We start from the raw sequence: 72,089 nt of genomic DNA on the forward strand, positions 1-72,089 counted from the left end.
GTGGTACTACAATTTTGTTTACTTCCCGCAAGTCATTGATGAAGCGGTAGGCTTTACCATCTCCCTGTCTCTTTATTATCGGTAGTATGGGGCTGTTACAAACGTTGCTCACTACTTCCTCTACCACCCCTGCCTCCATCAAAGAGTGTATGATGTCCGTCAGTGCCTTCTCACCCTATGTTGAGATTCTGTACTGTGGTACCTTCGGTAGGATTGCATCTTGTTGTATTGTCATGTGTACTGGGTCAATCATCATTCGTCCTACGTCCGAATCAGCTCTAGCCCATAAGTGTGATGGTAAAGTGTCCAGTAGGGATGTGTCAGTCTCAGAGATGAGATACATGTGCTGGGAAGGGCTATCTCCATGGTGCTGGTGGTTGTCATATAGGATAACACGTACTCCGTCTGGCGAGCACCTGATTGTCGCATAGAAGTGCTTCAGAAAGTCAAGACCCATAATGGCGTCTGGGGTGTTGGAAGAGAGGAGAAATGTTGTTTCAACAATATTGCTGTCAAGGTTGAAAGGAATCAGTTTGGACAAACGGTTGATGGAGGGCGTACCATCAAATCCTATTGAGGTCACATGTGAGCCAGACAAGGGTGCCCTTGGAATCAGTCGTTTGGATCGTGCACTACGTGTTGTTCCCGTGTCTAGCAAAAATGGCGCCTCTGTGCCCAGAACCTTTGCGGTAACATAAGGGCCTTGCTGATCAACATAGAGCTCAACTGGATCCCTCCCTTGCCCCTGGCTGTCCTATGCAAAGTCATATGCGTTGTCGTAATCTGTCTGTTGATACTGGTTCTGTCTTGGATGGTCAAATGCGTTCGCTCTTCCTGGCCTTTCTTCTCTTGCTTCACTTGCGTACCATCTCCCACGTCCTCTTCCTCTCTGTTTACTTGCCATTTTCCTTGCCCCTCTGCCCCTACCAGCTCCTGATAAGGCCGGGCATTGGGATTTCCAATGTCCATATTCCTTGCAAAATGCGCATTGATCCTGTCCTAAGTCCTGGCGTCGTACATATGGTGTCAACGAGTCATTTCTTTTTTTTTAATTCAAATCTTTTTTATTGAAGATTGGACAAAATGAAGCAAGACAATACACGAACTTCTTCATCACATAGATGGATGCGTTAATGGCACAGTGACGCTTACAATAATGAACTGAAGTGGACTGAACTGAACATAAAAAGAGTAGGGAAAGGAAAGGAGGAATAAGAGAAAGGAAGAAAGAAAGAGGAAAAAGAGAGAAGAAAGAGGACAGATGTATCAATATATCAATTGCAATCGGTTTACAGAAGCACAGGGCGCGTTACAGGTAACAATAAGTATACATTAAGCATTCAGGTAACAATAAGTATACATTAAGCATTCAGGCCAGGAGAGCATTGAAACCTGGAGAGCATTGGAACGTGGAAACTTGGGGTCAAACAGAGATACTGTAGTTTATGAAGGCAGGCAGTCTGTTGAATGTTGTATCATGGAGGCTCAAAGTGGGAGGATGACGCGTCCAAGGAGGACCACAGTTTTTTGTTAGAAGGCTTCCATTTGGCTGACTGCAGTGCCGGATTGTCTGCCCCTCTCAGGAAGGAGAGCCATTCCAGCCATATTTTGAAGTTGACTTCAGCAAAGTTATTCCATTTACAGAGAATAACCTTACACGCCAGTGTCAACATGATATCTAGCAATTGGCGGTCATGAATGTCAGGTAGTTGTGATTCCAGGGGAGCCAAAATGACATATACAAATTCCTGAACCGGTGTGATTCCAAGTACTTGTCGGATATATGCAAATATTTTTTTCCAAAATGATCTCAATAGGGAACAATCGAAGAGCATGTGTGCCAGGTCTCCAGGTGCAGCCTGGCAGTTCCAGCAATTGGGCGTATCCTTCAAATTACATTTAAACAGCCTTTGAGGAGTCCAAAACGCTCTGTTCAACAGCATATATTTCGTTTGACATAGAATTGGGGACACCTTATTTGATAGTGCAGTTTTGTGTATTACCTCCCAATCAATCGAGATACCTGTCGAATTAAGTTCCGACTCCCACTTGTTTTCAATTAAGTTATGTGCTTTCTTTGGCAAAGGGAGGAGCAATTTATATATTCTGGACACAAAATGGTCAGCATTATACAGTATCCGGAGACGTGTCAGCAGCCATGGTGAATCAGTAGTGAGGGCACGCTTAGAGATGGCGACCTTCAGTTTCAAAAATTGGTAGAATTCTATGGGTGGCAAATTAAATTTCTCTTGCAGCGTCGAAAAAGGTATGGGCATACCATTTTCATAGAGGTCATTCACCATATGGACACCATGTTTAGCCCACAACTCCCATTAAAGGGTTTGCCCCTCTATCCGAAACATAGGGTTATGCCATATCGAGACTAGGGTAGATTTCTTAATCACCGAATCAGTTTTATGTGACTGGTCAAGCCTGAGGAGCGCCCTTCTAGTATTTAATAGGATATATTTGGAGTGAGGTAAATGGGTTAAGTCCATGCTGAGGAGAGCCGGGAGGGGTGCATGAGCCACTAACGACCGCTCAATAGATAGCCATACTGGAGTATAAGATGGAGAGTCAATTAGCCAAAGAGCCCCCTGCTTACAAAGGAAATCCGTCTGGTAGTTTCTGAACGAGGGTAGGCCCAGGCCGCCCCTTTCTTTCGCCAATTGCAACTTTTTCAATGATATCCTGGCTTTTTTCCCTCACCACAGAAACTCTCCAAATAGTCTATCCACTTTTTTGATGAATTCATCGGAAAAAGTCATCGGGAGCTTGCTAGCCAGATAATTAACCAGAGGTGTGCACATCATTTTGAGGGTCTCAGCCCTACCCCACCAGGACATAAACTTGGGCGACCAGCTATCTAGCAACGTAGAGATCTTTGTTAATGTTAGGCCCTCATTTACCTTTAAGGTTGTTATTAAGTCTTTCTCAAAATCTAAGCCTAGATATTTAAAAGCTTTCGGCTGCCAGGTGAGGCCAGAGGAACCAAGTATTTCTCTACTTCCGATGTTGTTTAGCAGCTTGACTTCCGTTTTGTCTTTATTCAGCTTGTACCCTGAAACTTTAGAATACTCGCCAATTACGTCCATTAATGCCGGGATAGCCTCGTCAGCCTTCTCCGTTAGAATGAGCACATCGTCAGCGTAGGCTGTTAATTTCACAGTGCAATCATCAAACGGAACGCCAGCAATGGTCTCGTTATTCCGGATATGGTATAGGAAAGGTTCTATCGCTAGTAAAAACAGAGACGGTGATAGCGGGCATCCTTGTCTCGTTCCTTGTTTCAAGCAGAAGGATGAAGAAAAGGAGCCACCCGCTCTAACTCTGGCTGTCGGACCGGCATATAAGGCCATTACCAGTTTAGTAAATGTCGTCCCCAAGTTAAATTTATGTAGAACTGCCTCAAGGAAGGTCCAATCAACCTTGTCGAAGGCTTTCTCAGCGTCTAATGTAATTGCCACTGTGGGGGTATTTAAAAGTTTCGCTTTTTCTAGGGCGTGGGCTAACACTCTTGTGTTATCGCTAGATAATCTGTGTTTTAAAAAGCCTGCTTGGGATGGATGTACGAGGTTGGGGAGAACTTTTTGTAATCGGGTTGACATAATCTTCGCTAGCAACTTACAATCCAAATTAATCAGGGAAATTGGTCTATAATTTTTTGGTAACGATGGGTCTTTGCCATCTTTTGGCAGAACTGCGATAGTCGCCTCTGCCAGGGTCCCCCTCACTTCACCCGACTCCGTGAATTCATGGAAAAGATGCAGAAGGGGTTCAGCTAGATCTGCTGCAAAACTTTTGTAAAATTTAGCTGTAAAGCCATCAGGGCCAGGCGCCTTCCCACATTTCAATCCTCTGATTGCTTTCTCCACCTCCCCGATTGTGATCGGTTTGTTAAGGCTGTGTTGTTCCTCCGAACTTAGCTTTGGCAGATCACACTCCTGCAAGTACCCTTGAATTTTATCTACATCAACTGAGTCATTTTTAGCATACAGGTCCTCATAAAAGTCTTTAAAGACCTCAGTTATTTTTTGGGGATCAGAGTGGTTTACTCCCTCCGAGTCCTTTATGACATTAATAGAATTCCTCTGTACTTTGAATTTCAGGTATGCCGCCAAGCTTTTACCGGCCTTGTTAGATTCGCAGAGTTTAAAATTTCGCCTTCTGGTCAGCCATACTCCCGCCCTTTCGCTAACTAGCTTATTATATTCGTATTTTTTATTAGTCATGGTATTAAGTGTTTCCCGATCCCTTGTTAATTGGTGTCTGTTTTCTAGATGAGCTATTTCCGTTTCCAGCTTTTCCAGTTGTGCATTACAATCTCTGTTCATTCCCGAGCGGATTTTGATACACACCCCCCTTAAGGTACTTTTCAACGCCTCCCATCTCGTCAAATCTGAGGTGTCCCCTCTCCTGTTTAGATCCAAGTATGATCGGATGGCTTTTTGGATAGTGGTCCTATTTTGTTCTTTGTTTAAAGTTTCTTCATTAAGTCTCCACGATGTCTGTTTAGGGGAGGGTTTAATGTTGCTGATGGAAAGGGAAATGCAGGAATGGTCTGACAGTACTCTCGGTTCTATTGAAGTATCCTCTATTCTCGCAACCCCATTCTGTGTGAGAAATATGTAGTCGATGCGAGAGTACGAATCGTGAGGGGAGGAGTAAAAAGTGTAGTCTCTGTCAGTAGGGTTTTGTATTCTCCATGTATCAACCAGATTAAAGCGTTGACACAGTTTAACGAAAGCATTATGTGATTTGGTCGGTTTAAATACACACTTCGAGTCCCTGTCCAGGGCAGGATCAAGTGGAAGGTTAAAGTCTCCCCCTAGTATATGTACCGCCGTGTCAGGTATTGTTTCAATCTGCTTGACTAAGTCTTGCCAGAAATTGAGATCATTAGTGTTAGGTGCGTATACATTCGTGACAAAGAATTCTGTGTGGTCTTTGGCAAGTTTTACTGTAACCCAGCGTCCCTTTTCGTCCGAGGATGAAGACAATAGTTCTATCTTGGATCGTTTCGACAAAAGTACCAGAACCCCATTCTTTTTGCCAAGCGCACTAGACCCAACAACCTCCGAAAAAAACGTATTACGTAAGGTATAAAACTGTTTAGAGTCTAGTTTAGTCTCCTGCATCAGAACGATGTCCCCCTTCTGTCTACGTACATAGTCTAATATCTTTTGTTTCTTTATGGGTTGGTTCAAACCTTTAACATTCATAGACAGAATTTTTTTTTTTTTTAAACATTTTATTGTTGCATTTAGATACGTATACTCACAGGATTGTACACTGGTTGGTGTAGCCTCAACATTCAGCTGTCGCCAACCCTTAGTTCAACTGTTGTTTAAAAGAAAGAACTTACAACTCTAAGGTCTTTGAGTGGAAGCGTGTCCCTAATTAAGCATTTCACCCTTATCATCAGGATATGCAGTATAACGTTCAAGGCATCCGCGATACAATCTGCACATTCACTCATTCGGCACTACGTGCAGTAGGTCCCTGTGTCCCTTCTGACAGTGCTCCTTGCCCCCTTCCGTTCCCCCCCTACTCTGAATCGTCCTCCTCCCCTGAGCTGTCCACGTCCTCCTCTTCTGGCAGTGGGTCACATAGATTCCCTCTATACGTGTTCCATGGGGACCAGATTTTATTCCATTTGCGTGGGTTCATTCTTTGTTGATAGACCGCCCTCTCCACCATCATAAGCAAATCCATGTTCCTACTCCACTGTGCCAGGGTCGGTGTTTCGTGTGCCCCCCACTTCTGTGCTATGTCTCTCTTCGCTAGCATCATGCCTATGATCACCCATTTCCTTCCATGCGGTGTCAAGTTGTTCGGGCCCCACACATTCAGCAAACATACCCTCGGGTCTGGTGTGAGTGGGATTTGTAAAGCTTGTGAGATCGTGCGTGTCACTCGCCGCCAGTAGTGCACCATGCTGGGGCAAGACCATAGGGTGTGGAACAGTGTGCCTTCCTCTCCACAGTGTCTGAGGCAGTATGGGTTGTCTGCTCTTTGGATTTTGTGTAGAGTCGTGCGAGTGTAGTATACTCGGTGTAATATTTTAAATTGAACCAGCCTATATCTCGCCGAGATGCCAGCTTCTTTAGGTGATGCCAGGGCTGCATTCCAATTTGTCTCGTCTAACTCCCCCACCTCCTCCTCCCACTTTTCTTTCAGTTTTTGCAATGGGTCGGGTAGGTTGTTGATCAGTTTGCGGTAGGTGAGGGAGGTGGCACTGGCCTCCATGTAGTCTGTAAGTAGCCGGTCCTCTAGCGGAGCCGACTCCGGCACAGTAGTACCTGGCGCTATCGCCGTCAACAATGCGTGTCTAATCTGCAGATAGCGGTACGATTCAGTAAGGCCCATATCATATTGTTCCCTTAATGTTTCGAAGGGGACCACCCCACTGGTTGTCCACATGTCTCCCACCGTAGAAATCCCGATTGTGTCCCACTGATCAAACCCTTTACTCTGCCTCAGTGTACCCAGAGCTTTGGCGTCCCATAAGGGTGTGAGTCGTGTAATCACTCCTTCCCATTTTAGTCGTGTTTGGGCTTTATGCCATATCATTACCGTGTGTTTGGTGGGTCCACTCAGTTTCGCCATCAGGCCCTTGTTATATAGTGGGGCTAAAAGGGTGTTTGTGCCTAGCTGACGCCTGTCTGATAGATAAGCCGGGTCATCCTGCTGTCCATGTATCCATTGGTTGATCACCTTGAGGTGAGCCGCTCAATAGTATAGTTCCAAATTGGGGAGAGCTATCCCTCCACTATACCAGTCCCTGATCAGCTTCGACTGGGCGACCCTTGCCGGTTTATTGCCCCACAGTAGTCCCGACAGTTGGGCGGACACTTGCCGAAAAAATGTTGGTGGGACCACCGCTGGCGTATTCTCTAGGACATATAAGAAACGAGGCAATGCCAGCATCTTGAAAAGTGCCGCCCTGCCTAGCAACGTCACCGGGAGGGTTTTCCAATGACGCACGTCCGATTTCAAACTATCGAGAAGCGGCCTAAGGTTCAAGTCTTGGAATGTTGCGTGATCCCGTGTAATTTGGATCCCTAGGTATCTGAAGGAGGCGGTCGCCAGTATCAACGGGCAATCAGTACTCAGGGTCGGCGGCGCTCCGTGTATCATATAAAGTACTGATTTCGACCAATTAATCCTATATCCGGAGTACGTCCCATGCCTCTCACACAAAGCAAGCAACACCGGAATACCCGTTATTAGGTCCGTCAGGTAAATTAGCATGTCGTCGGCGTACAATGACACCCTATCTTCCCATCCCTCCCCCCACTGTATGTCCCGCAGCAACTGGGTAGATCGAATGATAGTGGCTAAGGGCTCCAGCACTAGGGCAAACAATAACGGCGAGAGTGGGCATCCTTGTCTCGTGCCTCTCGCTAAAGGAATTTCCCTCGAGAGGTGGCCGTTCGCCGCCACTCTTGCAACCGGCCGTGTGTACAAGAGCTTAACCCAATTCACGAATTTCGGGCCAAAACCTAGATGTACCAGCACCGCAAACAAGTAGCGCCACTCCACCAAGTCAAACGCCATTTTGGCGTCAAGCGAGAGTATCGCCGCAGGCTCTGACAACAGCGGGGCCCGTGCCAGCACCCCATGCAATCGCCTGAGATTCATCGCCGTACTCCTGTGGGGCATGAACCCAGACTGATCAGGATGAATTAGTTGTTGCAGATGGGGCAACAGTCTGTTGGCCAACAATTTCGCCAAGATTTTACTCTCCGCGTTAAGGAGGGAGATTGGGCGATATGACCCGCAGTCTTCCGGTGGTTTGCCGGGTTTTGGTATTGCTATTATGGTCGCCGCACTCTGGTCAGGTGGCAGCTGTCCCTGTTCCAGACAATCCTGAAACATGTGAAGTAGGGGCGTAGCGAGCGTCTCCGACATGGTCTTGTACCATTCGATTGGTATCCCGTTGGGGCCCAACGCTTTCCCCGAGCGCAGCGCCGCGATCGCCAACTGTATCTCCTCGACAGACAGGTCAGATTCCAACTCGTCACGGTTTTCTTGTGACAAGACGCGAGTGGGTACCCCCATGAGAGACGCTTCCGCCATCTCCCGTGTGACATCGATTTCTGGGGAGTATACTGTTTGAAAGTGATCCGCCAGGAGTTCAACTATCAGTGATGGACGGGATTGCAGTACACCCGTAGGATCTCTCAATTGCAATATGGCTCTTTGTCCCCCTCATTTTTTCTCCAACCAGGCCAGGAGCCGACCTGCCTTTTCCCCTACGTCGTATACTCTGTGTGCTGTCGTTGCTATGGAGTCTACCACCCCGCGGCGGATGTGATCGGCGTGGCGCTGTTGGTGCATCCGGAGCGTATGCAGCGTGTCTCTTGTCGGGTCAAGCTCATGGGCAGCATTGGCTCTGGCAAGTTTGTCTTCTAAGTCTGATAATTCCAATTTCTGCGTGTGTTTGTGGTGTGTGACCGTGGAGACAGCCTGTCCTCGAAGCACCGTTTTGTAGGCCTCCCATAGGATAGTGGGAGAGGCCACCGACCCTTCGTTTTCCGCGAAGTAGGACCTCGTACCCCTCTTCAGTGTTTTGGCCACTAGAGGCACTTTAAGGTATCCCGGGTGAATCGGGTAAATGCGTTTGTGGGTACGGTCCGGATTGGAAAGGACCAGTGTACCCGGGGAATGGTCTGATATACCCCTGGGTTTAATTTGTACATCCGATATCGTGAGACGTCCGTGCCCTAATGTTAGGAAATAATCGATCCGTGACAAACTATCATGGACCGCCGAGTGATATGTGTATTGTCGGTCGTCCGGGTGGAATTGCCTCCAAAGGTCTATCAAGCCCTGCGCCTCTAAAAAGTCGTGCAGCCGGGAGGGACCAGGAGACTGGGCTCGCCTCGGGAATCTATCGTGTGTGTTGTGTACCACTGCATTGAGGTCCCCACCTAAGACGAGGTCCCCCTCCGGGAGTTCCAGAAGGAATTTCCCTAATTCCGGAAGAACGATCGTATGAAGCGCTGGCGGGATATACACTGAGACTACATTTAACTTTCTCCCTTCCCACTGCCCATGGGTCGCTGCAAAACGCCCCTGTGTGTCTGTCTTCGTGGACTGGACTATGAATCTGGAGGAGTGGTGCATTAAGATACCTGTACCACGGGACCCCTTGGTAAATTCCGAGTGGACTATCATCCGGTAACCCTTTCTGTCCAGGGCCTGCGTTGCTGTGCCTGTTAGGTGCGTCTCCTGTAGCAGGACTAGGGTCGGATTCGATCGTTTTATACTCTGTAGTACCAAACCCCGTTTGACCTTGTCCCCCAGGCCCCTCACATTCCAGGTCATAAGGCTCAATGGAGGCACGTGGCTCAGCATGGAGTCCCCCCCCCTGTGTCAGCTTGTGTGATGTGCGCCATAGTGTCTGTGTCTGTGAGCATCAATGTAACATAGCGACTGAGGTCTAATGCGTTGCCCTCTGCCTGTTATACTACGCTTGCGTGCCTTGTGATTCCACTCTTGACCATTCAAACCGTGACTTAACTCCCAAACCAACCAACCCCCAACACCCCCCCTCCCTGCCCCCCTGCTTAACGGACCTGAAACTGCCCGCCCCCCCAACTTAGCAGAGTGCCTGATCCCAACCCAAAAACACAGTACTTGCTCGCTGGGGTGAAGGACTCTCCGGAGTCAGCGGCCCCCTTTCTAGAGCACGGGGGCTCTCCACCCAGTGTCCATGGCGGCACTGCAGGTCAGCGTTACTTTTGGCCGGGAAGATCATCTCTGGACATTATTGCTCTTCGTTAACTTCCGTTTCTGGAATGTCGTGCAGCGGCGATTGCGGTCCATTGCCCCCGGAGGGTGATTGAGAGCCCTGACGGGATCCGCCTGCGCGATTCGCGTTCGACCTGGCCGAGCGGCGAGGTCTGTCCACCGGCCTCCAACCCTCCAGCCATTCTGTCGCCATTTCTGGGTTGTCGAAGAACCATGTTTTGTTATCCGCCACTATTCGCAGCTTGGCCGGGAAGAGCATTGAGTAGGGAATTTCTCTCGCCCTGAGTTCTTTTTTAACTTCAAAGAAGGTTCTCCTCCTCCGTGCGACCTCCGCCGTATAGTCCGGGAAGAATGCCAGTGTGGAGTTTTGAATTCTAATAGGTGGAGAGTTCCTTGCTGCTTGGAGGATCGCATCCCTGTCCCTGAAATTGAAAAGTCTCGCTATAATTGGCCGTGGGTTAGCGCCTGTTTTTGGGCGTCCCCCGGGGACTCGGTGCGCCCTTTCCACTGTAAAGAAAGATGAGAGGCCCTTGGGCTGGAGGCGTTGCTTGATCAGTTCTTCCACATATAAGTCCATTGCTCTCGTGTCCTCCGATTCTGGAACCCCTATTATTCGGACGTTGTTGCGCCTCGAACGCCCTTCCTGGTCATCCAGTTTGTCGCGCAGTTCTTTATTTTCCTTTGCAATCCTTTCCATGTTCAATTGCAGCTCAGAAACATCTTCCACCAACGACTTAGTCACCAGTTCTATCGTGTTCACTTTTTCCGTCATTTTATGGAAGTCTGCACTGATTAGCGTGATTTCCACGGAGATCGACCCCACTGTTGCTTGCACCTGGGTGAGGGCCCGCATCACATCGTCCAAGGTTGCTTTCTTTCCGCTCGTCGCATCCGTGGTCTTGCCCGTCTGCGCCTTCGCGTCTGGTGGGGAGGAAGTGTTCTGGCCATATGCGTATTTTTCTAGACGGGATTGTGCAGCTCCGCCTTTCGGTCCCTTGCCGGCCATCTCGGTGGCCCCGTCTGGTATGCCTCACAGGGGTGTCTTGCCGTGTAGTATTGCACCAAAGGCGCGAAGTTCGTCGGGGAATAGCTCCTGTAGACACCGACCGGCACGCGCCGCAGGCCGGCTGATCCCAGTGTCTGCTGGGTGACTGAGTTCGTTACCTGCTTAGCGTCCAGCCACCGGTGGGTACAATCCGCACCTCCCGCCTCTCCCAGCCGGTCGCCAATCCTCCGTCTAATGATTGTCGCCTATGGTTCGGCTTGTCCTGGCTGCCCTGTTTATTCTGCTGCGCGGCGACCGCCGCGACAAGGGCCAGTGTGGGGCAGTCCCTCGAAGTCGTGTCCGCCGCGGCGTCACCAGCTCAATGGTGGCGGGCGTCGCCCGCGGGTGTGGCAGTGTTTATGCTGGCGGTCTACTGGTCTCGGCCGGGAGCCACCAAGGAGTCCGGTACAAGAGGCGTAAGCTTAGTGTGCCTCTAATGTCGTAGGTCGGGACCCCTTTACTGCGAGGCAGTTCCAAGGCGGGAGGCGCCACAGTCCTGTGCGGGAGTACGTGGCCCGTCTCCACACCCCTGCAGCTGATGGGGTGCGGGGTCTCGTGAAGCTGGGTCTGGGCTCGGGAGGCTGCGGGCAGTGATTCTGGACAGGTGTTGGTTTCCCCCTTCTTGCAGCCCAGCCCCCGGCCGCTGTGTGGCCTGTGACGCGCGCCCCTGCTCACCGGGTATTTAGCGGTCAATGCGACGACTCTCTTCGCCTTCCGCCGGTGTAAGCGGGCCCCTCGTTGGTCTCCAATGGGCACCCCCGACTCTCACCTCGGATGCGGGCGCACTCCTCTCCCAAAATGGCGGCTCCAGCCTCCAAGGTCGCTGGATCCTCCACCCCCGGACAGTGATCGGGTGTGTCCGCAAGGAGTCCGCAGGGAAGTCCGGGCCACCGATCCTCGGCCCCCTCCTTTCAACGTCGATTCTGGAGCGCCCAATCCTCCGTCGCTTCGAGCTCGCCTGTGGACGGGCACTTCCGGCGCTATCTCGCCCAGCCCGTCGCACTTCCGGTCTGTTCTCCTCTGCCGGCAACTCCCCGGCTTCAATACCTTCCGGCGGCCCAAGCTGGCCGCGCTCCGAACTGTGCTTCCCGACTTCGGATTTCTGTTCCGATGGTCCCCTTCTGTGCCGCCCGGTCCTGGGCGTCGGTGCCGTCCCGCTACAGATGTTTGTGTGACGGATTAATATACGGATTTCACCGGAGGCCGCTTCAACTGCGGAGCTCGCCTAGATTGCTGCCACCATCTTCGGCTGCCAGCCACGCCCCCCCCCATAGACAGAATTTTTAGCTGGTCAAGGGAGGTCGTTCCAAGCGGGGTGTTAAGCGTAGGGTGTAGCATTTATAACATTACATTTAACATTAGTACCGTATAATCCCCAAGCAGTGGCGTGCTATACAACACCTTATATGAGGAGTATTCTGTTTTTACCATTATGTGGCTACATTTACTGAAACCATGAGCAGACGTAGGGGCACACAGGAATAGTACATGAGTAAACCATGTCCGGATATACAAACACAGCATGTGGATGATACAACTTGTCCAGTCAAGAGAAAAGGGATAGATCGTAAGAGAAAGGAAAAGCAAAGAGAAAAGAGGAAGAGGAAGTAAAAGTAAAAATGCAAACCATAACACACAACACACACCCCCCCCTTCTCTCCCCATCCCCCCACCCCACCCACCCCAGCTGTCGTATAGAAGCATGGCGACGTGAGGAAAACCGCAGTGGCCCTCCCGTCCATAATAATTTTGCATAAACATTGGAACAACTATGTAAGGTGTATATGACCATTCACATAAGCAATGAGAACATTGAAATTGTATGATGTAACCAATAAAGTACCAATAAAGTACCATTAAAGAACAATCCTGACAAACTTATTTAAACAGAACCATTGCTCAAGGTTGCAGCAATAGGACGGCAAGTAGAATTAGTATAGAGGCCCATGAGGACCCTTATAGGACATCATAGCATCATATCCTTCATCAAGAACCATCTAAGAAGAACTAATAGATCCTAGGTCTATTCACTGTTGATAAGTTGCATAAACAAGAGCAACAAACTGTCAACCGGCGTTCGAATATCGTTCACATACTCAAAGAGTCAATGAGTCTCAACACGGCCGTGCTGAGACCTGAGACTTGATCAGCGCAGACGGAACACGTCGATGAGCCGAGACATGTAATATTCAGATCATTACTGATTATACCATTCTGTACTAACAACAATATGAACAAGAAGTGAAGAGCAAGGAGATTACCGGAACGTTGAGCCAAACATTTACGACATATTACCATATTACCATTCATGGTAGCACTTCCAGTGTCTGTCGGTAGCTGCGGATATGGGACCCAATCCGGCAGATGTCAGGCCTATCAGTCCCGCAATCCTATCAGGGTAGAGAGAGTCAATTAACCACATCAACTCTTAGAATTATTCATTTGTAACCTGAAGCCGAGGTTGCCTGGTTATCTGGGTTGTTGGTCTCCATGTTGCGTTCCATGTCGCGTTCTTCCAAATCCCCAAGTACGCTTGGGCGCCGGGGAAGATGGCGGATTAGAGCGGCTCTCCTCCCGTCACGAGCCCTTCTATCAGAAATTGGGACACTTCCTTAAACCGGCAGCAGTGATGCGACCAGAGATTCAAGCACCGGATTGCTTTCTGCGTGCAGTGAGCTGTCTTATGTAGCCGCACCTTCGACGGATCGGGAGTTACACCACGAGAGGCTCCGGACGTGCATGGCGGCAACAGCGCGAACGGCGCGAACAGCGCGAGCAGAGGAGAGGAGGTGAAGCACGGTACAATACACAGCAAAGCGGTGAAATCCGCCGCCACGAAGGTATTTGGGATCAGTGGAGGCAGCAGCGCTCTGCAATATTTTTGGGCTGCAGGACGAGAAAGTGATCGCGTGAGTAAGCGCGATCGGCCATGTCGGGGCTTCATTCACCTTCACCAAGATGGCGGCCGCCATTCGGTAATGCCTGAAACTTCGGGAAGAAGTTGCTCCCACACTACTTTCTGCACAAATAACTTGATTAAAGCGCCAGGTGAGCAATGCTGGCAAATGCACTGGGGGAAATAAGTGCACATTTCTGATCTGGTCATGGGGGTTCCATGTGCGCGCTGACTGCCTGGACTGCCTGACATGTGACCACGAGGAGCTCTCCAATGCCATAATGATCTCTTCAAATGATTTCCAACCTGGCCAAGGGGGCTTAATGTTGTTGCGCTGGGACTGCCTGATATAAGACTACAGTAAGCTCCCCAAAGTAACAGTGCTATTCCCAAGGATAATTAGTGCCTGGGACACCTGACATCAGACGCAGCGGCCTCTCTATAGTATTCTCTCCAATGATAATGGTCTCTCCATAGTGATCCTTCCAATCATACTACACCTTACACGTGCACGTCCAGAATGTGCGCTTGAGACGCCTGTACCTCCGGTCCCATTTGTTGAAGGGTTATAGCCACCAGTGCACCGAGATCTAACCGATCACTCTCTTTTATACATCTGGGTTGGCTAATCAACCCCACGTACTTGCCAAGAGGGACACTCAGGGCTCCGTGCTAGGATCTAAGCAATCATGATGGAGACCAAAGATCAGAGTACCCTTAAGAGACTTAAATCGGATCACTCGAACCCGGGATCGCCGAATAAACCAAAGAAAGTCACTCCGGATGCACTTGATATGATATTAAATAGGCTGGATGAAGTGAAAGACCTAGCTAAGGTCACTAAAGAAGAAGTGGTGGCGATCCGCCAAGATATCAGAGACACCAATGCGCGCTTGACAGAAACGGAGTCCAGGATTAGTCGTTTGGAAGATATAGAGGTTAGGACCTCAAAGGCATTGAAACACCTGCACATCTCCTCTGACCAAACTACTAGGAGACTAGCCGAATTGGAGGATAGAAATAGAAGAGGGAACCTGCGCATCTTTGGGGTTCTGGAGGGGTTCGAGGATTCAGAAGGGTCGTGCATTCAGTTCCTAGAATCATGGTTTGCTAAAGCAACGAACCTAACTTTCGCCAACCCTCTGGAATTCGACAGAGCACATAGGGTGCCAGGAAGAATCACCAAGACGCAAAAAGGACCAAGGCCCATTGTCTGTAAGCCATTGCGCTATCAACATGTGGAGCAAATACTTGCATTTGTTCGGAAACATAATCATATCCTGTGGAGGGACGCAAAGATCTATATCTCTCAAGATTATAGCAAGGAGACTGTGGAGATCAGAAAAGCCTTCTTAGCTCTACGGCCACTACTAAAGTCGAAGGGATACCAATTTGGCTTTGTAGGCCCGGCAAAATACAGGGTAACAATACGTGGATCGTCTCATTACTTCACAGACCCTATGAAACTCAAAAGCGTCAACGAGTCATTTCTAGGCGGCTGTACTCTAGGGACATTCTGTTGGTATCCTCCCTTATATTGTTCTCTCCCTATATTCACCCCTTGGAGTTGGGCTATCATTACTCTTTCCTTCAAGTCCTTCTTTTTCCATTCTGTAGCCCTGTCATTCTTGTTTTTCTGATGTTCATAGTACTGGGCCATTTGGAGAATGGCCGCCGGTTTAGATGCTGCCCAACTACTGTCGCTAGTCTGTAATTTCTGGGATACCTCCGCAGCAGTCCTTTGACGTAATTTTGCACGAATACGTGGTGTCCAGTTGCAGTGGACATGTCCTGTCCACTGTAATCAGAGAACACTGTTTCGAATCTCGAGAAATACTCGGAGACCTCCTCTTTTGGTTTCTGGCGGCACGCAGTTACTATGGACCAGTCTATCTTTTTCTCCGGTATCAGTGTTTTTACCTTCTGCACTATTTTGTCAGGGAGGTTGAATATAGCTATAACTAGTTTTTGACCAGGATTCCGCTGTTTGTCTAATGTGCTTAGTTGTTCCCAGGTATGACCGAGCAATTCTGTGTGGTCTACCTTCCTAATCTGCTTCCACACATCGGCTGGTAAACATAACCCAAAGAACAAGTCGATGTCAGCAAGTGTCATTATTGTGGACCCCAACGCGGTACCTAGTTCTGTGTAAAAGGCGGTGGGATTCTTTCGTAAATCTGGCAGAGATTTACGGAACGTCAGGATGTCCTGTCTGTCCCATGGCTGATACACCCAATTGTAGACCACCCTCCCTTTAGCGTCCTGATGATTTATGTCGTCATTAATCCCTTGCCCCCTAGGGGGAACCCAATACGGGGCGGCTTCCTTTATCGGCATCATGTTATCTAGCTTCCCTACTGGGGGTTATACTAGCTTCGATGTCCTGTCTGTATCTATCTGCCCTTGTTCTATGAGGTGGCGGAATACTTCTAACGAGGACGATAAGAGTTCTGCCACACCGTTGTCGTTTTGCGTCTCCGATGTTAACTTTTCTGGAAAGAGTCATTAGTCTCCCGGGCCCTACATCCTGATATTTCTCTTCATAGGCAGTAAGTGCGTAGTAACAGAAGCGCACAATGAAGAATCGTTTGTGGTTCTCGACATATGAATTGCATATGTCGGTCACATACTCTTCAGTTTCTCTTCTCTCCACGAGGCTTTTGACTATCTTGTCAATGTTTGCCCGCTCGTGCATACTTAGTCGTGGGACCCTGGGCGACTCTTTTTCTATCGATCCTATTTCTACTAATGCGTTTGTTGATGAGGCACTTGGTGCAAGTGGCTCGACTGGAGCGGAAATGGTTGTGGCGTCTCCGTTGGTACCTTGCTGTTCTTGGCGTTGTACTACGGGATGAGTAGGGGCATAAGGAGGTGGCATGTAGATGATCGGGAGGCCTAACAAAAGGTCATCATTTATTCTTTGTTTAGCCGGTAACTCGGGGTAAAGAGTTGAAGGCATTCTAACAGGGTACTGGCCTGATATTTTTGATTCTTGTTCATTTTTAGCCTTTTCCCTTTCTTTTATTTCATCTTCTAACCTTTTACAGGTCTGATAAGCAGACTTTCGCATCTCTTTATCCTGCCTGGCTTCGTCTCTTTTCTTTCGTTGAGTTGCTTCTTTTCGCCAGAGGCCAAAGCTGTCAAGCATGGCTGGCGTAGCTTTCTTTCTGTGGAGCGCTATTTCTAATATTTCTATTTTAGAGAGATCAAAAGATCCCGTCAGTGGCCACTGATTTACCCGGTCCTTTTTAGTGTATTTGTGCCACAGTTTGCTATAAGCAACGATGGCTACTCCATATTTAACATACATGTCCTTGTTAGGGGTGCCCTCCGGTGATGCTGGATGACTGACCTCTAACAAACAGTCGGGTCCAAAACAATCAAACAATTTTGAGAAGACAGGCATGACGTACAAGCGGTCAATATAAATATCTCAATAGGTCATGGACAAAGGTCCGCACTGCCTGCCCTTTGCTGCCTGCAAAGAGAGAAATATTCCTATTCTACGTTGTTTGCAAGCAGGGATTGTCTCAGTTACTACCAATAACTTCAAGAACGGAATACTAGTATTCGACCAAACAATTTCAATACAATCAGACAGTCAATTTTGTCGTATTTCACAACCTTACCTGGACCGTATGGACAGTTCTTCGTCTTCCCCTTCCAGCGCCTGGTTGTCCTCTCACTCCGATATCGATACGGCAATCCTTTAGGGTCCCAGTCAGGACCGCAGGCCTCTCGAGAGAGAGAGGTCCACTCGGAACTGGTGAAGTTCAGGTTGATCGGCTGCCAGACGAGAGTCCTCTCAGGGCAGGTTAACCCCAATCGGTTAGTTGTTCACTCCGTCGTTGGGACCTCTCCTACTTGGACCGGCGAGTCGCTGATGGGCCCTACGTTGGGCGCCAATTGATGAAAAGCAGCCCCCTTTGAGACCCCCGAAGCTGCTTGGCTTATCACCTTTAATTCACTTTCTATTCTATTAAAATAACGAGGCAGGCACTGGAAACTGGAAGGCAAGAACAAGGTTTATTTACTCTAGAGGAGTGCACGTCTACCGCAGACACCGGGATGTCTCTCAGGGAGGTATTCTAACTTCAACTCTTCAACAGGCTACTTTTATACAGTGTTTCGACAATTCAATCTTTATGAGCGGTGTCATGTAAGCTTGGTACCCCGCCCCGGACAAGATGCCATACATTTCGGACAAGTTGGTTCGTACCCTCCCAATCATAAACAGTCGGACATATGATGTTTATCAGTCAGCTGGCCTTTGCCTCAGGTAGGGATCATGTGAGACTGGTCAGGGTTTAATGTCCTTTACTGTTGATAGGAAAACAGGTTCCATTGTCCAGCGGGAGGTGCATTCTTTGGGGTGCAATAAACCAGGTTAGTGCGGGACCTTTTGGTATCTATGATCTTTGGTTACATGCACAGGGATGGGGAGGAACAAGGAATGTAGAGGTTTCGGGCGGCAATAGAATGTAGTTCTTAAGCTAACATCAAACGTGGGCATGTCCGCTAGATTATGACCCTTAGCACACATACCAAGTTGGTCAGAAGGTTATACAGATACTTGTGCAAGTGCAGGTGAAACGGGTGAACAACAGAACACAAAATGGTTGCGGTCGTTCAAAATGGCTACGGCCTATGCGTGCGCAAAAATGGACCATCGGGCAAGATGGCGGAGGTATGTTCACGACTAAAGGCCCAGGTTTAACAGTCCGCCCTTTGAACATGACTAGCCAGCTTGTCAGTTTATTTTGATCGCCATAATGACCTGTATCTCTTGTTCATATAGTACTCTCATTTTTGTCAGCTGAGTGCCCATAGTCTTAGTGCGCAAGGTGCTTATAAAAAGGGAACACAGAGGCGGTATACAGTGTACACATAAACAACAACCACATATTGCCATTACTGGGATCAAGAGGATCATTAATAACTTCCAACCCCACTCCCTTAAGATGCCCCAAAGCCAATTTCCAAGTGTCCAAGTCTCTGTTCCTTGATGGATTTTCGAAGACAGTCTGTGGAGATGTTCAATAGCTTCATAAACAGAAGGTGAAGTGTCAGGGAAGTATGTGCAACAGCTGGCACCGATGATGCGACATGCTCCTCCACGGTCCGCTAGTACCACGTCCAGGACCAAATGATTCTGTAGGGCCACCAGACAGACTGCCTGAAGCTCGGCAGTGTTGTTGGTGAGGATGCAAGCTGTAATGTTCAGGGCAGTTTCAACTGCCTGAGTCAGGTGCCTGATGGCTCGGCTGTTTGCCATTGGTCCCCATAGCGGAACGAGCCCTTTCGCTGCGTCGAGAAATTGTGATGCATCAGAGTCTGCTTGGTCAGTGTCTTTGGAATGCCTTTCTCGATGATGCTCAGCAGGGGCCGTGTAGGTTGGTGGTAGGACAAAGGCAATGTAGAACGCACCTCCCCAGCTCCGTGGGAGCCAGGTGTAGGCCTTGGTTCCGCAGACAAAGTACATGCTGGGTGAGGCCACAAATGCTGGAGGGTCGGCAGTGTTCAGAGTCCTTGTGATATTGCATGTGCTGTGTCCCACATTTTTAGTCCCACGGCCTTTGATGCACAGAAGGCCCGAGACATTCATCACAGACAGGGCCACGGTCAGTGTTGCAGCGGTTCTTTTCTTGAGGTAGGAAAAGGTGGTTCTGACAGGATTGTTGAAAACTTGGATCTCCATTTGCTCTTTGGAAGGGACATTTATTGGGAATGTCGCATTGGTGGAGTGAGGACAGAAAGGAGCTGCTGTTCTTCCTGTTCTGTTCAGCCAGGACTCAGTGTAGAAACAAGCAATTGTTTCTCCGGAAGTGGCATTGTCTCTGTAACTTTCTTGGAGGAGCATCATCCAGGCAAGGCAAGATCCATGAACGGAAAAGGGTGAAGGGATGAATGGGATAGATCATTCAGTGGCATGTGGTAGCAGTCCACAGACCCAATAGTTGGTGGCATTAGTGGCAAGACTGTGCTGGTGCAACAGTTGTACAAAAGAGTTGTTCGAAAATTCATTGTGCCGCTCTCGGAGGTGAGGCGACAGTGATATCAGATAATGTTCTTTCTGGGTGGTAGGTTGCAAGGTGGGAAACATTGTTCTGTGTGCAGGAGCATTCTCTTCAAAATGATCCAGACTGTGATCATTAGCAGGAGACAGGTGAGGAATGCTGCCGCAAGTGCAATTTTCTTTGTGCCGTGCAAGTTGACGGTCTAGGACGCTTTGCGATTGTTCTTCCGGTGTTCGATATCTTCCATCATCTTCAAGGGGCTCAGTGACTGGCAGGACAACAGACTTTGTTTAGCGTTTTACCCTGGTAGCGTTGGCTGTGCTACCGATCTGAGGTTTTCGACTCAGTGAGTGGCCTGGTTGTCGGAGCACCCTCCTTTCATTGATCTCACGTTGTACCCCTTCTTGGACGGCACCGTCGGGTCAGGAACTTCTGTGAGTTGCAGTGTGTCTTCTTGCAGATAGCAACTCAGAGCTGGCCGGTCTTTCGACAGAACTTCCTTGAGCACCTCCACCTCTTCGCAGGTTGCCAGTGTCAGAGGGATTTTCTTGCAGTGGTGGGCATGCAGCCAATTTTGCTTCCCTTCCACTCGAAGGGCAGTTCGGGTGGTGATCAAGACTTGCCAGGGGCCCGTCCTCGTCTCCAGACTCTTGGTCCTCTGGAAGTTCTTCACGAGGACATGGTCTCCGGGCTTTATCTCATGTCCTGGGCCCCTGGATACATCTGGCAAGGCTTGCTGCACCTGTTGGTGGATAAGTGTTAGCTCGTTCGTCAGTTTATACAAATAGTCGGACATTATTAAATCTGGGACATCGTTAATGGAGGTTGGTTTTGGAGCTGCCCAAATGCTCATAGGCCTGCCGAAGACTACTTCATAAGGAGTTAGTCGGTGCTTGGTTGGGGTGGAGCGCATTGATAGCAATGCCAATGGGAGGGCGTCAGGCCATTTTAACCCGGTTTTGGCAACTATTTTGGCCAGTTTTAGCTTCAAGGTTGCATTGTGTCTTTCTACCAGGCCCGCTGATTGGGGGTGGAAGACAGCATGAAACTTCTGTTTTACCCCCAACCCTCTCAGGATATTCTGTATCACCTCGGCTACGAAGTGGGGGCCGTTATCACTCCATGAAATTCTACAAAGGCCATAGCGAGGGAAGAATTCTTTGAGCAATACCTTTGCAGTGGCTAAGGCGGTATTGTCGCGGGTGGGGTAGGCCTCCACCCATTTGCTAAAAGCGCACACAACCACTAGGACATATTTCAGACCATGGCACCTTTCTAGTTGGATGTAATCCATTTGTAGGACTGCAAAGGGGTGGTCAGGGACTCCAAACCCTCCCCGTGGTACTACCGCCCCCTTCCTTGTGTTGTGTTGTAGGCAGACTATACATTGTTGCACTAGGCGTTTGGCAGAGTCGCCTATCTTGGCATTATGCCACACTCTGGTGATCAGTTCAATCATGGGGGAGGAGCCTATGTGTGCTGGTTAATGCGCCATGGTCAATATAGGGATTAAGTAGGCATTGGGCAACAGCCATTTATTCCCATCTTTTGTTCTCCAGCAATCTTCCTCGTCCTTCAGTCCCACCCTTTCCCACTCAGCCAGTTGGTCCTGCGTTCCTGTCGTCTGTATGTCTCTTACAGTGGTTCTAGCATTCGTCCACTGTTCGGATTGTGACCTGGTCACATACATTTGTGTCGTCAGCTAGTGCATTTCCCTGTCCAATAAGATCAGTCACTTTCTTATGTGCTTGCCATTTTATCACCACTAGCTTCTTGGGGAGGAAGACTGCTTCTGTTAATGCGGAGACTAAGTCTCCATGTAGGATGGGTGTACCATGTGAAGTCAGGAACCCTCTCTCCTTCCATAAGATCCCGAAATGGTGAACTACCCCAAAGGCATACTGACTGTCAGTGTATATGTTGACTGTCGTACCTGCTGCTAAAATACAGGCTCATGTGAGGGCAATGAGTTCCGCTGCCTGGGCAGAGCGTAGAGTAATGCGGGCTGTCTCTAGAATGGTTCGGGCTGTGGTAGTACCGTCAGGGAGTTTGATGCAGGAACCGTCAACCCACAGTTCTCCGTCTGGTTCTAAAAAGGCAGTGTCTCTAAGGTCTACTCTACTCTTTGTCTGTTCGTCTGTCGGTGTCACACAGTTGTGTAGTGGAGTCACACCAGGATAATTTTCGGTAGTGGTAACAATGTGGCAGGATTGAGGGTGGTGCACCGTTTCAGGGTAATGTGTGGCGCTAGCAAGGTCAGCTCATATCCTGTCAGTCGGGCGCTAGTCAAATGTTGGGTCTTGGTCTGGTTCAGGAGTGTGTCAACCGCATGGGGTACTATTACAGTGATTGGATTGGAGAGCATTATTCCTTCGCTATGTCGTATTGATCCTGCTGCGGCTGCTACAGCACGCAAACAGGCTGGCAGAGCAATGGCTACTGGGTCGAGGGTGGCAGAGAAATATGCGCAAGGGAGCTGCTTGTTACCAATTGATTGCGTTAGGACAGACAATCCACAACCCTCCTTCTCGTGTGTGTAGAGGGAGAATGGTTTGGAGTAATCTGGGGTTCCTAGGACAGGGGCCGAACAGAGTGCACCATGTAGCTCTTTAAAGGCAGTTTGACATTAAGGGGTCCAGGGGAGAGGTGAGGGGATGTCTTTAGCAAGGAGGGAGAGAAGGGGGTTTGACAATGAGGCTGAAGTTCGGCAGCCACTGTCGGCAAAAGGAGGTGAGACCTGTCAAGGAACGGACCTGCTTCTGACTTCTTGGGGCAGGAGTGTCTAGGATTGTCTGTATTCTGTTGGGTGTGAGTTTCCTCCCTTCTTTGGATAAGAGGTGGCCTAGATAGGTTACTTGTGATTTACAAAATTGTAATTTCTTTTAGAAGACCTTGGGACCATTCTTGGCAAGAAAATGGAGCAGTTTGATGGTGGCTGTGACAGCTAATGGTGTGGTGTCTGCTGCTAGAAGGATGTCATCTACATATTGTATTAGTGTCACACCGTCTGGTAATTGTATAGTATCCAACTGTCTTTTAAGCGCTTGGCTATACATGCTCGGGCCCTCTGTGTACCTCTGGGGTGCTCTACAAAATTTATATGAGCGGGAATTTAGGGTAAATTCGAATAGATTACGGCTGTCTTTGTGAATAGGTATGGAGAAGAACCCATTTTTGAGGTCTATTACGGTAAAGGTGGTAGCAGTGGAGGGAATTAAGGTCAGAATGGTAGTGATGTCGGAAACTACTGGGTACTGTGGTACTACAATTTTGTTTACTTCCCACAGGTCAATGATGAAGTGGTAGGCTTTACCATCTCCCTGTCTCTTTATTATCGGTAGTATGGGGCTGTTACAAACGTTGCTCACTACTTCCTCTACCACCCCGGCCTCCATCAAAGAGTGTATGATGTCCATCAGTGCCTTCTCACCCTCTGGTGAGATTCTGTACTGTGGTACCTTCGGTAGGATTGCATCTTGTTGTATTGTCACGTGTACTGGGTCAATCACCATTCGTCCTATGTCCGAATCAGCTCTAGCCCATAAGTGTGATGGTAAAGTGTCCAGTAGGGATGTGTCAGTCTCAGAGATGAGATACATGTGCTGGGAATGGCTATCTCCATGGTGCTGGTGGTTGTCATATAGGATGACACGCACTCCGTCTGGCGAGCACCTGATTGTTGCATAGAAGTGCTTCACAAGGTCAAGACCCATAATGGTGTCTGGGGTGTTGGAAGAGAGGAGAAATGTTGTTTCAACAATATTGCTGTCAAGGTTGAAAGGAATCAGTTTGGACAAACGGTTGATGGAGGGCGTACCATCAAATCCTATTGAGGTCACATGTGAGCCAGACAAGGGTGCCCTTGGAATCAGTCGTTTGGATCGGGCACTACGTGTTGCTCCCGTGTCTAGCAAAAATGGCGACTCTGTGCCCAGGACCTTTGCGGTAACATAAGGGCCTTGCTGATCAACATAGAGCTCAACTGGATCCCTCCCTTGCCCCTGGCTGTCCTATGCAAAGTCATACGCATTGTCGTAATCTGTCTGTTGATACTGGTTCTGTCTTGGATGGTCAAATGCGTTCGCTCTTCCTGGCCTTTCTTCTCTTGCTTCACTTGCGTACCCTCTCCCACGTCCTCTTCCTCTCTGTTTACTTGCCATTTCCCTTGCCCCTCTGCCCCTACCAGCTCCTGATAAGGCCAGGCATTGGGATTTCCAATGTCCATATTCCTTGCAAAATGCGCATTGATCCTGTCCTAAGTCCTGGCGTCGTACATATGGTGTCAACGAGTCATTTCTAGGCGGCTGTACTCTAGGGACATTCTGTTGGTATCCTCCCTTATATTGTTCCCTCCCTATATTCACCCCTTGGAGTTGGGCTATCATTACTCTTTCCTTCAAGTCCTTTTTCCTTTCTGTAGCCCTGTCATTCTTGTTTTTCTGATGTTCATAGTACTGGGCCATTTGGAGAATGGCCGCCGGTTTAGATGCTGCCCAACTACTTTCCCTAGTCTGTAATTTCTGGGATACCTCCGGCAGCAGTCCTTTGACTTAATTTTGCACGAATACGTGGTGTCCAGTTGCAGTGGACATGTCCTGTCCACTGTAATCAGAGAACACTGTTTTGAATCTCGAGAAATACTCGGAGACATCCTCTTGTGGTTTCTGGCGGCACGCGGTTACTATGGACCAGTCTATCATTTTCTCTGGTATCAGTGTTTTTACCTTCTGCATTATTTTGTCAGGGAGGTCGAATATAGCTATAACTGGTTTTTGACCAGGATTCCACTGTTTGTCTAATGTGCTTAGTTGTTCCCAGGTATGACCGAGCAATTCTGTATGGTCTACCTTCCTAATCTGCTTCCACACATCGGCTGGTAAACATAACCCGAAGAACAAGTCGATGTCAGCAAGTGTCATTATTGTGGACCCCAATGCGGTACCTAGTTCTGTGTAAAAGGCGGTGGGATTCTTTCGTAAATCTGGCAGAGATTTACGGAACGTCAGGATGTCCTGTCTGTCCCATGGCTGATACACCCAATTGTAGACCACCCTCCCTTTAGCGTCCTGATGATTTATGTCGTCATTAGTCCCTTGCCCCTAGGGGGAACCCAATACGGGGCGGCTTCCTTTATCGGCATCATGTTATCTAGCTTCTCTACTGGGGGTTTTACTAGCTTCGATGTCCTGTCTGTATCTATCTGCCCTTGCTCTATGAGGTGGCGGAATACTTCTAACGAGGACGAAAAGAGTTCTGCCACACCGTTGTCGTTTTCGTCTCCGATGTTAACTTTTCTGGAAAGAGTCATTAGTCTCCCGGGCCCTACATCCTGATATTTCTCTTCATAGGCAGCAAGTGCGTAGTAACAGAAGCGCACAATGAAGAATCGTTTGTGGTTCTCGACATATGAATTGCATATGTCAGTCACATACTCTTCAGTTTCTCTTCTCTCCACGAGGCTTTTGACTATCTTGTCAATGTTTGCCCGCTCGTGCATACTTAGTCGTGGGACCCTGGGCGACTCTTTTTCTATCGATCCTATTTCTACTAATGCGTTTGTTGATGAGGCACTTGGTGCAAGTGGCTCGACTGGAGCGGAAATGGTTGTGGCGTCTCCATTGGTACCTTGCTGTTCTTGGCGTTGTACTACGGGATGAGTAGGGGCATAAGGAGGTGGCATGTAGATGATCGGGGGCCTAACAAAAGGTCATCATTTATTCTCTGTTTAGCCGGTAACTCGGGGTAAAGAGTTGAAGGCATTCTAACAGGGTACTGGCCTGATATTTTTGATTCTTGTTCATTTTTAGCCTTTTCCCTTTCTTTTATTTCATCTTCTAACCTTTTACAGGTCTGATAAGCAGACTTTCGCATCTCTTTATCCTGCCTGGCTTCGTCTCTTTTCTTTCGTTGAGTTGCTTCTTTTCGCCAGAGGCCAAAGCTGTCAAGCATGGCTGGCGTAGCTTTCTTTCTGTGGAGCGCTATTTCTAATATTTCTATTTTAGCGAGATCAAAAGATCCCGTCAGTGGCCACTGATTTACCCGGTCCTTTTTAGTGTATTTGTGCCACAGTTTGCTATAAGCAACGATGGCTACTCCATATTTAACATACATGTCCTTGTTAGGGGTGCCCTCAGGTGGTGCTGGATGACTGACCTCTAACAAACGGTCCGGTCCAAAACAATCAAACAATTTTGAGAAGACAGGCATGACGTACAAGCGGTCAATATAAATATCTCAATAGGTCATGGACAAAGGTCCGCACTGCCTGCCCTTCGCTGCCTACAAAGAGGGAAATATTCCTATTCTACGTTGTTTGCAAGCAGGGATTGTCTCAGTTACTACCAATAACTTCAAGAACGGAATACTAGTATTCGACCAAACAATTTCAATACAATCAGACAGTCAATTTTGCCGTATTTCACAACCTTACCCGGACCGTATGGACAGTTCTTCGTCTTCCCCTTCCAGCGCCTGGTTGTCCTCTCACTCCGATATCGATACGGCAATCCTTGAGGGTCCCAGTCAGGACCGCAGGCCTCTCTCGAGAGAGAGGTCCGCTCGGAACTGGTGAAGTTCAGGTTGATCGGCAGCCAGACGAGGGTCCTCTCAAGGCAGGTTAACCCCAATCGGTTAGTTGATCGCTCTGTCGTTGGGACCTCTCCTACTTGGACCGGCGAGTCGCTGATGGGCCCCACATTGGGCGCCAATTGATGAAAAGTAGCCCCCTTTGAGACCCCCGAAGCTGCTTGGCTTATCACCTTTAATTCACTTTCTATTCTATTAAAATAACGAGGCAGGCACTGGAAACTGGAAGGCAAGAACAAGGTTTATTTACTCTAGAGGAGAGCACGTCTACCGCAGACACCGGGATGTCTCTCAGGGAGGTATTCTAACTTCAACTCTTCAACAGGCTACTTTTATACAGTGTTTCGACAATACAATCTTTATGAGCGGTGTCATGTAAGCTTGGTACCCCGCCCCGGACAAGATGCCATACATTTCGGACAAGTTGGTTCGTACCCTCCCGATCATAAACAGTCGGACATATGATGTTTGTCAGGCAGCTGGCCTTTGCCTCAGGGTCGGGATCATGTGAGACTGGTCAGGGTTTAACGTCCTTTACTGTTGATAGGAAAACAAGTTCCATTGTCCAGTGGGAGGTGCATTCTTTGGGGTGCAATAAACCAGGTTAGTGCGGGACCTTTTGGTATCTACGATCTTTGTTTACATGCTCAGGTATGGGGAGGAACAAGGAATGCAGAGGTTTGCGGCGGCAATAGAATTTCGTTCTTAAGCTAACATTAAACGTGGGCATGTCCGCTAGATTATTACCCTTAGCACACATACCAAGTCGGTCAGAAGGTTATACAGATACTTGTGGAAGTGCAGGTGAAACAGGGGTGAACAACAGAACACAAAATGGTCGTGGTCGATCAAAATGGCTGCGGCCTATGTGTGTGCAAAAAAGGACCATCGGGCAAGATGGCGCAGGTAATGTTCACGATTATCGGCCCAGGTTTCACAGGACCACCTCCACAGTTTGTCCTGAGTAAATCTCCGAATGCATCCTTAAGTGAGCAGTGTAACTCTCAGAAGCTGACGATACTTGAAGATAAGGCCAATTCCTTCATTTATGTCCTTGTTATACCAACTGAATGAGCAGACATTCTGATTATCTGTATCCCATATAAATAGATCAATCAATCTTCTGGGTCAAACTACTGTACTCCAGAGGACACTTCAGACTAAGATCATATTTTTAAGACATTTATCTGGGCCTTTGGACGTCCTATGTAGACGGCTACATGTGACACTAATGCCTCCCATTACCACGTTTGATTCAGCTGCTCCTCTGGAAAGAATTGCAGAGGTATACTGCCTAAAATAGAGATGCATGCTTTGTTTCTATCAGATGTAGCCTTTGCAGTATTAAGGTTGGTGGCTATGACAGCAGAGTCCTCAGGGGTGAGCAGGCACCAGGTGATGATCCAGGATTGGAAGTGGGAAGATGTCTTAAAGTAAAGAACTGGAAGGCAGGCCTCATAGGGCATTCAAGGTGTAGAGGTATGCACAGGCATGTTTACAAATCTATCTGAATCAAGAATTCCTTATTATTCTGCTTTGATATGGGATATTTTCGGATGTAACCATCATTCAGTGATTGTGGCTGCTCTCAAGCATTGGCAGTGGTTCCTTCCCTGCCAAGGGGCAGAGGTGTGGAGAGAATGTTCAGTTCTGGCAGGTTTCTGACTCTGTCATTTTCTGAGGTGTTGGATATGCTTGGTGTCACACCTATGGGTGAAGAGGGTTATTTCCAAAGAATACAAGCTGGAATTAGCTTCCATTCCTTCGGTCCTTCTTTATATGGCCTCCCTGTTGTGCCTGTGTATAAGTTCAAGAAGTCTTTTGATTAGCGCTGGCAGGGCATGCCTGCTGTGTCACGGTAAGTGTTCATGGAATCTACGGCCCAGATTCTAAAAGGTGTCACGGAACGCAGCAGCCAAAGATGCTTTGGTACGTTGTGTGACAGGCAGCACGCAGGAGAGGGCCATATTCACAGACATATGACACTCCCCTCCCCTCTCCAAAGCGCCGGAGCTTATTTGTGCTGCCGTGTGCCAGGCACACACCTTAGCGCCATAGTGCTAGGGTCTGTGCCTGATTCTTTGGAAGGCAAGGAGAAATTATAGCATTTATCCTTTTTACACCAGCTTTTCAGTTGCTTTAATTTTTGAGGCACTAAACCCTGTCTACTAATGTTAGTAGATAGGGTTTAGCATCAAAAAGCTTGGGGTGGTTGCATGGGAACGCCCATGTACCACCCATGTAACACCCCCATGATGCAAAGTAATACAAAGCAGCATTTTGCACTGCTTTGCGTTACTTTTCCATACGATGCAACGTAAATACCAATTTGTATTGGTTTGCTTATGGCCAAAATGTTTTAGTGCCGGTTTAGCATTAAAAGAGTAACGCTAACCTGACGCTAAACCCTTGTGAATCTTGGCCCTCGTGTTGACTCTGACTTTGCTTGTCTGACGTGTCATTGCATACATTTACTGAGTCTGTGTGTTTGCTCTTTCAGTGGCAGTATGCAGTCATAGTGTTAGGGTTCATGGAATGTGTATGTCCTTCTCTCCAGTCTGTCAGTGTCTGTGTGCAGTGACAGTGAAAGGGCACCCTTCCAGGACAAAATACTATGCTAAAACTTAGTTAAAAACTTTTCAAACATTGTATGTGTGTGTAAAATGCAGCACACATACAGTTTGAAGAGTTTTGAGGAATTAAAACACTTCTCCAAGCTAAAACCAACCTCAAAGCAGCATTTATTTTTGCCACAAAAACCTGTCTACATATGTTAGTAGGTAGGCCTTGGCATCAAAAACCATTGGTGGGTGCAGCAGAATGCCCAAGTACCACCCAGGATACACCCCATTGACACAAAGGAACGCAACATAGAGCATAGCTCTAGTTTCTATTATTTTAGGGCTAATTTCTAGAGCAAAACAAGTCTAGCACAGGGAAGTAATCCCTAATAAATTGTACCATGTTGTGCCAAATGTTCATGGCGGGACTGGGCACACGGGCTCACACTTTCTAATATATGGTTGGTATTACTTTTATCCAGAACCGCTTTTGCTTTCCAGTGCTGCATTCCACTTAGATTTATAATTGTATTTGTGTTTTGTGCCCACAGTGACTAAGCTGTTGTTATTGACTGGTAGTTAAAGCTCCCAACTCTGAAACTCTTTATTAATGGTTTGCTCTTAGCTGCCATGTGGCTGTGGGCAACCTGCCAAGGCAACTTTCTCCAGTAACTCATTAAATATGACTCACGAAGGCACGGCTCCAATTTCCAAAGCTCTCTGCTCATCGGAGCAATCCCGGAGCGCCGAGTGTACAAATCCTATTCCGGAAAAAAGTCTTGCAGTGGGTTAGAACCGGCGTCGTGAACCCCAATGTTCGCAGGTAAAGCAAGGGTGGGTTGCCACGGAGCAGGAGGGCAGGACGGCGGAGTCTGAAAACGCTGATTAGTTCTTTATAAGCCTCTTCTGTCTGCAAACCTGCAGCCAAATGTTCTTTGTAATGGAAAGCAATGACAGGCCTGAGGGGTGCGCGCGAGTGAAGGTGACTTAGATGGAGAAATGATAAAACTAGGATAAAAGCCAATGAGGGAGAGGCACCTTGAACGAGAAATGAAAGGGGTAAGAACGAAAAAGTAAGCAGAGAAGCACAAAAATGGTAGACAGGTTACAACGAAGAAGGGAAATAAGAAGGAAGGTTGAAATTAAGGAAATGTGCAAAGAAAGAAGGAAACATTAAAGTAATGACAGGGAGATGAAAGGAAGAATAAAGGGTGTTATGAAGGATGGGAACGTGGAAAGAAGAAACTGTGAAAGCAAGAGAGTGACAAGAAGGTAGGGTGAATGGATGGAAGGAAAAAAGGATGTGTGGAAGGGTTGGTGAATTAATGGAATAATGGACAGATGGGCGAAAGTCTGGATGGATGAAAGATTGGACGGATGGGTGGGAGAATGGATGAATGGAATTTTGGAAAGAGGGTGAAAAGGAAGGTGGAGGGATGGAGCAGTGGAAGGATAGATGGGGCAATAAATACATGGAAGGGTGAAAAGATAGAGGGGTGAATGAATAGATGGAATGGTAAAATGACAGATCAAAGGGTAAATTAATGTAGAGAGATAGGTAAAACGATGGATGGGTGGATCGATTAAAGTGTAGATGGATGGTCAAATAGATGAAAGAAGGGCTAAAGGTTGGAAAGCTGGCTAGATGGGTGGATGAGTGAAGGTTCATTGGATGAGTAAAAGGGAGAAAGAACCGTTGGAAGGTCAATGGATACATGATAGGATGGATGGATAGGTGGCTATGTGGATGGGTGAAAGGATGGAGGAATGGAAGGAAGTTAGGTGGACAGAAGGGTGAAAGACGGTTGCGTAAATGGAATGAAGGATATAATGGTTAAAAGTCTGTTGGGTGAACAGATGTCTGGATGAATAGATGGATGGATAGATGGATAAATGGATGGATACAAGGAAACATAGAAGAATGGGCAAATGGGTGACTTTAATGGTGGAAGGATGCACGGATGGATGTGAGTATGGCTGGGTGGATAGATGGGTGGATGGATGTGTATGGATGGGTGGATGGATGGATAGATGGATCGGTTGATCGATGGGTGGGTGAATGGATGGATAATAGGAAGCATGGAAGGATATGCAGATGGATGGCTTGGGTGGTGGAAGAATGGATGGATGGATGTGAGTATGGATGGGTGGATGGATGTGTAAATGGATGGGTGGATGGATGTGTGTATAGATGGGTGGATGGATGGATGGATTGATCAATTAGGTGGATGGATGGATGGATAAATGCAAGCATGGGCAGATGAATGGCTTGAATGGTGAAAGGATGCATGATTGGATGTGAGTATGGATGGATGTGTGAATGGATGGGTGGCTAGATGTGTGTATAGATGGGTGAATGGATGGATGGATTGATCAATTAGGTAGATGGATGGATGGATAAATGCAAGCATGGAAGGATGGGCAGATGAATGGCTTGAATGGTGAAAGGATGAGTGGAAGGATGTGTGTATGGAAGGGTGGATGGAAGGCTCAAAGAATGGATGGGTTAAAGGAATGATGGAAGTGAGACACAAACCCTTATATGGTTGTCGAGTTCACTCGCTTTGCTCACCTGATGCTACTCCCTTCGCTAGGTAAAGAATCTCACCCTTGTTTTCAAACCCTTTTCCGACCTCTTTAGTTATTTCCCGATGCTCTACCTGACCGACATTAGCCAACCTAGAAACAGCAGTCCTGAGGCAAGGGATCTGCTGCCCTGGTGCTGCATGTCATCCCCTGTGTCCGGTATTTCATTGCAATTGAAGGGGAGCCAGCTATAATGTGGCAGGTTAATCAGGGAAGGGGAAGCAGCTGAGGTCAGCATGGCTGAAACAAATTAGATGATCCATTAAAAAATTGAACGATTGTGATTAATGCACGGCAGAGTGAACGTGTGAAGTTTCCCCAGCCTAAGAGGAACGTGGGAAGTATAATCCTCGTGATTCTCTGGCTGACTGTATTTGCCACATCACGTTGTTGATTGGAAAGTTAGAAAATAATTGAGGACTTCAATTAAAATACATATTTTAATGTTTCAGTATCATGTGAATACCAGGGGTCAAGTCAATCTTATGTCGTGTATTAAATTGATGGCTGACCAGGTTATTAAACAGGAGCAATGGGTCTTTGATATCTGTGGTCGGAGTCCAGCTGGTATAGCAAGGTTTCCATGACCCTTAATGCTGGTGATGAACTTGAGCCCCATGGCCACAGAGTGAGTACTAAAAGACGGCCATAAGTTCTGCCCTCTTGGACCCCGGCGTCACTGGACCTGCTGAACCAATGATGCCTAGGGCTTTGCCCAGTGCCTTTCCATGAACATCCAAGATTCTTAGGAATCTATTTAGAGAACACATAGTCCATCCTTTTGTGAAAGGGGAATGAAGCACCAAAAGATAATATTTGTCAATTCACAATAACTACCAATACCTAAAAACTTGCAACTCAGTGACTGCACACGGGGTAGAGTTCAACACACTTAAAAAGGACAATGAATTTGGAGAACTGTGGTGCACACCAGCATAAGCATACAGCACTTCTGTCCTTCAGGCATAAAGTAGAAGTGATCCCTGACAGGGCATTCTTTGACTGAATGTCGACCACTGAATTGGAAGATCTGCGACCATTGAGACTGACTGACTGACTGACCTACACCACTTGTATCATGCACAAAGAGGGTTTAGGCCAGTGCTGGCGCTTGTAGGGCGTTCCACCGGGCGGTGACTTGGGGCTGGGGAGGGGCAGGGTGTAAAATACGGGAAATGGCCGATTACAGGTAAGTAACGTAAAAAATAAATAAAACAAATTTTGCTGCGCGCGCTGCATCGCATTTATTTATTTTTTACGTTACTTACCTGTAATCGTCTGTTTCCTGTATTTTACACCCCCCCACCCCGCCCCTCCCCAGCCCCAAGTCACCGCCCGGTGGAACGCCCTACACGAGCCGGCACTGGTTTAGGCACATTTCTTGATATACCATGTTGAATAGGAGAGCTCTAACTCTTGTAACACCTGTGTCCATAGAGAGTTGGGGGGTCACAATATGCACTGACAATGAAGCAACAGCCACTGGTTGGATGTCTAACACATTCTATCATGAACACCCATGAATCAAATTATGGTAGCCATGCTGGCTAGTGAAGGGTTTTACAAGCAGAAGGTTTATGTATTCACCCACGAGGAAAACATACTGACAAGTTTGTTTGAGGTCGACTCTGCTAGGACTTGGCTAAAAGGACAGTAAACAAAGGTTGCAGGTAAATATTAGAAGCATGGGATGTCACTTCACAAAAAACAATATCACAAGGAACAAATCTGAGTCCAGTTATTATTAATACTGTGATTGGTGGCATTGTTGAGCCAACACAAGGACAAGAAAGCCTTTTTCCAGATAGAATGGTGAGCAGAAGTAATGGAGATGGAGTTATAAAGTGAGGACGGTATTAAGGAGGAGGCATTCGGTACATACTACGATCTAACACAGAATAAATCATTGAACACTAATGCTGTGCAGTATGCACAGCATTATCTGCAATTTGTCCTCTGGAGAAAGACACTTTTTTGAACGTTCTGGTGGCGCAGTGGTTTGCACTGTATTTACAAAGTGGCATTATGCCACTTTGCTTGGCTTAATGCTACTTTGTAAATATGGTACACTTTCATGCAGGTATCTGCGTGAAAGGGGTGTGCTACGGGTGGTGTTGTGGGCGTTCCCAAACAACACTCATTGCTTTTTGACTCTGCCCCAGATTTACAATGATGTGTATATCTGAGACAAAAACGAATGCCATGCAAAAGCAGGGGTTAGATTGGCAGAACGAGGAGAAATACTTTTCTTTCTCCTTTTTTTGCTTTTTCTTTGTGTGTTGTATTCTATATGTTGTGCTGCATTCTACAGCACACATAGAAAGAGCAAAACACTATTAATGATTGTTTTTGTGAAGGAAGGTGTTCCTTCCTGCACAAAACCAATCAATAAATAATGGCAATTTGCTGCCTTCCTGCACATAAACGATCAGGTACAATTGCACCATGGCACTAGGGTGTCTGTGTTGGCACTAGGCAGCTATTGTTCACACCAGTGCCAGCGAAAATACAGCTGTGTGCTGTAGTTGTGTTAATACGGTGCATCCCTGCGTTTTTTAAATGATGCAGAGCAGCGCTGCAAAATTTCCCTTAGGACCTTACTGTGCCATTTCCTTGTACATAAGCCTCAAAGATGTGGTTAGAACCAGAGAGGATTCACATGCACCATTCCCTATTTGTCTGTTTTTTTCATTCCAGTAATTAATGGAGGCATTCCATCTGGAACACATTTCCCGAAAGTAAGTAGGAACACGTGCAAACTTTTTTTGTTTATAGAACAAAGGTCCCACTACTAGTGAGACCTGAAACACTCGTCGAACAAGTGGATGACTTTAATATTACGTGATCCAGTGATACTCACAAAGAAAAATATATATAATTTAGATTACGTTCTGACTGGAGGACACAATAAAACAAAAACGTGTGCTCTCTCGGTCTATCGTGCCAAAGGAATGAATGAGAGAATAAGCATAACTAGCACAATGAGAAGGAAAGACAAAGTTTACAGAGAGAAAGTCTTTCGTCCCAGGGTTATCTGACCAAGGAGGCTGAACGCCTCCATTAGGTAAGGATTGGGACAAGTGAAACTTAGACTCATCTTCATGAAGATTATTGGTAAGTAAATTTGTTTCATTCACTGTTCCTATATGTTTCAATGTTAGAGAACTATGCCACATTTTAAGCAAGATTTATTTTATTTATTTATTTAATATATTTATAGAGCGCTAACCTGTCACCCAAAGGGCATCCTGGCGCTTTGATCCGGAACCATGCACCTTACCACTATAACCGCTCAAACATTTTTTGGGAAGAAGTGAGTTTTTAAAGCCTTCCTGAACGGAAAATAGTCCTTGTGACTCCTCAAAGAGAGTGGGAGGGAGTTCCAAAATTTGGCCGCTGCCACGCTAAAAGAGCGGCCACCAATCCTCACTCTTTGAAACCTTGGAACCACCAAAAGGTGAGCAGATGAAGACCGCAGAAGCCGTGGAGCCGAGTACCACGCAAACATGTTTTGCAGAGGGACGGGACCCAAAAGGTGTACAGCCTTAAACACCAAACATGCCGCTTTAAACTGTACCCGCAGACCTACCGGGAGCCAGTGCAGATCTCGTAGAGCGAGAGTGGAAGAGCTAGATCTAGGACGAGAGAGGGCCAGCTTGGCGGCCATGTTCTGCACCCGCTGTAGCTTCCCTATCAAATTTTTTGGAGCCTCCAGAAGAAGTCTGTTGCAATAGTCAAGACGACTTAGTATGGTCCCACGGACTACTTCCGGTCTGGCATGGGCGGGGAGAAGAAGCAGGACTTTGCGTAGCATGCGTAACAGCATCATACACGTTGCAGTGGTTTTATTGACGTGTATGTCGAGTTGTAAGCTAGGGCCAAACATAACCCCCAAGTTACGGGCTGAATCCGATGCCAGCACTGGTTCGAGGAAGGTGCTAGGCCAAAAGTTCTCAGGGAGTGCCCGCGGAATCCGGTCAGTAGAACAGTGGAGCACCTCCGTCTTCGAGCTATTGAATTGCAGGGAGTTAGCTCGTAGCCAGTCCGCTGTGGCTGCCATGCAGCGATGGAAAGTATCCAGCGAGACCGCCTTATGCCCTTCCAGTGAAAAGACCAGCTGGGTGTCATCGGCATAATTAAATGCCGAGACACCGAAAGATTTTATTAGCTGGAATAAAGGGCGGAGGTACAAGTTGAACAATATAGGGCTGATGGCCGAGCCCTGTGGAACCCCCTGTCCTATACTCCTATAATCTATCAGGAGCTCATGAGAAGCATATATCAGGTAAAACCAGGCCAATACTGGAAGGTCACGATGACCACAGAAGCGTTCATTCTGCTATCCTTGATGTCTTATAGGCTCTGCCTGGTGCTATTCACATGGGAAGGAAACAGAACCTGCCTGTAATGCCTGGTAGCGTTCTGCCCTAGGTCATTAATGGGGTTTTTACTTGTGATGATTGCTGTGACATGTTTATCAACTGCCTTGTTATATTTTGAGCTCAGGTTTTTCCATTTCCATCTATAATGTTATGCTATGTATGGCCCCACAAACAAATGTCCCTGCTTTCAACTGCTACGCAGGGGTAGAGGCGTAATGGGGGACCCATATATAACATGGCCTCCCCTTCCTGAACCAAATGTGAAAAAAATACCTTTTCTGCCACCCTTCACCAACCCCACCACCTTCATTTAATTCCTTCCCCCTCCTGCAGCTGTGCATTGTGCTTACTGGAAGGCCTTTATGACATCAGAACAGTGGGTAACCAGTTTTGTTATCAATTGTTTTGTTTGTGTGGTTTATGAGATTCAGAAACTGAAATAAGTGATAGAGGCTCTCTATAAAAGTTATGCATAACAAAGACGTATACTTATTTACTAGTTCATTATCATCCTTTGAGGAAGCAAAGGGTGTATATTTAAGATGTGACATTAGACCTGAGAAAAATAATTGTACAGTAGGCATCTGAGAAAAATAAGAATTAAGGACTGATTTAGATTTCGGCGGACAAGTTACTCTGTCACAACGGTGATGGATATCTCTTATGCTCAAATAAAAATCCCATAGGATATTATGGGATTTATATTTCAGTGGATGGGATATCCGTCACCGTTGTGACTGAGTTACCCATCTGTCGTAATCTAAATCAAGCCCTAATTAAGAAACAGAACATTGAAATCATTCTTCAGTTGGACCGCTCCATAGTCAATGAAGCATGAGTTGGAAGATTCTTTAGCAATCATAACATCTGTAGCAGTGTAGTTCATGACTCCATTTTGTAAGCTTAAAAATGAACAAATGACTCAACAGATTTGCAGTGAAATTGTCCTATTTGGACAATGCCCTCCAGCTTGACGGTTCTTCTTCAGAGTATAGAATGGGGGTATTAGGGTGTGTGTGTGCAGAGGGTCATACAATATCAGGTTAGGGTCATTATTAGGAGAATAGCAAAGGATCTCAGCCAGGAACTTTTTTCACACTGCACCTGTGGAGTCTTCTGAAGCTTCTCTGCCAAGAGGGAATGTCCACATGCCTTTCTGGAATACAAAATATCTGTTATTAAATAAGCATCATATTTCATTAACCGCATCGCTGCTGGAGCGATTCCCCTGCTGTGCTGAACAGCAATAAAAACGGGTGTGGTCATGACGAACTCAGCTCGTCATGAGCACAGGAGCACTGTACTGCATGACGAGCTGAGCTCGTCATGAGCATGGAAGGGGTTAATAAGTGGTAGGCTTTTACCAGTTCTTGAGTGTATTTGTGATACTGACATGTCAGTTTCACAGAAATATAGTTCACACCATGGCCTAATTTAATGTGGACAGGTGTTTGGATTAAAAAACAAAATAGCCTATCAGGTCTCTTGAAAGGAAGACAAAGTCCTGTAGCATGACATTGGATCACAGTTAGTACTGCAACAGTCTGTGGGCAACATCCTTGTTACATGTTCAAGCCACAAAATACTGACTCAGTCTTTCATCCTACCACAGTTTAAAAACAGTTACAAAGGAGTCAAATGGCAATATTCCAGAGAATGTTTCCTATGCAGGAGGTTGATGCTACAAATGAAAAAATATATTTCTTCTCTTTAGCCCAAAGACACTGAATATAAAGGATTTTTGGGGTATTTGCAATTTACATGGTATGGTGTAGGTATTTATATAGCACTTTCTACCCTGACAAGGAGCAGAAGCGCTTCGTGGGAACCCCGTGTCAGTGAATTAGTGGAGTTTAAGGATTACAGCCTGAAAGCTCCCATGCTCCCTGCTGGTTCCCCCTGGATTCAAGCTGGCCTGGCTGATGAGGGGTGATGCCATGAAACTGATCCCAGGATGCTTGTTTCTGGTTCAGGGAAGACCTGGATTGGCAGTTCGGGCTGGACTGTTCCCATGAGGCACAGGGTCAAGACTGATTTGGATATAGCTAGGTCTGAACTGATGTGACGAAGTGAGCTAAAGAACAATGATGGTGTGATTCTTTATATAACTCACCTTTACAGATGGAGTCAACCCAGACCTGTGACTGGGGGTGAGAGTCCGAAAAGTTTCAGCGCTCCGTCCATCATCTCCTTGTGTTTGCTTTGTTCACCCTAAGTTGGCAGGGTTTGCCCAGACTTGGGTCCCTTGCTCACTATGTCACTGTATTCAAGGCAGCCTGGCTGATGAGGGGTGTTACCCCGAAACCGGTCCCAGGATGCTTGTTTCCGGTTAAGGGAAGACGTGGCTTGGCTGTTCAGGCTGGACTGTTCCCATGAGGCTCAGGGTCAAGACTGATTTGCATATAGCTGGGTCTGAACTGAGGTGATGAAGTGAGCTAAAGAGCGATGATGGATTCAACCCAGATCTGTGACTGGGGGTGAGTGTCTGAAAAGTTTCAGCACTCCGTCCATCATCTCCTTGTGTTTGCTAAGGATTACAGTTGGCCATGTTACTTCCAGTCAGTGTCAAGCAATTTAAAATATTTTCTCAGCCAATTTTGTGCAAATTCAGTATATGGATGCTAGTTTTCATGTAGTTAAGTTGATGATATGGTTCACACTATAATTAACATTGTCATGCATATAGATACTAGTCGCCAAGTATTAATTAATTTAAGTATCATGCCATTCATGTAGTTCATTATGCCATTATTTGTGGGAAAGATTTCACAATATAGGAACAACATAACAGTGCCATTTAGTACAATGAGAAGGACTGTTTAAAGCGGCAGCCAGTCGCGGCTGGTGAGCATGGACGTGAGAGGCGGAGCACCCCACTTCAATAATGAAGGAGAGTAGCAACCCTCAAGCAGCTCCCGCTGCTCTGTGTAAATCAAGCTTGAGGGTTTTTTGTTGTTATAGTTTAGAGGTAGGTGAAGAAGCTCTGTATGTGCCGGACGAGGGTTTTGCTTGCTCTTGAGGCACAGGCTAGCACAGAGACGCCATGGTGTTGGATGAAGCTGGATTTAGTGGAGCTGCTGCTGTCTTCCCTGGGGCATTTCTTGGTGTGACCCATGGTGGAGTCAGCACAGTCCCATAGCTTAAAGTTGCAGGGGCAGGGCATGCCTCTGATGTTGAGGTGGGAGTGGGGGTGGTATTTGGTGGGATGTGAACACTGGGCTCCACCCTCATTTTGTGAGGTCACAGCCAGGAGCGGCCTGTACAGGTAAGATCGGTGAGGCGGTGTGGGAGAGGGCGTTGCCAGACGATGACCAGGTAAAAGAAAAAAGAAAAACACGTACCTTGCGCTCGATGCCTGGCCGACTCGGCAATGCAGCTAAGGCAACGGAAGTGGTTTTCATTTAAAAAAATGTAATTTGACCTCGTCATCGTCTGTCAACTCCCACCTAACCCCACCCCACTGCTCCTACTTGCACATGCCACCCCTGGTCATAACAGGTTAATTTGTAAGGGGATAAGAAGGATTCCGGTTGGGAGCAGACAAACAAATCTTTATTTCCCAACTTCATGGACTGTAACGTTCTTTTAATGGTTGTATGATAGAAGCATGAATGGGGTTACCACATGTGCCTCTACCATGCAGCCCAACCACAAATGCGTCTAAACTACACATTGCTTTACCACGCATGCCTTTGCCACAAAATATATTGGTATATGCATGAATGGTAAAGGGGTATCTGTTGCTAAGGTCACCACTACCATGCCTCCCACACCGACCACCCCCTCGTCTACCCCCGTGCTATCCCTTAAACTACCCCAACCTATTCCACTGCCCTAAAACCTACCCCGACACCCAACACTAAAAACAACCCCAACTACCCATTCCCCTCTCACTGCCCTAAGGCCTAAAGCCCTACACTACCCAACCCCCTAAACCCCACCGTTCCTTAAACTATCCCAACTCCTTCCACTACCCTAAAACTTAGCCCGACCGCCCTAAATATTTGCCCAACTACCCATTCCCCTTCCACAGCCCTAAGGCCTAAAACCCTATTCCCTAACTTACACTACCCCAACCCCCCACCCCTGCGCTGTCCCTTAAACTACCCCAACCCCTTCAGCTGCCCTAAAACCTCCCCCAACCCCCGCCCTAAAAACCAACCTAATTACCCATTTCCTTCTCACAGCCCCATGGCCTAAAGCCATGCACCCTAACTTACACTGCCCCGACCCCTGACCTCCTGGACTCTCCCTTAAACTACCCCACCCCTTCCACAGCCCTAAAACCTACCGACCCCCTCCCAGCACTAAATCTACCCCAACTACCCATTCCCCTCCCACTGCCCTAAAGCCTAAAACTCAACACTACCCAGTGCCATCCCTTAAACTACCCCAACCCCTTCCACTGCCCTAAAATCTACCCTGACCCTGCCCTAAAACTAACCCAACTATCCATTCCCCTCCCACTGTCCTAAGGCCTAAAGCCCTGCACCCTAACTTACACTAGCTCAACCCTCGCCCACTCTGCACTGTCCCTTAAACAACCCCAACCCCTTCCACTTCCCTAAAACGTATCCCGAACCCCTCCCAGTACTAAAAATTACACCGCCTACCCATTACCCTCCCTCTGCCCAAAGGTCTAAAACACTACACTACCCGCCCGCACTGTTCCTTAAACTACCCCAAGCTCTTCCACCACCCTAAAACCTACCTGACCCCGCACCCTAAAAACAAACCCAACTACCCATTCCCCTCCCACTTTCCTAAGGCCTAAAACCCTGCGGCCTAACTTACCGGATACAAATCGTACGGACGTTTTTTTTCCCGAATCGGAATTGACCCGTAAATGTTACTAACCCATTTAATGAATCACTGACAAAATATCGACCTAGAAAATATCGACCTACAGAAATATCGATGCTGAAATATCGAAGGCAAGAATATCGACATCCCATCTACAACATGGTAAGTACAAAAATATCGAAATAAAAATATAGATGTTAAAAATATCGATGTTAAAAATATCGGTTTTTTTCTGTAAAAATATAAATGTAAAATGAAGTAAATAACACTAATAAATAAAATAAACATAGTTAAAAATATCTAATAATGTTTAAAATTAATAAATAATACATATATAATAATACATTGATTAAACATATACAGACAATATATAATATATACTTACTTAACAATAAGATTTAATAATTATTTTAATAATTTATAAATTAATAACAAATATAAATTAAATTAAACACATTTAATACACTTTTAATACTTTTTAAATTAATTATATACTACATTATCTAAAATTATACAAAAAATATTAAATAGCTAAATAAATAAAAATACTAATCAAAATCCAGAACTAAAAAAAATACAGTAATAAAAACGTTGTACAGCATAGAACTTAAAATTACCATTCCCACTCCAGAGAGCGCAACAGTAGAGAAACAATTGGATAGCGTAGAGGTAAAAATTACTATTCCAACTCCAGAGAGTGCAACAGTAGGGAAAGCGTTGGATAGCGTAGGGGTAAAAATGACTAATCTAACTCCAGAGAGTGCAACAGTAGGGAAAGCGTTGGATAGCCTAGGGGTAAAAATTACTATTCTAACTCCAAAAAGTGCAACAGTAGGGAAAGCGTTGGATAGCGTAGGGGTAAAAATTACTATTCTAACTCCAGAGAGTGCAACAGTAGGGAAAGCGTTGGATTGCGTAGGGGTAAAAATTACTATTCCCACTCCAGAGAGTGCAACAGTAGGGAAGGCGTTGGATAGCGTAGGGGTAAACATTACTATTCCCACTCCAGAGAGTGCAACAGTAGGGAAAGTGTTGGATAGCGTAGGGGTAAAAATTACTATTCCCACTCCAGAGAGTGCAACAGTAGGGAAAGCGTTGGATAGCATAGGGGTAAAAATTCCTATTCCAACTCCAGAGAGTGCAACAGTAGGGAAAGCGTTGGATAGCATAGAGGTAAAAATTACAATTCCAGCTCCAGAGAGTGCAACAGTAGGGAAAGAGTTGGATAGCGTAGGGGTAAAAATTACTATTCTAACTCCAGAGAGTGCAACAGTAGGGAAAGCGTTGGATAGCGTAGGGGTAAAAATTACTATTCCAACTCCAGAGAGTGCAACAGTAGGGAAAGCGTTGGATAGCGTAGGGCTTAAAATTACTATTCCCACTCCAGAGAGTCCAACAGTAGGGAAAGCATTGGATAGCGAGGGGTAAAAATTACTATTCTAACTCCACAGAGTTCAACAGTAGGGAAAGCGTTGGATAGCGTAGGGGTAAAAATGACTATTCCGACTCCAGTGAGTGCAACAGTAGGGAAAGTGTTGGATAGCGTAGAAGTTAAATATAACATACTTATAAATAAATGTTGTAAATAAAATAATTAATAATTTAATTTTTAAATAACTCTACATCATTTGCAAATACCCATTAATATTTATTAAAAACATAATTAAAATTGAATAATTAAATAAGAATAAATTAACAATAAATACCAATAAATATTAATCAATAAATGTTAGTTACCAAATAAAAAATATTGAACACTAAAATATGTTTCAAATCAAAAAACATATTAATAAATAAAAATTGATTAACAATTAAAATATAGTAAACAAATACATTTATTTTTAAATCAAACATATTTTTAATGAAACAATAATTACCAATTAATAAAACCTATTAAAAAAAATATTTTCCAATTAATAAAAAGTAATTATCAATTAAAAATCTGAATTACCAATTAAAAAACGTAATTACCAATTAAAAAATTAATTGCCAATTAAAAAATGCAATTACCAATTAATAATTAATTACTAATAAAATAATTATCAATACAAAAAAAATCATTACTTAATTACAAGTAAATTACTTCCCACCCAATTCCCCTATAAACCCACAACCCGCTACAGAACTTAAAAGCAAAAATGTATTAAAATGAATTTACTATAATTAAATAACTTCCCACCCTATTCCCCTATAAACCCACAACCCGCTCCAGTCCTAAAACATAAAACATAAAATTAATTTAAAAATTACATTATTAATATATAAAAAATAGTACACATATAATTTAAAACAAATAAAATACTTAACAAAGAACATATAACGCATACATACATATTAAATACATAATAAAATGCATAACAATAAACAAATATCGATAATAGTAACATCGAAATTAGTAACATCGATATATTTGATATCGATAATACTAACTTCGATATTACTTACATCGATATAAAAAAAATTGATATTACTTACCTTAGGGTCGATATTCTGTCCAACGATATTCTTGACCTCGATATTCTTCACCTTTGATATTTCCAACTCGATATTACTGTAGATCGATATTTCGGAATCAATATTTAGACCGTGCACCCCATTTAATGACAGTTTTGACTATCCTTCATGGTAAGCTAACTTGTGAACTTCAGGTCACTGGAGATGACATAATTTAATGTTAACTTACTGACCCTTACCACTAGGGTGTGCTAGTTTTCTTTAATTTGTTTTGAAGCAGATGTGTTCACAAAATATCAGTATTGTGTTTTTTTGGTTGCACAACAGCATTGTCTTACACCTAAATAAACTCTTACAATATGACCGAGCTCACTCTTACAGTAATGTTGCTTTTAAAAGCACTCTAGTGTACATTTTCACCATGTAACTCTGTCCTAGGCCTAGCGTTTCTGTGTAAAAATAGCTGTTGTTTAGTGACCATTCATTCTCCTATATTTTTATGGCCCTGCTTCAAAGACAATTATGCCTGGCTCTATACGTCTCTTATAGTAATTGTGTTACCTTTGATTTGGGCATCATCGGATGAGCTTGTTGAACCCACGGACATTCCTGGGCAGCCAGACAAGGAATGGTTTCTATTTAAAGGAGAATTATGTGTTCCTAGATGATGTGCAAGAAATACATGCAAATATTTCTGGGGCCATACCAGAGCACACGAGCGCTGGTGACAGCCATGGGAGTAAATGCGGATGGTGTTTGTGAAAAACAGGGGAAACTGAAAGACCTGTAAGAAAAGGAGGAAAAAAGAAATTAGAGTTCTTCTGAAGGGAAGTTAGATGCAAAGTTAGAAAGGAAATGACTGAAAGGAAGAGACATGCGATTAGGTCAAAGGTAGAGGACGAAAGTGAAAATGATAGAAAGAGTGAAAAGGAAGTAAGACGTTGAATGGTGATGGACAAAATAAAAGCAAGAATGAACTGGAGAAAAAGTGAAAGAAAATAAACAATATCAGATGGGCGGAGAAGGTGTTGAGGAGGGAGGAGAGCAGAAAGTTGCCGGATACCTGAGAGCATGTGAAAGTTTATTTTGCAAAATGTGGTATAAAATGTAAAATTGTATTCTCTATTTTAATGTTAATTTTGCATGAGTAAAATGCCTCTGAGTCCTTTTTCCACGACTTGGGCTCTCTTGCTTCACTCATTCAGTCTGTGGAAATTCAGGCAGGTTTTAACTTCGCACCAGTTTAACATTTTACCAACCGCCACTGGCTGCAGCATAGATTTGCAGTGGCTAGACAGCAAAATTACTGGTAGTTAGAAAAACACATCCATGCATTTATTTAGTTTGTGGGACATGTCTATTCTAATGTACTGGTTAGAAAGACATCATTTACATCTGGCATGCAAGGGTCATGCAGGGTGTAAATTATTCAATAATGATTCACACTTCTTCAGTTGCCTGTAGCATGTTTGATGGAATCAGACAGTGAAATGATCAGGCTCTCAAAGTGGTACCCTTTTTGTTGTCCTACTTGTGTCTATTATTACAAGTTTGAAGTACTCCAGTTATTTTTGCTATGGTTGAATCTGCTGTTGAGAACTGTGACTCTAGGAGAGTGTGAGCTCGAAATATCAAAGCCAGAATGTCGATGGGTCACAATATCATGGCCAGAATATCGAGGGACAAAATATGGAAAGTTAAGTTTGTTAAGTCCACCTTGAAAAAGTATCTTGGTGATATCTATATCTTCAAGGTACACCAATTTGAAGTTCAGAATAGTAAATTCATACATCCTTCTGTGCACTTTACCTCTTCCAGATTTTGTCCCTTGATATTCTGACGACAATATTGTGACCGATTGATATTTGAGTTTCAATGTTCTCTACCACATTCCTCCAGAAGAGAGTTTCCCAAACTGTGGGTCACAACCCACTGGTGGGTCACAATATTATATTTGGTGGGTTGCAAATGTCCAAGCAATAAAAAAAGATGCTTGTAAATTATGCATTTATCTTTTCACATTTGCTGAGCTTCAAAGACAGAGGTCAAATGTCAGGCTATGTTTTCTGTCAAATTGCTGCTTATGTGTTTTTACCCATGGGTGTTGTGTTTACAAACTCCTCTCACTTTGGAGTCAGAGAAAGAAAAGTAAAGTGGAAAACGTGACAATCTTGCGAGGTTACAGGGAGTGTGACAGAGAAGGCTGTAGGATGTATTTTTTTGTAACACACAACAACCTTTAGACACCTGTAAATGAACTGCACACAATCAGCAGTTAGGAAAGCAAACATGAAGCACATGTTTCTATAATTTTGAAGTGTGATGCAAACAAATATGTTAATAGGATCAAAACAATAAACACATTTTATTTGGTGATGCACAAATAAATATTTCACTGAAACTCGATTCCTACACATTATCATTTGTGTGCAAGGTAGTTTTAACAGGAAAACCGTATGTCTAGGCCCATTTAGTGGCCATTCCACTTGGAAAATGTGCTGCCTGTAAATGACAGTGCGCTACCACTCGATGCTTTAGTTGTATTAAAAAAATCTCCTGCCTCATGTCCATTAAATCTCGGTGGCTTGGGAACTATCCTTGTTCAACAAATTGGGTTGTGGTTCCAGAAAGTTTGGGAAGCAATGCTCTAGGAATCACTTCCATTTGGTCTGTTGGATGATGAAGGGGTAGAATTGAACACATATTAGCACGTATGAATTCACATGTCAGAATTTAGGGTAAATGCACGTTTTTTACACTAGACGAAAAATAAAATAAATTCAATTACCAAATATCAATAGGAAATCCATTGAGGAGAAAAGCTTCCTATGGAAGATCATTGCAGGCTCATCCCAGACAAATCATTCAATGCTGATGAAAAAAAGTGCAGAATTCACCCACCATTGCAACGCAGCTGGCGTGCAAGAGGAGACATGCCTCATGCAGGAGACTGAGACAGAGGAAACACAAGATATGTTACTAAAGACAAAACTGAAATAAAATAACCAAAACAATGATCAAATGAATAAACCTGTTATTTGTATAGCCATGAATATGAGACTTCATGACAGTGATGATAAGTGGTCTTTAAAAAACACATCTACCATAATCTCACAATGGAATTTTGTAGTGCGTGAAATTTACAAAAGCAGGTACTCACTCCCCAGAGTACTTGTTTGCTTCTGAGAAAGGATGATATTCGCCCATTAAATGGAGGGCTCCTACTCATTTTCAAATGAAAGAAATTCAGTATTCTGTTGTGTTTCATACAGGAACCCCAATATATGCTCAGGTAGTGAATGCACTTTTCACCTAAATTCCCCTGACATTACACTACATAACTGTTCTCAGTACTGACCTTTTACCTAGTTACGGTAAAGCCTAACTGACATGGGGTTTTCTCTGGAATCACAGCAGGACTACCATCTCCTGCATAATAACTTACCACCAGATGCATCAAGAACCCATTTTGCTATTCCTTAATAGCGAAAAATAATGATTCGCTATGAAGGAATAGCAAAATGCAATGCATGAAGAAATCACTAAAAAAATAGCGATTTCTTAAAATTCCTTAATTGCGACTCGCAAATTGCGAGTCGCAATTAAGGAATACCTCCCCATTCAGAGGCCCATAGGAATGAATGGGAAGACATTCTCAATTTGCGAATCGCAATTAGCGAATCACAAATTGAGAAAGCGATTTCAAGGCTGCAGGGGTGTCCAAAGGACACCCTGTTGCACCCCCTGAAATTGATCTGTGCACATATGTTGCACAAACACATGCCCATAGGGCATGTGTGTGCGCAACATGAAACTTTGAAAAATGCACTTTAGTGCATTTTTCAAAGTGTTTGCAAATTACCATGAAGTTCTACTTCATGATCATTTGGGAGCCCTATTAACGAAATCGCTATTTTTTAAACTTTAATGCATTGCATTTAAGGAATATCAATTTGAGATTCCTTAAATGCAAGTAATCGCAATTTTGCGATTTCTTAATTTGCGATTTTTGCATTTGGGATGATGCATCCTAAATGCAAAAATACTGGTCGCAAAGCGGGAGATTCTAAGAATCTGCCCCTTTGCGAGCGGATTTTACCTTGATGCATCTGGTCTTAAGTTTAATGGTCATTCCTCCTATCATCCTAGTCCAACATGACCCAGCAAGGTATATCCCCTGAGGGTACCGTTTTGGATATATAAACACCAGCATGGGGGCACTTGCATCAATGTAAGGAATTGCGATTCCTTAGTAGCGATTTTTAAGGAATAGCTATTAAGGACTCACAATTCCCTATGAATGTATGAATCGCTAAATAAATTGCGATTCCTACACATTCCCTATTAGCGAATCGCATATTGCGATTCGCTAATAGGGAATGCCTGCCCATTTATTCCTATGGGCCTAGGGACCCATAAGAATAAATGGGAAACCACTCGCAATTTGTGATTACCAAAAAGGTAATCGCAAATTGCGCATGCAATTTTAAGGGTGTTTGGGGGCCAAAAGGCCACCCTGATTCACCCCCAAAACTGGCATGTGTGCACATGTGGCACACACACATGTCCTAAGGGCATGTGTGTGCGCCACATGGCACTTGGAAAAATAAAATTCCTAGTATTTTTCTAAGGAATTGCAAATTACCACCAACTTGAAGCTGGTGTTAATTTGCGATTCCTTATTGCTAACTCGCAATCTCAGATTGCTTCTTGCATTGTATTTATGTAATCGCAAATTGTGATTGCCTAAATACATTCGCAAAATAGCATTATTGCTTAATGCATGTGTCCCCATATCTTTGCTGAGGCGAGAGGAGAGAAAAGGACTTCCATGCTGACACACTGACGCGAGACGCTGAGGTTCCTGCACACAAACACTCCAGCACGCAGTGGTCTGACATCCCTCGTGGGGTGTCCATCTCGAGACCAAGACGGGGTCACACAGTCTCTCACTTCAGGTAATGGGGTTGACTTTAACATAGAGGGATTCTTGGCTCCACACCTACATACATGCTAGGTACACTTAGGTACATCTAGTTAGGGTCGCATCGTAGGAGTATGCATTGTATTGTCATGTATTTTTATACTTGCCTGTATTCATCGTTATAGCACTGTGGTATAAATCTACCATCCTTTCACTCTGTTGGTGCTTATAATCATTTATATCTGTTTCTGTCTAATTGTTGTTTCAGTACATCTATTTCACACAAGAATGACGCTGGTTCAATAAATGCTTATTGAAAAACATCCCCACCGTTTATTCTGTGTATCTATCTGAGACAAAGTAAGCATGAGTGACTGAGCGCAAAGTATCGCACTATTTCCATGATCCCTGATGGGACAGGGTTGTCATGTTCGATAGTTTCCAAGAACTATTCTCTCCTTGGTAAGAGGAGTTTCTAGTGGCACTGTGAGCTAGCTGGTATACAGGCGAACGTACTCGTGGGTGTCTGGAATCAGTCTGGACACCAATCCTGCATTCTATTTTGTCCAAACGCACAAATCCTATATAGGTCTATAGGAACTACACAACAATTCAGTACCTGACAGGATCTGCTCATTTAAACCATATAAAACATTGGATATTTGTATATAATGATATAAATATTAGAATTGCGCCCTGGTGCTCTCACCCTATTGTTCATATTATATATTTTTAATGAGAAAACTTTCTGCTAGCTGCTAGTGACCGAAGACTCCTTTTTAAGTTTTGCCTGACAGCGCATGTGCTGTCACTGCGAGACATTGTTTACACATAGTGGGCTTACAGCCTGCCATAGCTTTCTATTTGTTAGCTGCAACGTCGCTCTCATTTCCTTTGTCCCCGTTTGTCATGGCATACGGGTGTCGGATCCTTTTCTTGTGTATGGCCCTCCCCTGGAGAAAGGCCAAGTGTTTGTGTCCATTCACTGCTCCTGTTTTTGGAGCTACTTTTTTCTTTGTGTTCAAGCACTCCAGATGAGTGTTTGTGTTTTACGTAAGTCTCTCATATCCCAGTCTATGTAACTTCTTTTCCCTCCCACCATGTACTCTATGCCACTGCACTCTACTCTGCAACACTCTGATCTACGCCACTGCACTCTACCCTGCACCACTGCACTCTGTATGCACTCCTTCACACTATGCCACTGCACTCTGCTCTTTGCCACTTCACCCTACTCTATGCCACTGCACTCTGGACCACTGCACTATATTCTAAGTCACTGCAGCACATTCCACTACACTTTTCGCAACAGCAGTCAATGCAACTCTACTCAATGTCACTGCACAATATGCCACTGTGCTCTTCTCTGCACCACTGTACACCACTGTACTCCATGCCACTGCAGTATATGCCACTGCACTATACACCACTGTACTCCACTCCACTACACTCTACTCGGCACCACTCTACATCACTGCACTCTAATCTAATCTAAGATGCACCATCAACGCATTATACTCTCCCCCACTGCTCTTTAAGCCAGTCTACTCTACGCCATTGCCCTCTATGCAACTCTGGTCTTCTCTGCCCTACTCTGTATCACTGCACTCCATTGCACTGCACTCCATGCCACTCCATTCTCGTAGCATACCGTATCGCTAGGATTGGATTGAGCCGGGAGCAGATTATCCCAGACTTGAGGTATGTGGTACAGATATTTAGTTATATCACTTAAGTTGGTGTGCGGTGGTTGGGCAGGCACTGATTACTGACTTGGCCCCACATGTATAAAAGGAAACATTTGCGAGTTGCAAATAAGGAATTTGTAGGAATCACTATTTTTTTAGCGATTCCTACATGCATACGTTTTGTCAGATTTACTCCACAGGATCCAGTTGTTGAATAGTGGTTCCACCTCCAAATGTCACCAACACCCTGATATTACCATCAAGGTGTACGAGCCATTAGGTGAGGGAAAATAAAAGGTGCGCACGCTATGCCTTGATGCCAAGCCCAGAAGAAGTCTGGCCGCCGAGTTTTGAAGTTCTTGGTAAGAAAACCCGGGCTGCCGACCAAAAGTGCATTTGCATAGTCCAATCGAGACAGAATAAGGGCATGGACCACAGTTTCTCTAGCGCTAACTGGCAGACGGGGAAGATAGTTCCTCAGGATTTTCAAAGGGCTAAAGCAGCTGCCAGCCAGCTTCTTCACTTGTGTGGAAAAATTCAGGTTTTCGTCGAACCAGACGCCCAGGTTTTTAGCGGCGCCTTTGTCCGCAGTTGGTCGTGGAAAACCGAGAGGCCAAAGCCTTTCTTTGAAGTCCGATGTAAATAGCCATAAAGAAGCACTTCAGATTTTCCTTCATTACATTTCAGCTGAGCATTCACCAGGCACTGAAAAACCGAAGACAGACAATGTTGGGCCGCCACTACCAAGTCATCCTCCTTGCTCCATGAAAACAGAAGCTGGGTATCGTCAGCGTAAGCCATCACTTTAGCCCCTAATGACTCCGCAAGATAGACCAGCAGAGTCACATAGATGTTAAAAAGCAAGGGGCTAAGTGATGACCCCTGCGGCACACTAGTGGTCACCTGCATAGGCTCAAAGGCACACAGAGGAAGCCAAACCTGCTGTGTCCAACCTTCCAAGAAGGGCCTGATCCACAGCAGGGCCGAGCCAGAAATACCTATCTCTGATAGACGGTCAAGGAGCAAGGAGTGGGGTCAGTGTCGAATGCCGCCGAGAGATCCAGCATAACCAGAGCAGCTCTCCCGCCGGCATCCAAACACTCCCGAATCGCCTCTGTCACCTCTAACAGAGCTGACTCCGTGCTATACGAGGCATGGAAGCCAGATTGTGCCGGATGGAGCAAGCCTGATGCCTCAACATAGTTGGTAAGTTCGGATGTGACCACCTTTTCGCATACCTTGGCCAGACTTGGTAGGAGCGAGATAGGGCGGTAGTTCTCAGGTAGCAGAGGATCAAGAGATGGCTTTTTGAGCAGAAGAAGAATCAGTGCCTGCTTCCAGAACATTGGAACATGCACCTCTTGAAGCAACTGGTTAACCATTGAATTCACTTCTGAATTAATGGTATCTGCCACATCTGACAGAAGCTTGGCAGCACACGAGTCATTGGGTGAACACGAATTTAGTGCCTTGAGGATTCTGAGAGAACTGGGCCGGTCAACCGCTCTAAACGTCGAAAACCTGGAGGCAGATGCAACCATCGGCCCCACCAGCAGCACACCTACAAGCTTCCTAGAAGAAGTTGAAAACGTCTCTTCGATACTAGTTATTTTGTCCTTGAAATATTTCGCCAAAGTGTTACACCAAGTCTCCCAGATAGGAGCCCTGGCACCTGGGCACTAGGGACTAAGAAATTCTGCACAATGGCAAAAATGTCTTTTGAATTGTTGTTGGCCAGATCAATGCGAGCAGTGTAATACAGGCCTTTGGCTGCTCCAATAGCCGCATAGTAAAGTGTTTGTTTGTCTCATAGGGCGAGTTTATCAGTAGAACCGTAGCCCCTGGAGCCCCATACTCTCTCCAATGATTTGCACGCATGTTTCAGAGTCCTCAGCTCAGAAGTGAACCAAGGCTTAGAGGGGGACTCTCTCCTCAGCCTAGGCTGACATGGTGCTGACAGAGTAGTGACCGAGCTTGAAATCCAGTCGGCAAACTGTACCAGATTTTCCTCCAGGTCCCCCAAAAGGGAGGGCCGGGAGGCCGCCAGAGAGCCACTAAGCTGCCCGGGGTCCAATTTCCTAGTAGAAGGGTGGGGATGACAGTTAGCGGTCATGAGGAATGTTTAATATCCCATGAGAAGAATATGGGAAAGTGATCCGACCAAGCGACCGGTCTCGGCCTCGCCACCAATAGAGGAAAATTTGAACAAATAGTATACAAGGTGTGTCCTCCTCGATGGGTGGGATATTTAACCCATTGGGAAAGGTTGGCCAAGTGTAGGGAATCCAGAAAAGCTGCAGAGTCGGTTGTGTCAGTATGGTCAAGATGTAGATTAACATCCCCAAGAAGCACATCTTTCGAAAAGCGCAGTGCACGCTATGCCAATGCATCCCCACAGGTATTCAAGAAAATGCTGGCTGAACCAGTTGGCCGATAAATCAGGGATTTCCCCAGTGAAAAATGGGCAGAAAGTTGAAGGCTAAAATCCAGGGCCTCGCACTCTCCCCAGCGGGTAGGTAGTTCGCTATAAAGAGACCAACAATCCCTATACAAAATAGCCAAGCCGCCACCTCTACCTACTGGGCGATCCATCCTGTGTACTTTAACGCCCGCAGCTGTAGCCACGGACACAATGGGATTTGAGAAGGCATCAAGCCAAGTCTCAGTAATAAACAATAAGTCTAAGCAGTTGTCAGTAACCAAATCAGCGACATCTACATAGTGCTACTTCAAAGATCTAGCATTGATGAGGCAAGCCCTAATGCTCCCCGGCCTAAATGTTTCATCAGCCATAACAGTAGGAGATAACTCTGATGAGAATCTGAACCCACAGTCTGCACAAACATAGTCCCTTGTGAGCTCAGCCAACTTATCACTATGTGACAAGCACGGGTAAGGGCTAAAGGATTTTAATAGCTCGCTCGATAAGCGAATCACTCTACTGCTCCCTGATGTAAATCGAGCAGAATGGCTCTCCCTGAGCGCTGACTTAGCGCTGACTGGCGCAGACGGGCTTGCCTTAGGCGCGCCTTTGGCGCGCCACCGGCACTCCCGCTTCTCAACCGAGCGGACGCCATTTGAATAGGGTGTGGCTGAAGCCGGCGTGTAGCGCGCATCAACTGGAACGCTGACCGCGCTAAGCACGAGTCGCATCCAAGATGGCCGTTGTCCTGCAATGCCACCCCGAAAATGCAGCCAAGACAGCGAGGATTTTTGAAAAAACATTTCTACTGATTTTTTTTTAAAGTATATATGAAGCAGCAGTGAATTGGCAAAAATTCCCCCCAAATTCCCTCTGTTGAGCAGACAGAGAAAAAAGCTTTTACAATTAGTACAATGCGCGAAAATTGACCTTTCTCAAGCGCCGCACCGACAGACTAGCCCCATTAAATAGGGTTTGCCTAAAGCCGGCGAGCAGCGCGCACTGTAGGCCATTCTATGCCTCTGTACACAACTCTGCCATTCTCTACATCACTGCACTCCACACCATTCTGCTCTTCTCTGCTCTACTCTATGCCGCTGTACTCTACTCTGCATGATTGGACTCTACGCCACTGCAATTCACGCGACTACACTCTTCACCACTGCACTCTTCTTCACTCTAATCTGCTCTGTACCACTCAATCTACTCGGCAACACTCTAATCTACTCTGCACCACTCTACTCTGCGCCACTGGACTGTACTCTGCACCACCCGACACTGTACTCTATGTCACTGCACTGTACACTACTCTATACCACTGCTCACTACACCACTCTACCCTTCAGCACTCTGCTCCACTGCACTCTAACCCAGTGCACTAAACACCACTCTACTCTACACCACTGCACTGTACAATACCGCACTCTATTCTATGCCACTGCACCACATTCAACTGCACTCTACTCTGCACCACTCTACACCACTGCACTATGTTCTATGTCACTGCAGTCCATGCCACTGCACTCCATTCTACACCACTCTACACCACTCTGCCCATCTCTACGCCACTGCACTCTGCACCACTCTGCCCTTCTCTACACCACTGCACTCTACACCACTCTGCCCTTCTCTACGCTACTGCACTCATACCACTCTGCTCTCTCTGCACCACTCTATGCCACTGTACTCTACTCTGTACAATTTGACTCTGTGCTACTGCACTCTACGCCACTACACTCTACACCACTACACTCTGCACCACTGCACTTTTTGTCACTCTAATCTGCTCTGTACCACTCAATCTGCTCTGCAACACTATAATCTACTCCGAACCACTCTTCTCTCTAACACTACACTCTGCATCCCTCTTCTCTGCGCCAGTGCACTCTATGCCACTGCACTCTAAGCTGCACCTGTATATCCCACTCTACTCTGCACCATTCTACTTTATGCCATTGCACTCTACACCACTTTATCCTGCACCACTGTACTCTATGCAACTCCACTCTGTGCCACTGGACTGTACTCTGCACCACTCTACACTGTACTCTATGCCACTGCACTGAACAGCACTCTATCCCACTGCTCTCTACGTGCCGCTACTCTTTACACCTCTGCTCAACTGCACTCTCTCCCAGTGCACTAAACACTACTCTACTCTGCACCACTGTACTCTACACTACTACATTCTATGCCACATCACTCTAGGCCACTCCACACAGTGTCACTGTACTCCACTCCACACAGTGCCACTCTAAGGCACTGTACTCCCCTCTAGTTTATGCCCTCTACTTTATGCCCCTCTATTCCCCTCTATTCTACGCCCCTCTACTCTATGCCCCTCTATTCTACGCCCCTCTACTTTCCGCCACTCCAAACAAATCTATTCCACTTTATACCAATCCACACTACTCTGCACAATGCCACTCCACTTCATTGTAGTCTACCGCACTCCGCTCCTCACCACTCTACTCTTCTGAACTCTACTCTATGCCAATCTACTCTATGCTAGTGAACTCTGCATCACTTTACGCTATGCCAGTCCACTCCCTTCTATTTCACGCCACCCTACTCTATATTACGCCACTCTACACCACTCCAATATATGCCATTCCTCTCCATGGCACTCTACTTCACTCCACGCCACGCCACTCCACTGCTCTACTCTACTTCTAGCCGAAACCTATTGGCTTTGTCAATGCTTGTTAAGTAAAGTTCTCGACTAGAGGAAAGTTAGCAATGTTGTACTTCGCCGCATATTTTTTCAACTTCACTAACTTTGCCATCCTCATGAAAATTGTGAAGGTTATGGGAGAACTATCCCACAGAAAAAAATCACCCTGAAAAATATTTTTGGTGGCGAGAAATTTCAACCGCATTCAAAATGTTTTGCAAAGATACGTTTGCAATGTTTGTCACATTAAAAAACGTTGCCAATGGAAGTACAGTTTGGCACAACACCATCTTTAGGACTGAAACCGTTAACATCTCTATTAGAATTTGATAGAGGCAAAGGTGTAGTGAACGACAGTCCACTAGCTTTATTAGTTTCCATTACGAGATTATATAGAAAGATACATGCAGAAAATAGGGAACATGTCTTTTACGTTGACATCTATAAGGGCAACTGGGTTCTCCACTAAAGTGTGTTTTGCTCTGAAGGGGCGATGAGGGACTTACACCTTTAATTTACAAGCCATAACCTTTGAGCCATGGTGGTACCTTTAATCCTATTATTGAAAGAAATGATTGCTCACCTTTTCCATTTGGAAAAGAGTTTGATATTAGGGTATTTTGATGGGCTGATGCTAATCCATCTAGTCTTCCATCCCCTTCCTGTGGTGTGTAAACAGGGTAGGATTTTTTAATATTTAAAAAACAAAACATACTTGGAAACTCCTCACACACAACAATTCACCGCTCCAATATCATTAAGATTTTAAGGCACTTTAAATAGACCCAATGATAGAGGAGCTGGTAGACAAAAAAGAAAACGCATCGGCAAAGCCAATACCTTTGCCGTAGCAAGCTGATGCGATTGTTATGTATATGTTTTACTGCAAGCAGATGCCACACAAATAAAAAGAGGAAGAAAAGAAAACAAGTCACCAACTAAATGGGGTGTTATATCCGTGCAACTAAAATGTTACCTTAAATTAACCATTGCGTATCATCTCAATGTGATAGTACTGGTGCCACTTGGCAACCAGGTGTGCTGAGAACAGGTAGGCCTTATTTACCAATGATTTATAATTCCTTTAGGGCCAGTAACAGGTGTGCCAGTCCCACTGGTATTATGAGATCCGTGGGGACACCTCAGATCTCATACCTTTCACCTGGAAATTGTGGGTGCTAAAAGCAGCCGAATTCTCTGGGTGAACTGGACCCGGAATTATAGATCCATCCAGTAATTCCTCATTCCTATTGGACTCTCAGGGTCCAACTCGTAATGGGCCAGATTTTCCCCAACCTCAGATTACTGGTAACACCAGTACCAGTTACTCTGGGGTGGAGAAAATCCAGCCCTTTTACCGCGCCACCCATAATGAGGGTTATAGTTCAAACACACATGGAGGGCTAACCGTTTTTAAAACATTTTTAAAAAGTGTAAATAATTAAAGGCACTTCCTTTAGTGCAATTGTGCACATGTGATCAAACAAATTGTTCTCACTCACAATGCAAGAGAGCCAATTGCTGCAGTGGGCTGATCTATTGCCCTATTGCGCTTTGCTGTGATGTGCAGAAGCAAAATGTAAATTACCACTAAACAGACCAATGGGAGAGGAGGTCAGATGCAAAGCCCATCAATGTGCATGTATTTTTTAGTAATGAAGATTTATGATTAAGTGAGACTGGCGAGACAGTTAAAAGCTACCTCGAGGTCAGACATATAAATAGTTAAAAAATATAGTCTTGCACTCTGGGAAATGTTCCTATTTCTGATGCCAACATTTCCCTGCCTGTAAGATTTGACAAATTATTTTGTATCATTAAATAAATCCAAGCTTTTTTCCAGAATTAACATTTTAGTTACTTTCAGTGTTTAATTCGACATCATACTTTGCTCTGTAGTCTGCTAACAAAATAAATGCATACAAGGGAGACTGTGTCTGTAAATAGTGGATGAAATGACAGAAAGCATTGTTTTCAGAGTAGCAAGCCTAACAATAAGTTTCTACATCACAGCCTAAAAATAAGTTTAAAAAGTATTCCTTCAATATGTCAGCTTTTTGGATGCAACAGCGCTTCCTACTGGGCAAAAGGACAACATTTTCACTCGATACCAACAATTATGTACCATCATTGCACTGGTAATGTGTAGTGGGCATTCAATAGCATAAAAAAGCGAGCGTGGATACTTTAAAGTTCTGTAATGGAAACTACTCTGTATCTATATACACTTGCGAATGATGATAATTTGGGTCAATTCACGAGCGCTCAAAAAACACAGTAGCAGCATCACTGTACTTTATTGTACTTGCACACAAAAGAGTAAAACAACAAACACATGCAGGCAGGTTCTAGAACTTGCAAAAACAAATTAAGAATGAGGATAGAAAATGTAACCTTTCAGTGGTAAACTGCAAAAATAGGGAAGACCAGGGGGCATATGTATGAAACAAATTTTTAGTCGCAAACGCTGCGAATAAAAATTTGCAAAACGTGATGTATGTGCAAAATCGCATCGCAATATTAAGGAATCGCAAAATTTGCGATTCCTTAATTTTGCATAAGCATTTAAGGAATCGCAAATTTCGATTCCTTAAATGCTATGCAACAAGCACCCAAGTTGTGCAATTTCTCCTTAATAAATCGCAAATTACCACCAACTTCAAGTTGGTGGTAATTTGCGATTTGTTTCAAAAATTCACTTTTTGGCATTTGTCAAGGTGCCATGTGGCACACATACATGTCCTTAGGGCATTAATGTGCGCCATATGCACACACATGTTCATTTCAGGGGTGCATCAGGGTGTCCTTATGACACCCTTGCACCCTTGAAATTATTCTTAATTTGCGATTCTCAAATTGCGAATCACAAATTGAGAATTACTTCCCATTCATTCCTATGGGCCTCATGGCCCATAGGAATGAATGGGAAGGTATTCCTTAATTGCGATTTCGTAATTTGCTAATCGCAATTAAGGAATACTAAGAAATCGCAAAAAGATTGCGAATTTTTAAATATATCCCGTTTTGCAATTCTCAAACAGCGATTCTCAAAATTCACTATTTGAGAATCACAAAAATGGATTTTCATACATATGCACCCAGGCCTCTGCAGAGATATCCCTAAAGTGATACTGAAAATCAAAATCAATGATATGGCTTTAGGCAGCATAATCATTTTTTAAATTACTAGAGTTTACAGGCTTTTGCTTTAGGGTAGAAGAGCTACTGCACCCCAGTAGAGAAGCAAGTTACAGACTTTAGCAAGAGACAGCTGGGCTGTCCCGAAAGTATGACTTTACCACACCTTGCATTCTTTACCACACAAATACCTTTGCCACACAAGCCATAACCATGCACGGTAAGTATACTTAAGGTACGTTTTCTATCTATCTATCTATCTATCTATCTATCTATCTATCTATCTATCTATCTATCTATCTATCTATCTATCTATCTATCTATCTATCTATCCATCCATCCATCCATCCATCCATCCATCCATCCAGCCATCCATCCATCCATCCATCCATCCATCCATCTCTCTCTCTATCTATCTATCTATCTATCTATCTATCTATCTATCTATCTATCTATCTATCTATGTACATATATATAGATAGATAAATCCAAGTGAGATGGCCCAGGGAAGGGGCTTCCGAGTGCTCTCCTTGCGGTGCGTTACGAGTGCAGCAGGGCCCTGCCGCTATTAATCAGCTCCGTTTTTCTGCCGAAGGCAGAATGTCTCGCGCACTCCCAGCTTTGAGCAGATAAGACCATAAATCCAAATCAATGTAGAAGTTGTTTTTATTCCATTACAGCTCGTTAACCAGCACACTGCTCGATGCGTTTCGCGGCACCAAGCCGCTTTTTCACGAGACTTAAATGTTACATAGGTTTATGTTACTGTTCATGTTTAAATAAAGTGTTGCAACACAAAAAAAAAAACACAGGGAGGGGCGAAACTAAACTTAGTGAAAGTAAAAGGGGACTGTTTTCAACCACAGGAAGCCCCTAGGTCTCAGGACTTCCTTTCCCCAGAACCGCTATGCATCCTGGTATATGTAATTCCAAACTGTAATTTCATCACTTTTTGAGCAAAAATCTGTACATTTCAATTTCTTTCGTTCTCTTATTAAGATAATTACAATCATTATCTGCAAATTAAATATTGTGTTTTGTATCACTTCCCTTTAACCCTCCAGTGGGTCTTGCTGCAATCATCATCCCTTTCTATTATCCCCTCCAGTGGGTCATTATTTTATAAAGCGATATCTATCAATTCATTTTTGTTATTCATCACCATATAGTTATTTACAGGACACTTTGTTACGTTAGCGGTATATCCATTCTAGCAATTGTTGTGCAATGTCAAAGTAAAACAAAATGTGCAAAAGTAAATTTCAAATATATGCTTTTGAGGGCAGGAATTTTTACAGTTCAAAAATGTCTCTATATACTTTGGTATATTTAAGGGGTTATTTTTGATGGAAGAACTGGACATCAAAGGTGGTAATGAAGTTCTTCATCCTGGTTAAGCCCGAAGGGGCTCAGTGTTCGAAAGTTCAAAATGTGCTTAGATTCCTTCTGTCGTAAAGTTCTTTCACGATCACCTCCACGCGGGTGATTCGCCACCGTCTCAATGGCATAGAACTTTAACTCTTTCCAGTTACTGTTGTGTTCTTTTTCCATATGTCTGGAAACGGCATTGCTTCGATCACAGTTTATCATGGCCCTCACATGCTCAAGGATTCTTTTCTTTAGTTCGCACTTTGTGCTGCCCACATATTTCAATGCACACGGGCATTCTATTACGTAGACAGCATATTGGCTCTTGCAATTAATCAGTTGTTGAATTTTCCAAGTTCTTTTATTGGCCATCTGAACTTCTTTCTTATTGGTAGCAATTGTGCATACCTTACAGCCCGAGCATTTGAAAAAACCTTTTGATTTGAACCATGGATCTGCTTTTTTTGGTATCTGAAAATGGCTATGAACCAATTTGTCCCGCAAGTTTTTAGCTCTTTTGTACGTCACCTGAGGGTGATCCCCTACAATTTTGGCTATCGTGTTGTCCATATGCAAGATATGCCAATTTTTTCTCAAGATTCGCATCACTTGTTTGTTGCTTGTGGAAAAAGTCGTTATTAGTCTTATTTTTCGATCATTCTCTACTTTTGGGGCCTTTTCTTTGATTAACTCAGTTCTGTTTTTGGATTCAGTTCTCAACAGAGCTGTTTCGATTATGCCTTGGTTGTACATTCTTTTTTTGAATCTTTTTGCAGCATTTTGTCCATGTTTCATCCATTCGTCTTCACTCGAACAAATCCGTTTAATTCGGAGAAATTCCCCATACGGGATGTTTTTAATCAAACTTGTCTGGTGGAAGCTCTGTGCATGAAGTACACAATTAGTTGCTGTCAATTTACGATGTAAGGTAGTGTGTACCTGGTTGTTTTCTATGTATATCTCTGTGTCGAGATAAACTACCCGTGTTTCACTGATCACATAAGTAAACTTCAGGTTGTAATCCGAATTGTTCAATATATTGAAGTATTCCATAAATTCTTCATTAGTGCCATCCCAGACCAAAAGCAAGTCATCTATATACCTTAGCCAGGTAATTGTTTTGTTTTGAAATCGTTCATTTTCATTCTTCCAGGCCCATTCCTGCTCCCAGAGGCCCATGGTTAAGCAGGCGTACGATGGACTAAAGGCAAAGCCCATCGCTGTACCTTTTACTTGTAGGTAAATTTGGTCTCCAAACATAAAAGCATTCTGTTCCAAGCACATCTTGATCATCTCAAGCAACATTTTGTTGTGGTTAGTATATTGTAAGTCGCGTTCACCCAAATAATGTTTACATGCTCTTAAGCCAATGTCATTTTGTATATTTGAATACAGCGACACCACATCCATTGTTATCAATTTGTATGTATGTTGCCACGGTGTTTCCTGGAGGTGTCTTAGTAAATCTCCAGTGTCTTGGAGATAAGAAGTTAATCCTTTTACATAGGGTAACAGAAAAATGTCAATGAAATTGGCCATAGGTTCCAACAGTGACTCCTTGGCTGAAATTATTGGCCTCCCTGGTGGTTTCGTGGGGTGTTTGTGCACCTTAGGCAAGAAATATATGGTAGCTAATTTAGGATGTGTGGTCTTCAAATATTTAACTTCATCATCATTCAATAGGTTGTCGTTTAGCCAGCCATTTAGTTTGACATCAAGTTCTTCTTTCCATTTTGTTGTTGGATTACTTTGAAGTTTTGTGTAGTATTCCTTGTTTTTAAGTTGTGAATGTGCTTCCTTCATGTATGCTTCCTTATCCAAGATGACCACGTTACCACCTTTGTCTGCCATTTTTATCTCTATTGTGGTGTCTTTTTGTAAGTTGTTCAGGGATTGCCGTTCATTAACAGTAAGGTTATCCTTCATTTTGGATTTTGGAATATTGTATAAATCTTTAATTACACATTCATGAAAGGCATCAATTTTGTTACCCGCGGGCAATTGTGGATAGAATTTTGATGTTGGTCGCATTTTGCTGCATCCTGCCCCTGTTTGTATACTGTATGCCTCAATGTTTCTTGTGACAAACTGTGGATCTTCATTTAGTTCTATTAATGTAACAAAATTGATGCCTTTCATGAATGTGTAATTAAAGATTTATACAATATTCCAAAATCCAAAATGAAGGATAACCTTACTGTTAATGAACGGCAATCCCTGAACAACTTACAAAAAGACACCACAATAGAGATAAAAATGGCAGACAAAGGTGGTAACGTGGTCATCTTGGATAAGGAAGCATACATGAAGGAAGCACATTCACAACTTAAAAACAAGGAATACTACACAAAACTTCAAAGTAATCCAACAACAAAATGGAAAGAAGAACTTGATGTCAAACTAAATGGCTGGCTAAACGACAACCTATTGAATGATGATGAAGTTAAATATTTGAAGACCACACATCCTAAATTAGCTACCATATATTTCTTGCCTAAGTTGCACAAACACCCCACGAAACCACCAGGGAGGCCAATAATTTCAGCCAAGGAGTCACTGTTGGAACCTATGGCCAATTTCATTGACATTTTTCTGTTACCCTATGTAAAAGGATTAACTTCTTATCTCCAAGACACTGGAGATTTACTAAGACACCTCCAGGAAACACCGTGGCAACATACATACAAATTGATAACAATGGATGTGGTGTCGCTGTATTCAAATATACAAAATGACATTGGCTTAAGAGCATGTAAACATTATTTGAGTGAACGCGACTTACAATATACTAACCACAACAAAATGTTGCTTGAGATGATCAAGATGTGCTTGGAACAGAATGCTTTTATGTTTGGAGACCAAATTTACCTACAAGTAAAAGGTACAGCGATGGGCTTTGCCTTTAGTCCATCGTACGCCTGCTTAACCATGGGCCTCTGGGAGCAGGAATGGGCCTGGAAGAATGAAAATGAACGATTTCAAAACAAAACAATTACCTGGCTAAGGTATATAGATGACTTGCTTTTGGTCTGGGATGGCACTAATGAAGAATTTATGGAATACTTCAATATATTGAACAATTCGGATTACAACCTGAAGTTTACTTATGTGATCAGTGAAACACGGGTAGTTTATCTCGACACAGAGATATACATAGAAAACAACCAGGTACACACTACCTTACATCGTAAATTGACAGCAACTAATTGTGTACTTCATGCACAGAGCTTCCACCAGACAAGTTTGATTAAAAACATCCCGTATGGGGAATTTCTCCGAATTAAACGGATTTGTTCGAGTGAAGACGAATGGATGAAACATGGACAAAATGCTGCAAAAAGATTCAAAAAAAGAATGTACAACCAAGGCATAATCGAAACAGCTCTGTTGAGAACTGAATCCAAAAACAGAACTGAGTTAATCAAAGAAAAGGCCCCAAAAGTAGAGAATGATCGAAAAATAAGACTAATAACGACTTTTTCCACAAGCAACAAACAAGTGATGCGAATCTTGAGAAAAAATTGGCATATCTTGCATATGGACAACACGATAGCCAAAATTGTAGGGGATCACCCTCAGGTGACGTACAAAAGAGCTAAAAACTTGCGGGACAAATTGGTTCATAGCCATTTTCAGATACCAAAAAAAGCAGATCCATGGTTCAAATCAAAAGGTTTTTTCAAATGCTCGGGCTGTAAGGTATGCACAATTGCTACCAATAAGAAAGAAGTTCAGATGGCCAATAAAAGAACTTGGAAAATTCAACAACTGATTAATTGCAAGAGCCAATATGCTGTCTACATAATAGAATGCCCGTGTGCATTGAAATATGTGGGCAGCACAAAGTGCGAACTAAAGAAAAGAATCCTTGAGCATGTGAGGGCCACGATAAACTGTGATCGAAGCAATGCCGTTTCCAGACATATGGAAAAAGAACACAACAGTAACTGGAAAGAGTTAAAGTTCTATGCCATTGAGACGGTGGCGAATCACCCGCGTGGAGGTGATCTTGAAAGAACTTTACGACAGAAGGAATCTAAGCACATTTTGAACTTTCGAACACTGAGCCCCTTCGGGCTTAACCAGGATGAAGAACTTCATTACCACCTTTGATGTCCAGTTCTTCCATCAAAAATAACCCCTTAAATATACCAAAGTATATAGAGACATTTTTTAACTGTAAAAATTCCTGCCCTCAAAAGCATATATTTGAAATTTACTTTTGCACATTTTGTTTTACTTTCACATTGCACAACAATTGCTAGAATGGATATACCGCTAACGTAACAAAGTGTCCTGTAAATAACTATATGGTGATGAATAACAAAAATGAATTGATAGATATCGCTTTATAAAATAATGACCCACTGGAGGGGATAATAGAAAGGGATGATGATTGCAGCAAGACCCACTGGAGGGTTAAAGGGAAGTGATACAAAACACAATAATTAATTTGCAGATAATGATTGTAATTATCTTAATAAGAGAACGAAAGAAATTGAAATGTACAGATTTTTGCTCAAAAAGTGATGAAATTACAGTTTGGAATTACATATACCAGGATGCATAGCGGTTCTGGGGAAAGGAAGTCCTGAGACCTAGGGGCTTCCTGTGGTTGAAAACAGTCCCCTTTTACTTTTACTAAGTTTAGTTTCGCCCCTCCCTGTGTTTTGTTTTTTTGTGTTGCAACACTTTATTTAAACATGAACAGTAACATAAACCTATGTAACATTTAAGTCTCGTGAAAAAGCGGCTTGGTGCCGCGAAACGCGTCGAGCAGTGTGCTGGTTAACGAGCTGTAATGGAATAAAAACAACTTCTACATTGATTTGGATTTATGGTCTTATCTGCTCAAAGCTGGGAGTGCGCGAGACATTCTGCCTTCGGCAGAAAAACGGAGCTGATATATAGATAGATATATATATATTCACTAAAAAAACAAAGGTTATAGGGGTGTTATAGTTGGGCTCAGGCTTCACTCGGACAAAACCAGAGAAATTCAGCAGTTACCTGAGTTAACTATAACCCACCCCCGCAAAGCACTGCTTATGCCCTCACATAGTACATTACTCATGACATGGTCAGTGACATCACATTACATCTCAAATTACATCAGTGATGACATCATCCAGTGACTGTGAGTGTTTTTTTTTAAGTTTATGATTGTTAAATATATATACCAAGGTGTGTTGGTGAATCAGTGGGTGCATGAATGCCTGGTTGGATGATTCAGCGGGTGCATGACTAAATGAATAAGTGAGTGATTAGGTGTCTCAGTGAATGTATGGGTGAGTAACTGGTTATGTGAATGTCTGTATCTGTCTGGCCGTTGGTGTCTGGTTGTAATGGGGTGTAAGTGGGTAGGTGAGTTTCTGTATGGGTGAGTGATTGTCCGAGGGGCTGTATGAGTCAGTGAGTGTGTATATGGCTGTACCTGTGAGTGAGTGTATGTGTCAGTGGTATATGAGTGAGTAACTGGGTATGTGAAAGGTAGTATAGGTGAGTAATGGGGTATGTGGGTGACTATGCTTGAGTGAGTGACTGTGAGAGTGGCTGTATGGTTGAGTGTGCGCTTGTCTCAGTGACTGTATAGGTGAGTGAGTATGTGTTGGCATCTGTATGAGTAAGTGAGTGAGTGTGTGTGTAACTGTATGGGTGAGGAAGTGGCTGAGTGATTGACTGTATGGGTGAGTAACTAGGTGTGTGAGGAGCTCTGTGGGTGATTGGCCCAGTGTGTAATTAGTTGTATTGGTGTATGAGTGGCTATGTCAGTGGTTGTATCAGTGAGTGAGTGGGTGTATGAGTGGCTGTATGGGTGAGTGAGTGGATGTATCTGTTGATCTATGAATCAGTGAGTACCTGTGTAAGTACTGGTATGTGTGGGTGAATGGGTTTGAGAAAGGTAGTGTAGGACTTGGAGTGGGTGTATAAAAGGTGATATGGGGGTGTGAGTGGGGGTGTCAGAGAATCTGAGGATGATGTCATTAGTGATGTCATTTGAGATGTCATCAGTGATGTCACTGACCATGTCATGAGTGATATAATATGTGAGGTCATAAGCAGTGCTTTGCATAGGGGTGAGTTATAGTTAGCTCAGCTAACTATATCTTCTGAACTTCTCTGGTTTCGTATGAGCCTAACTGGAATGTCCCTGTAACATTTTGTTTTTCAGTGAATTTCTAAGGTTTCTTAACTAGCAGACGTGTTTGCAGAGTGGTGGAGAAAGGGGCCTGGGCCTCCGACAAGCTCTCAGGAATCCCACTGTGTAGGACTTACAGGGGGTACTAGGAGGGCTTCTTGGCCCCCAAGGTCCCTCAGGAGTAAAGTGGACTTTATGCCCAACCAGTAATGCACCACAAGCAGCGTTTGCAGAGTGGTGGAGAAAGGGGTCATGGCCTCTGAGACCCCTTAGCAAATCTGCTGTGTTGGACATATTGGAGATAACCGGAGGGGTAGTTGGGCCCCATGGATGTCCTTGGGGGCCAATTACCCCTCCTGTTACCTCGAGTAAGTCCCATACAGCAGGATTGCTGAGACCTAGTACGAGGCAATGCCATCTTTCTCTACCACTCTGCGAGCGCACCTGCTGGTGCACTACTAGCGGGGGGTGAAGTCCCCTTTGCTATTGAGGACCCTTGTGGGCTAACTACCCCTGCTGTTACCTCCAGCAAGTCTCACACAGTGGATTTGCTGAGAGGTTTTTAGTGGCTATGCCCCCTTTCTACCACCATTGTGCAAATGCACCTCCTGGCACACTACTAATTGGAGTTTAAAGTCCCCTTGGCTCTTGAGGGTCCTTGGAGCCCAATCGCCCTCCTGTTACCTCCAGTAAGACCTACACAGCTGGATTGCTAAGAGGTCGTCAGAGGCCACACACCCTTTCTCCACCACTCTGCAAACAAGCCTCCTGGAGCACAGCTGCTTGGGGGAGGAAGTCTAGTTTAGTTCTGAGGCCCTATTCCCCAGGAGTAAAGTGGACGTCATCCCCCAACCACTAGTGCACCATGAGCCACCTTTACAGAATGGTGGAGAAAGGGGGCATGGCCTCCGAAGACCTCTTAGAAATCCCATTGTGTAAGACTTATTGGAAAAGACAGGAGGAGTAATTGGCCCCCAAAGATGTTCTTGGGGGCCAACTACCCCTACTGTTACCTCCAGTAAGTCCCACACACCCGGGTTGCTGAGACTTGGTAGGAGACACCACCCTCTTTCTCCACCACTCTGCAAATGAGCCTCCTGGAGCTCTACTAGTTGGAGGATGAAGTCCCCTTGGCTCTTGAGGGTCCTTGGGGGCCAACTAGCCCTCCTGTTACTGCCAGTAAGCCCCACACAGCTGGATTGCTGAGAGGTTGTCAGAGGCCATGCCCCCTTTCTCCACCATTCTGCAAGCATGCCTCCTGGCACACTGCTGCTTGGGGGATGAAGTCTACTTCAGTCCTGAGGTCCTCAGGAGGCAAGGGGACCTCATTCCCCCACCAGCAGGGCGTCAAGTGGCGCGTTTGCATAGTGGTGGAGAAAGGAGGTCTTGTTTGCCCCTACCAGCAGCATGCAAGGAGTGGGGCTGGGCAGAATTCACGGAGTTTCATTCTTTGGAATTCTGCGAAGTTGCTGAAAAACTCCGTAGGATTCCGCGGAGTTCCGTGAGTGGGCAGAGTAGGCACTTAATTCACTTTACATATTTTTATATTTTATCTTCACAAACATGCATGAAACACGCCTAATGGTATTGTTATATTCCATATAGGTTACTTAATATAGGCCCAGGTAACATTGTAACCCTTCACCTATATTCTTCCCTACATTACATACATACCAGTTCTTAGGGACTGACCTTTTACCTAGATACGACACTGCATTCAGAAAACACTGTTTTTTCCCTGGTTCAAGAACACATACATTATGCATGAGGATTCTTGGAAGCATAGAGGGACTACCACCTCCTGTATAATATCTATGTACAAAGTTCATTCCCGATGTCATCCTAAGTCCAACAAAGTAATACAGTGAGGTAGGACCCCTTGACAGACCTATTGGTATATATACATCACATCTTGCTAAAGTCAAGTAGAGGAGACCAGGACTTCCCGGCCGACACTGACGAGCGACGCTGAGGTTCCTGCATGCAGACACTCCAGCTCGCATTGGTCTAACATCCCTTGCGGGGTGCCAAACCTGAGACCAAGTCGGGGTCCCACAGAGTCCCACTTCAGGAAATGGGGTTGACTTTATCCTAGAGGGATTCTTAGCTTAACACCTACACACATACTAGGTACACTTAGGTACATCTAGCTAGGGAGACATTGTAGGAATACGCATCTTTTTATCATCATGTATTTTGTATACTTGTATGCATTCATGATTACTGCAAAATTGTAGAACTCTACTATCCGTTTATTTTCATTGTGCTTCTAATCATTTATATCTGTTACTGTCTAATGGTTGTTGCAGCTCATCTATTATACACCGGAATAACAACTGTTCAATAAATGCTTATTGAAAACGCCCAGACCGTTTATTCTAAGTATCTCTCTGAGACTAAGTAAGCACGAGTGACTGAGAGAAAAAGGTAGTTCATTGTTTCCAAAATCCTGAGGAATCAGGGTTGTCATCTTCGATGGTTGCCAAGAACTATTATCTACTTGGTTCAGAGGAGATTCTAGTGGCACTGTGAGCTAGCTGATACAGAAGGCCAAGATACCCGGTGGGGGTGTTTAGAATCAATCTGACACCAATCCTACAGTGTATGCTGTCCGAACGCGCAGATCATGTATAGGTTTTATAGGAACTGCACAATAGTATAAACCCTCCAATGTGACCATTTCCTAATGAACCAGAGTGATGGAGCATTTGAGTAAGATGCGGAAAGATGTGGCGAGGTTTGAAGGGGTGAGGAGGGTCTCGGAGCTGCACAGCAAAGAGCTGTGAGCCTATTTGCATAGAGGAGCTGACCCCTCCCCTGCAAGGGTCCAAGTTTAAGGAAGACTTTAGGAGACCCATCCAGAGATCTTTCTGCACTTCAGACCAGAGATCTGCTGGATTCTAGTTTTTAAATACACTGCAGCTGTCTGCAATGCTCTCATCCTCATTAAATAAGACAAGCATATGGAAAAGGATGATTTAAAAAAATAATTAAATCTCACCTTCTTGCTGCTTCGGGAGAGCCCACATTCTGTAGACAGTTTCACCACTGCCCAGGCTCAGGTAGCTTCATGATGCAGTGGCTCTGCTGGGCACTGTTGTGTTCTTGTAAAGTGACTCAGGCATACGTGGCTGAGCCTCTGTCGGACTCTGGGCTACCACTCCATTGGGTGGCATTGGGACGCTGTGCCTCTGCTGGTGTCTGGATGTCAGAGCTTTAGCTGGCTCCATGGCATCTATCTATGCTCTCCTGGCTCTGCCATGCCAGAGAATTTAGTGGCTCAGGGGCTGGCGTAGCTCAGTGAGCTGTACGCTGCCACAGACTCATGTGGCTCGGGACGCCGTGGCCATTACAAACCTAAGTGGCAGCGGGTGCTTTGTCCCTTCTGGTTGCCAGGTGCTCAGGTGGTTCGGGGACACCCTGGATTACTAGGCAGCACGGTGCCACAACAAACTCATGGCTTGTGGACAATACCCACAGAGTAGACATGTTTGGTCGGCATCATCACAGCATGTATTGCTGATGATGGTCTCAGAAGCCATGTGATAGCAGTCATCCTCCAGGGTGCCCTTGCAGCCGTCATCCGGCTGCACGTCGTGTGAGTCCATGAGGTTCTGAAGCAGGGGTGGCCAGGGTAGCATCTGGAGCAGTGCCTTGCTGCTGATGTTAGGTAACTGCTCCATGTGCAATTTGCTTAGGATCTGCCCTTGATGGCCTCCAGGTGCGAGTAGCGGGCGTTCACCACTAAGTGCATGCTGTGCAGGGGTCGCCTCTCTCCGGGATGTTCTTCACACACTAGACTGTTGCACCCCAGAATGAGTGCATATTAATTATTTACTGTGATAGTTGTTGTAAAAAGTGAATTCCATTACAACTTTCTTGCTGGCAAATCGGAAGCAAACCTTGTCTCTTTCAATTACACGGAGTTACAAGTGCCACCAGCTAGATAAATCCCTTCGTTTTCCAATTTCTATCTCATTGTCACAGGCATTAGGAGAAACCCGCCTCTCTCCCCTTCTCTATATATCAAGAGTGACCTGCCTAAAGCAGGCACCACTTGTGAAAAGAGACCCAACACATGAAAGGCTCTGGAAATGATGCAAGTGGGCTAAACAATTTAAGACAAAAGGTGTGAGGCGCACCTATAAACTCTGCTCCACTAGCTAATAGCAGAATGTTGCCAAACTCCAGCAGAGCGAAGCCTGAGGCCCACCCCTAGCCAGGAGATGCGTTTGCAGAAAGGTGGAGAAAGGGGGTGGGGCCTTCTGTGAGTTGCTGGCTTTTTAAAAAAAAAATCTTTTTTCTATTTTTCAGGAAGGGGGCGTGTGCTCCCCTCTTTTCCTAGGATGTTTTGGGACCCGGGGACTCCAAAAGAAGTGCTTCTAATGTGCCATTAGTTGCATCTCCTGGGTGCACACCTGTATCTCCTAGATGTTTAATCAAGGATTTCTTTCTCAAAAGAGTGTTACGCTGTCTCTTAATTTGATTGAATTCTCTTTATTCCATTGTCATCATTATTTTTGCGAAATTATTTTCATTTCATGTCTTTATGTTCATATCATTATTTGCAACTGACATCATGGCTTTATCCAAGGCATTTCGGGCATTGTATGCCCTTCATCAGGGAGCATGTGCTATAAAAATAAATAACAAAAATATATTCACTAATACAGTAAGCGTCTATAATGGTCAACTTATAGACTGTAAAGTTCACTCCATGCGTGTTGAACATGCTACCAGTGCTCAGAAAGCAGAGTGTTTGGCTTGCAAACTGCAATGCCGGAGCCAGCCCTGCATGGGTGACAGTCCCCAGCCCCCTCCTTTGTTTACTTTAGCCTCGGGGAGGTGGTGGTCCCCGGGGCTGCAGGGGCCACGTGGCCCCCGTATTTACTTTAAAAGACTTTCCCCGTGGAGGTAGCAGTCCCCGGGGCTGCGGGGGACACCATAGGAAATCCCCTGCATTATTTTAATGTCACATTTGTGACCCGGGGAGGTGGCAGTCCCCGGGCCACGGGGGATCCACAAGGCTCCCTCTTATATAATTAAGTTACTGCCACAGGTAGGTGGCGGTCCCCGTGGCTTTGAATAGCCCAAGGAGGGGGCCACCAGCGAGTCTTGGTCACAATTAAAAAATAAAATTTCTACCCTGGACAGGGAGTCAGGGTATTCCTACCCTGTCCCCATTTCTTTATTTTTAACTTTGTTTCTGGGACTCGGCTTCAAGCCCTAAGTCCCAAGATGACTGCCAACACTTCCTGGTTGAAGTGTTGGCAGCCAATCAAATTTTAGTAGGATCCGCAAATCCACTGCAAGGACTAGCGCTCCTTGAGATCTATATTTTTTAAGTTAGATATCTCAAAAACTACTGAATGGATTTAGACCAAATCACAAAAAGCACGCTTTCTGGACCAGCATCTAGCTTTCTGCCTAATTTGGTGTAATTCTGTTCGGGCTATGGTCGTGTTAAATAAATGGAAAATCCCATGGAGAGAACATTGTTTGGAACACCCTTTTTTCTCGGCCCCCACTTGACAGATCTTTCAACACAGCAGCTGAACCAAAATGGGGACGTTTTGTGAAAATTCTGTGGAGATTTGTCAAGCAGTGCGAAAGTTACTGGCAGAACAAAAAAACGCTTTTCCTATGGCCTGAACTATACCTATTTACTGGCGACTGCCAGGTATTATATATATAATCTTAAATTTTTTCCGTGAAAAAAATATTTATAGATATATTTATATTTTTGCTGAAAAAATTTGAGATTACAGGGACGTTATACTCAGGCACAGATTTCACTTGTGCAAAGCCTGTGAAATTCAGAATTTATAGTTACCTGAGCTAGATCTAACTTACTTCCCCGCAATGCACTGTTTATGACCACACATATTACATCACTCATGATATGGTTAGTCAAATCACTCATGACTTCTCAAATGACATCACTGATGACCTCATTCAGTGAGTGCGAGTGTTTTGTAAATGTTTCTAAGCTTTAAAGATATATACTAAGCTACTGCTTAACTTAAATGCTATTATTTTTGCACCACTTATGAGTGATAATATTTCTAATATATGTCATCTGAGAGACTGTGAGATTTCTGAATCTTTGTGTGAGTGGTTGTCTGTGTGGCTGTATGGGTGTGTGAGTGGCTGTATAGGTGAATAAGTGGGTGTGTGAGTTGCTCTGTGGGTGAGTCAGTTCCTGTATCAATGGTTGTATTGAAGAGTGGGTGTATGTGAGTTGCTGAATGGGTGGATACAAGGGAGTAGCCAGAAAATTAAAATACCCCCATTTTTATATTACCTTGAATGCCATCAGGAGAGTGAAGCAAATAAGCCATTTCCAGCCTAGATGAGATCCCTTTATCCCACAATCCGTGAATCTATCTCTCCATCCTTTAAGACTTTCATTCATCCATCCATCTATCCATCTTTTCATGTCTCCATCCAACCACCCTGTAACTATTCCGTCCTTCATTTACCATTCAGTCTATGCATTGTTCCATCATTACACACTTCCATCAATCGTTCTGTTCTTCCACTCCCAATTTCAATCATTCAGTCATCCTCCCATACATACATCCTTTCTTTTTCATCCATCCATCATTTCACCCTTCTTTTATCAATGTACCTATCCATCCAGACTTC

This window comes from Lissotriton helveticus, chromosome 8, assembly GCF_964261635.1.
Source record: "Lissotriton helveticus chromosome 8, aLisHel1.1, whole genome shotgun sequence".
In the NCBI taxonomy this organism is placed as follows: domain Eukaryota; kingdom Metazoa; phylum Chordata; class Amphibia; order Caudata; family Salamandridae; genus Lissotriton; species Lissotriton helveticus.